The sequence below is a fragment of the Cynara cardunculus genome, assembly GCF_001531365.2.
Source record: "Cynara cardunculus var. scolymus isolate 2C chromosome LG 8, CcrdV1, whole genome shotgun sequence".
Taxonomy (NCBI): domain Eukaryota; kingdom Viridiplantae; phylum Streptophyta; class Magnoliopsida; order Asterales; family Asteraceae; genus Cynara; species Cynara cardunculus.
In genome coordinates this window covers 24,060,351-24,123,117 of record NC_037535.1, presented here as the reverse complement: position 1 = coordinate 24,123,117, position 62,767 = coordinate 24,060,351, and the positions used below count along the sequence as shown (strand labels likewise).

The window sequence follows — 62,767 nt, the reverse complement described above, 5'->3', positions numbered from 1 at the left end:
AGTGAAATTTTGACTCCTAAACCTTAAAATATTTTTTAAAATTACAAAAAGAAAAATTAAAATAACGTTATCACAACTCTATCTTAAAATAAGGATGATAATTTACTCTGACCCGATAGAGAACCTGGCTTATTCGACTTGAACGGGAACGGAAATTCCCCACTAAAACGGGTCCTGGTGCCGGGTATTTCCGATAGACTCAAACTAGGGCTGGGGCGGGGGCTATTATTCAAACCAGGATTGGGGTCGGGGCCTGGGATCCTCGGTAAACTCAAACTAATGGATATTTTTCATGAGGTTTGACCGAGGTTTGATAGGGGACGAGGTGTTAATCCCCTACCTGCTGAGGACCGGGACCGGGGGTTGTTACTAAAAACCGGGGCCGGATATAACAAAACTCGCCTCATCTCTGCCATGTTGTCATGCCTATCTTAAAACATAATATAAAACACTAAAAGATCTTTGGCCTAACGATATCGTAGTCATTTGGCCTCCTAGAAGATTAGGAAGTCAAACCTCAGTAAAAATAAAAAGAATGTGCAAGTTTTTTATTGTATTTAATATATATAAACATTATATACTTAAAAAAAAACCATAATGTAATAACTATTTTTTAAAGAGAAGCCAAACAAGTGATTCCATTTAAACATTTATTTATTCAAATAATAACGACGGCATTTATGGCTTTTTCTCCATTAAAATCACCATTTAAGATTTTTTATATATTTAATCCATAGTTAAATATTTAAATTATATTTAAAAAAAAATACAATTTTTTGCTTTTTTTATTTAATGTTATTTTTGTTTCGATAAGTTTACGAGTTTATTTTAATATTCAGATCTGGCCATTTTTAACAGATTCTGTAAAAATGGAGATTTTAGAATTTTTTTTCTTTAATTTCTTTAAAATTTTATTTAAAATAGAGAAAATAAGAGAAAAGATGAAATTCTCCGAATTATTTATAGTTAGTAATTTTAATAGTTGTTCATAAACTTTATTTTATTTTGTTTATATCAAAATGTTTTGTTACATTTTGATTAAATAATCAATAGTTTTGTTAATTTAAGTTGAAGATAAAACGTTAAACAATATCGTTTATATATAGGCCATCAAATCTAAACAGTGTAAGGGGCCGTTTATCAAACGCTTATTTGGGTAAGTGCTTACCAAGTAACATTACCTTACCGCATGAATATGGTAAAGACCAAGAATCTTACCCGATAAGAGTGAGACAATGACCAATAGTCTTACCCAGTAAGTGAGGGCGACGACTCTTACCATGGTAAGTGCTTATTGGGTAAATTGTTGCATACGTTGTCGTTTTGGTGGATTAAAATCTTACCTGGTAAGTAAATAATAATGTTAAATTTTACCGGTAAGCAATTACCGAGTAAGTGTTTGGTAAACGGCCCCTAAATGTAACATAGTGTACAAATCAATCTTAATTGTCCATGTAAATTATCAAATCAATGTCAACGATGTGGATTAAATCGGTTCTAAAATCAACCAACTGCCTAAAAGTTTCAAAATACACAAAATAAAGGGTCGGGATTGGTTTGTATAGTATGTAACATTTATACGAGTCGTATTTGATTTATGATCTCTCTCTCTCTCTCTCTCTCTATATATATATATATATATATGTGTGTGTGTGTGTGTGTGTATATATATATATATATATATATAAAGGTTGCGTTACGATAAGAGTGGAGGTTATCTAGAGAAGAGTAAGAAGAGATTTCTAAATTTGAATCAATCATAATTGAAGATCAACACTAATGAGATGCACACAGATGCATCAGATCAATTATTGTGAAAAGCACAATTCATGAGATGGGGATGAGATTAAAAGTGATCAAAGATTCAAATCTCTTCTTATGTTTCACACTTTAACTCTTATTCTTACACACGATCCTTCGTCTCTATATATATGGAGTTCAAATGAGAACAAGGCCAAAGTAAAAAAACACTAGAATACTCACATCATATGTGATTTTAGAGTAAAATCACATGTGATTAAGAAATTGATCAAACCTACCTCTATATATCTGTTGCTAAGATTTTATCCGATAAAACACAAACATCCATAAAATACTTAAAAAAAAAAGGAAATACGATATTAATAATCCAAAACCATGCATGTGCTCCCAACCACCTTCAAAACGACAGATACTTGATGCCTACCTTTTGTTCGTATTTTTATTTTAATTAATAAATAAATAAAAACAAATTAATTACAACGTATATAATCTCAAACTCATAATATACTATATTGAAAATACCTATAATCAATACAAACTTTTCATACTAAAGGCTCTTTTGTCTAGTGGTATCGTAGTCTTTAGCCTCCTAGGAGGTCAGAGGTTCAAACATCAATAAATGTGAGAAGAGTGTATGAGTTTATTTGTTGCATTTACCGTATACAAATATTATATACTTCAAAAAAAAAATACAAACTTTTCATACATAAAGAAAAATAAGCCATGATTACAATTTGTTAAATAGGTTAGAAGGCGTTTTTATATATTGGACCGTTTTTCGTCTGGGTGTAGAGCGGTCGAGGGTCATGATGATTGAATTAGTTACCATGGAGTTGGGTTAAATGAATCGGTTTGGTTTGATTTCAGAGCAAAACAGTTCTGTTCAGGTTTAAGAAAAATAGTCAAATTACGCGTTATCGACTTCCACAAGGACAAAAACTTAATGTCAAAATCAATGATGTATTATGATCATGTTTTGCATTATTAAATCCAGCTTTCTAAATACAACTGTCATTCAAAATATATGTAACTAATACATGCATTACACGTAGAACGAAATAAGCCATGAGTTAATTGCATGATCAAACTGACATTTCGTTACAATCTATTAAGAGGTTTAAAGGGAGTTCCACGATTTTCTGGTTAGGGTTTGGAGCAGTTGAGGCTCATGATGATTAAATATGATACTGCAGAGTTAATTAAGTTAAGCGAGTCGATTTAGTTTGATTTTAGAGCAAATCAGTTCTATTCAAGTTCGAAAAAAAGTCAAACTAATTTACGCATTATCCAACTCGTTATGCGAGCCGACTAATCCCAAGGCGACCACCTGCTTTACGAGTAGTTCGGAGTTGCCAGATTTAAACCTCTGTGACCATAAAAGAATTTTTATTTCTTGTTGGATTTGCACTGCACCTAAAACCTCCATGCACTTTTGACCTTTGGAGCTCAAGCTCAAGCTCAAGCTCAAACCAATCAGACACTGCCCTTTTGGTTAAGTTGCAATTTTTAGGACAAATTTAATGTCAAAATCAATGATGTATTATGATCATCTTTTGCTTTATTAAATCCAAGCTTTTTCATGAGATAATACATTTGTCGTCTTCTTTTCAATATATGAGACATCTACCTTTTTAAAACACGGTTAACGCAATAGCTGACCAATTCTTTTGATAGATTCCATTTCTTCAGAAATCATTCTGCGAATCAAACACCCCCTTAAATTTTGATATATAGTTAAAAGGAAACTCATTGAATCTAATGACTTAAAAGTTACCCAAATTATCTATATTGTATTATAAAACATTTGACAAAAACTTTTAAAAATCATTTTTTATGCATAAAATATTGTTTATAGATGCATATTAATTAAAATTCAAGATTACAAGTAAACTGTGCATAGGTACAACTTATTAAAGCTTCATGTTTGAATTCGTGTAACTAACTGCAGATAAACATAATCAAATAAAGTATAAATATCTTATTTTATATATAAAAACATTAAATTAGGATAATTATTGAGTTCTAACAAAATATTTTTATTATTATATTTATAAAAAAATATATTATTAAACCAAAGAAAAATGAACTAAAGAAATACGCAAAAAAAAAATTAATAGTTAGTTTCGTACTAATATTAATATTCTCTTTTCAATTGTTTATGATATCTTCATATTTATATTTTATTCAAAAATAAAAATATTATTGTTTTCTCAAAACCACATAAAACCGTAAGTTATATTTTGGATAAAAGCTGAGATCGCGTGAGAGTTCGATTTCCTTAAGTTATATTTTAACCCAAATCTGTCAAAGCATCACGATATTAACTAGATAATAATCTCAATTTTCTTCAAATACACAACCGTTATCCAACCCGTAAAATTTGCCACCCGTTGCAAACACAATCATTGTTATCTGGAATTACTAACGATAAGTCTAACCAATAAGCCTTTTATTTTGCTGTTATTTGAGCAAAAAGGTTGAATTCTGGCAACTCCTATCGGTTTCACATGAAACCCACATGTGAGAAGACATTTCAGAGCTGACTCAACAAATGATGCCAACAAGAGGTTCAAGCACATTACCAGTACGATTCAAACTCGAACCCGCTATGTATTTGAACAAGAGTCTCCGCCTCTTTACCAACTAAACTACACGCCCAAAACCTTTCACTAAAAAGTGTTTTACACATTTAATACATAATTAGTAAATCAGATATTTTTACCAATTAAATCATTTCATACTTTTAAACAAATAAAACATCTGTTTTCTTCTTAAAACGTTTCTTATAGGGTCCCTGTTTATACACCGAACAAACCGAGCCCTGGAATCGTGTCGTAACTAAAACCCGTTCACTAGACCCGTTGCTCTATATCGTAGCCTACTTTCTATTTATAGTTATGAATAAATACATGAAAAAGAGAAGTCGAAATCATAAAAACCTATAAATACAGGAGACAAACCCCTTGATATGAATTAATTGCATGCACGTATAAAAAACATCAAAAAAAGCCCCATTAAGAAAAGATGATGTATTGATGTCACTTTTGATATTGTAATGGTTTTGCTTCCACACTTTAAATTCAACATCCCAATTTCCTTTTTTCTTGTGGAAAAGCTTTTTGTTTTCTATCTTTTCTTTATTCGGAAAAACGTGTCGATGGGAGGAATTATGGGTGGTTGATATCTTCTTTTGTTAACTAATTTGTTAGTGTTAACTGTATTAATCTAATTAACTGATAGGATTCTTTTGACCTATACATACACAACATATATATATATATATATATATATAGACTTGGAATTATGTGAGATTAGTTTGTTTTCGTGAGACTCTTGAGACCACTTTGTTACACTTGAGACTTTATAGCAAAACGCTATGAAAATAACCTTCACAGTGTTTTTCCTGTGAAGGTTCGCCTTTTTTTTTAACATTCATGACGTTTTGCTGTGAAGTTTCAAGTGTAAAAAAATGGTCTCATGGGTCTCACGAAAACAAGGTGGTCTCACGTGAACTCAACTCTATATATACATGTTATATATGTAGATGAGCGATCAAATGTAAACCACTCATATTTGTACAAACCATGCAAACCACCGTTATCCGTCGATTTTATTGTTTAATTTAATGATTTTGTATCATGAAATTGTTTAACATTATGAAATTGTTTCATACAATACTTTGTAGATGAAGTTGTTTTATATATGATTATGAAATTGTTTCATATAATACTTATGAAATTTTAATGAAATTGTTTCATGTATTTCTTTAAAATGAATATAATGAAGATGATAATATCTATGATTAATACCCTTCACAATAAAAATGATTAATCAACCTCTCATAATAATAAAAAAATTGAAAAATTGAAAAATTGAAAAAAATTATGATTAATTGAATGAGGTTTGTACAATTTGTACAAATAATATGGTTTGTAAAGTAAACCTCCCCCCCCCCCTCTCTCTCTCTCTCTATATATATATATAAATATATATATATGTGTGTGTGTGTGTGTGTGCATGAGGAAATGTATGAACAAAAACATTTGTAGTTTACACAAATATGAGAATATTTAAGCTTGTCATTCTGTTTTAAGTCACAGTTTTATAAGGATTTAAAAGATAGTAAAATATTAAATAAATATTTACTGTTTTGGGGAATATCGAAAACATGTAGGGATAAAATGGAGAAAACAGCAAATCACATAATGAATAGACAAAGCCGATGATTGTGAAGGTGATCATCACTGGGTTTTGATTATCAATACAAAATCATATCCTAAGAAGTTTTTGATTTATCAAAACATTATCACATTATTATCACAGCAGACCAATTCCAAAACAAAATGAAAAACTTGAGCCCAAAAACCGTTTCTATTCCCGAACCACATTGAATCAGTTTCATCGAACCAAATCCATAATTTATTCTTTTAAAAAAGAATCCGTTTTTATCAAATATTACCAAAATGACATCCATAATTGCGATATGAAACTATTTTAAGGCCTCGTCTGATTTGTAGGATTGAATTGGATTTGAAGGGATTTGAAATTGAATTTCATTCCAATCCCATGTTTAAAGAATTTTGAAATCCCACAAGTAATAATATTCTAGAAAATAATAAAAACAATCAATTATGGACTGTTTGACAGTTGCTGAATTGTTTGATGCATAATGAATGGTCAGAATATTTAAGAAACGCTCATGATATAGTGAAAATTGAAATATAATTGTTTGGTAGTTGTTTATAATGAAATTAGGGTGCTAAATGATTAAGAAAGACACACGATACAAAATCATTCAGAAGGTTTTAAAACCATTAAGAGACATATTTTTTTTAACAAATAAGATTCATCTTTTAACGATACAGAACCTGCCTCTTAATGAAACTATTAAGAGGTAAACAAACAACCATTTAATAAAAATATGATTTAATGATTTTTACAATAAAATATAATTTATTTTCATAAATAAATATAAAAAAAAATAAAATAAACTACCAAATATTACAAATCCTTCCGCCAATTCAAATCCCAATTTGGGCCGGTAAAGAACCAATTCGCAATGTTCTAAAAGGACTACTCATCTTTGTATGATCCATGAACACTTCCAACAAATTTCCCTCAATTTCACCTGAAATTTTTCGCAGAAGATCGGCTCCTAGTCAATCCAGCTGGAATTCAGGTGCGTATATGAAATCCTTCGTTTCTACGCTTGTCTTCGAGTTTATACATACTTCACTTAATTGTAGCTACAGTATGCGTATGCGTTTCAGTTTCAATTACTTCTCCATTTAGGTTTTTGCTTTGTTCGATTGTTATTTATCCATGGAGTATTGTATTACATACGAACCTTCTGTTTGAAAACAGTCTGGTTTAGTATGGAACGACAACAATTGGTTATATACTCAATATTTGCAATTCTGTGAAGCGATTCTGATTGTGGAGGTGGGATTAGCAACATTAAGAAAAGGAGTAAGATAAGAAGAACACAAATACGTTCGTATATAATGTAATGCTAAATCGAACTGTTTTGAAACGGAAGAAGTACACAGATACGTTCGTATATAATGTAATACTCCACAGATAGATAACAATCTAACAAAGTAAAAACGGAAATCAACATGCCTTCCCTATAGAAAAAAGAAACAGGAAGGAGAAGGACAATTGTAACACGCCAACAGTACCAGATATTGTTTGCTTTGTCCAAACACGTGGACTTACGATTTTAAAACGCATCTGATAGAGGAGGCATCCAGTTCCTTTGTTCCCTCCCAACTGATGTGGGATCTTACAATAATATTGTGTGTAAATTTGAGAAAAATGTTGAACAAAGATGTCTTAGGGTACTTGGGATTGGGAGGTCGATGGCCGTTTTGTCTTTTTTGCCCTTACGATTGACAGCATGAGAGTAGCATTGTTACTTTATGATGTACATCCTTGCACAACTATATTCATAGGTGATATTTATCCCAAACCTTCATCCTTGGGTTCCTCATCCAAGACTTCAGGCTTGTTTGTCTGTTAGCAGCTTAACAAGCTTAATGGGACTCACAATTTATTTGGTCAGATATACAAAACTGTTTGGTAGTTGCTTAATGATATAAAAAATGACTATTTATTCAGTAAACTTTTAGGGGAAATTGCGCAACGTCTTCTAGCGGATTTGTTTGGTTGTATAAACTTAAGTAATATAAAGCAGTTTATTAAAACATTCACACATCTTTGGTGTCCTATGAAAACCATATTCTAGTTAATTACACTACAACAGCTTCTTTATCGACATTATATCCATATTCCCTACTCTACCATGTCAAGAAACGTTTCGTTCGTCTGAGGCGTATACCCAGAAACTCTCAAAACTTCCATCGTCATCTCCACCATCGAGTATATCTCCATCCATAGAAAATGTGATCTATCCTGTGCCACAAATTCATGAATAGTTCCATAAATCTCTATCGAACTACAACCTAGGGTTTTCGTTACTCCTCTATTCATCATCATCGTTCTTACTTCCCGTAAATCTTCCCATCTGTTGGAACCTGCATATATGTTGCATAATAATGCATACCCTCCACCATTTTCGGGATCTAATTCAATAAGTTTCTTGGCTGCTATTTCAGCCAAAAAAACGTCTTTATGGATTCCGCAGCCACCGAGAAGAGCACGCCAAACGACTGAATTTGGCGCCATCGGCATCGTGATTATGGTGTTATAAGCTTCGGCCAACAATCCGGCTCGACCCAGAAGATCAACCATGCACCCATAGTGTTCAACCTCTGGCTCGAGCCCATGGTCGATGGTCATGCTAGCAAAGAACTTTCGGCCTTCTTCCACCATACCGGTGTGGGTACAAGCACAGAGAACACCAAGGTAACAAATCTCATCTGGTTTTATCGATGCGTTCATCATCTTATTGAACATATCGATAGCTTCGTTTCCGAATCCATTGATAGCGTAACCGTTAATTACACAAGTCCAACTGAACTTATCTCTTACGGGCATTTTCTCGAACACATCCACTGCTTTACGTACTTCTCCACATTTGAAATACATATCTATAAGAGCATTTCTGACAAAAACATCGTTCTTGATCTTGTCTTCGTTCTTGTCGATGCTAACGTTAATCCACTCCCCTAGGTCGAGGGCGTTCGTGTTAGCACACGCGGTCAGAACGCTAACGATCGTGAACTCATCGGGTTCGACTTTCGCATCCTGCATATTCTTGAAAAGCATCAAACCTTCCTTGAACCGATTTTGCCTTACGTACCCATCAATCATCGCTGTCCACGAAACCGAATCCCTCTCCGGCATCTGGTCGAAAAACTCACGAGCTACGTCGAGTTTTCCGGCATTCAAAAATCCAGATAAAACCACAGTCCAAGAAATAACATCCCTTGTTTTCATCTTATCGAAAACCACCAATGCAGCATCCATTTCCCCACAGGCTGCATACGTATCGATTAAAGCATTATTCAACACCACATTCGTCTCGACCCTCCCGTCCTTGACGTACCTATGGACATGCTTGCAACCATCACTGTCCTTTAACTTTGAGCAAGCCGATAGCATCGAAACAAGAGTGACGGAAGTCGGTACAACTCGTCTCGCCTCCATTTCACGAAAAACCCTTCTCGATTCATCGAAGAGTTTGCTTCTATTATATCCCGCAATCATAATATTCCAAGCGATGACATCACTTTTCGAACTTGTATCGAAAACCTGTCTAGCATCATCGACATTCCCACATAACGAGTACATGTGTATCAACGACGTGTCGACAGCCGCATTAGAACCGAACCCGAACCCAGACTTACACACATGACAATGGATCCCCTTCCCGATTTCCAAACCCACCGATCGCGTAAACCCCTTTAGCAGAAACGGAAACGTGTAGTTATCAGGCTTCACATTCCTCCTCAACATTTCTATGTACAAAGCAATGGCATTTCCGGTAGAGCTCGTGCTCGAGTAGCCCTTGATCATCATATTCCAAAGGAAAACTTTTGGTTCAGGAATTTTGTCGAACACTTGGCGTGCGTAATCGACACTGCCCCGATCTCGACCACCACAAAAGGAGGCAATAATTTTGAAGCATACATAAGGATCAAGGTTTACACCTTTTACGATGGTTTGCAAGTGAATTTGCTTGAGTTGGTCCATCGATTTGCAAATCAAAGTGGTTGTTTTCAAGACTGATGCTAACATGGTGCCAAGATACCAGTTTTTTGTTTCAAGATGGGGTGGAAATGTAGAGGGTGAGTAAAGGTGGCAAGTGATGGGAATCATGCGACGGCCGGAGGAGGCTGACACCACCACCGCCACCACAATTCCGTCGTAGTTGTCTGCCTTCCGATGACTCCGCCACTTTCTTATCACTGATTTGAACACAAAACCAACCAAGGATTCGGTTGATGGCCAGGGTGTGTTCGTGTGAAACTTCTTCTTGTTTTTTCTTTTCTTTTTTGTTTTCTCATGTGCTATTAATAATCTTACCGGGTAAATGGAATGAAATGGACAAATATGTTTTTTTAATAAATATATCGAATATGTTATAAAGTTACAAACCAAATACAAGAGATACGGTGCTTATATAATATTGTTATATAAGCGAAACATTTAAGACCGTATTACATGTACAAATTACATTTCATGTATTAATTACATACATATCCATACAAATACTTGCAGGTTGGATTCACGTGAAACTAAATTGTTTTCGTGAGACAACTTTTTTACACTTCAAACTTCACAATAAAAACGCAGTGAAAGTAAAAAAAACCGAACCTTCACAGTATCACAACATTTTGCTATGAAGTTTCAAGTATAAAAAAATGGTCTCACGACATTCATAAAAATAGGCTGGTATCCCAATTCTTTATACCAATTTTATTTTAGCTTGGTTTATTATGCTTTTTTTTTGGGGGTATTTTATGCCAACCAAAAACACATCCCCCTTTACTAGATAACGAAACGAGCGGCAAAAGAAAGCAAGAGATAAACGTCTCATACGCCATGACGGTAGCGGCAGCGATCCGACCTCACCGGATACAGGCGAACGTTGTGGATAATGCAATACATATGAGAAGGAAGTCCTTCGCCTTCGAGCTTCCGGTCATGACGGCGTTGTCGCCTTCCTCCGGTGGAAGACGCTTTATCATTGCCGCTTCCAAATCCTCAAGCGAAGAAGCAAATTCAGGTCCAGATGGTCCTGATCTTCCGTTCACGTCTCAGGTTAGGGTTTAATCGAACCTTAATCGTGAAGTCTGTCTTCACTGCATCAAAACTTCTACTCACAAACAGAATCACAAACAATCGTCTCGCGATATCTCCAAAATCTGTTTTCTGTTGCTGGAATTCACGACAACTGTTTGATTTCTCGTTTTAATGTGTTATTTCATTCATACACAAAGGATAATGGAAGATGGCTCGTATCTCATAGAATCAACCAAATCCTACTGTGTTCGTTTTCGTTTCCAATTTGGAATTTGGATGATAATTTTCGTTTTTCAGTTCAAACACCGTCTCCTGATCTTAAATTTGTTGACGAACAGGTAGATCTGAAGTTCTTGTTAAAGCTCGGAGCTGGATCGTTCATGGCCGCAGCTGCAATAAAATACGGCAGCATCCTTGTACCGGAGATAACACAGCCAAACATCACACAAGCTCTGATTATGATCTCTACTCCTGTTTTAGTATCTCTTTTGATTTTGATCAAAGAAAGTCGTGTCGAGCAATAACACAGATTTGTCAATTTCAATTTCAATAACATCCAAGTTCCAAAGCAAATTCATCAAATGGCCATTCAGGTAAATCACCAGATCTCATTTGACCTGTAATCACTGGTGCAAAATTCTTACCATCTCTTTTGATTTTGATCAAAGTAAGTCGTGTTGAGCAATAACACAGATTTGTTCTTCCAAATGACAAATCGTTTCAGTTCCAATTTCAATTTCAATAACATTCAAGTTTCAAACCAAATTCATCAAATGGCCATTCAGGTAAATCACCAGATCTGTTTTTGACCAATAATCGAAGCTATCATCGATGCAAAATTCTTACATGTAATACAAGTGTTTTAAATATACGATGAATCTAAGTTTCCACCAAAACTGCTGGAGAGAGCAATTTAATCAACTTGTAAAGAATTGGAGTTGTTTCAATTTCTTGGACAGCATCTGGGGAGAACAATCTTTTCGGAGGGGCAGAAAATCTTTGCCCGCTGCTACGTTAGACGGAAAGATACGAGAGTATATATATTGTGATCTAGAAGTTGTCCTTGAACCAATTTGTTACTCCTTTTACAACGGACCTGCAAAACAATCGGAGCATATCAACCGCCGGGAAAAAAGATTTTTTATAGCATACCTACTGGAGTTTGATGTAATTTTTTTATAGAGATTTTGGTTTTTAATACTCTATTTTAGCAAAATTAGAGCATAACCGTTGGAGATGCTCTAAAGATGAAAAGAAGAATACCCGGCAAAATCTGTTAGTTTCTTCAATGGGTCATCTTGGTCGTCCGAACCTTCACTTTCCTTGGTAACAGGATCCGCTTGAGTTTCTGTGATTTTAGCTATCGAGAAATTGAAACATCGATATATTTTAGAACAGATTGATTAAAGCAACCTCTCTTTGAAATCCAAATAACAGAGAAGTTTTGGGGGAGTTTGGTGATGTTACCGGGTTGCGGAGGTTTAGGGCGAGATCGAGGGTTGCTATTGAGAGAAGCAAGTTGTTCGAGGAGCTCGCGTTCTTGGCCACTGCTACAACCAATATTTGTAGCATATAAAAAATGATTAGAAAGCAATGATTCAATATCAATGGGTTCAATCAAGTAACTCATCATGCATCACCATTCTAGATTGCACTATATCTATGTTTTACACATCAAAAAAATTCCAGAGCCTCTTCCTAAAATAGTCGGTCTTTATGCAGATGCTTTATGCATTTGCATAAAGATTGATTTTTTCTGGGAAATAATTCCTTATGCATATGCGTAGGATTTTTTTTCTTCCAGAAATCTCCTTATGCATATGTGTAAGGATTCTACGTAGAAATTTGAATCCTTATGCAAAAATCTGAATCATTACATAAAAAAAATATTTTTTCTTTTTTTTTTAATCTGAAAATCGAGTTTACGCAAATACGTAAGACTATGCTCTGGCTCTATTGAAAAACTGGCTAAAAAGTGACGTTGGTCGGGGAGATTAGCTATTTTGGTCAATTTTCCTACAAAGTACAAAAAACCCTCCTTTGAAAAAAAACCTAGGCGCTATAGCATGACGATAAATGCTACTTTTTAGAATCAAAATTCCTAATTAATAGGTGATACAAACAGACATTATGAATAGCAGAAAGAAGCATAAGCATTTACAAATCCAATTATCTATACTATATTATAAAGCATTTGACAAAAACTCTTAAAAACCATTTTTTATGCATGAAATATTGTATATTAATGCATATTACTTAAAATTCAAGACTACAAGTAAATTATGCATAAATACAACTTATTAAAGCTCCATGTTTGAATTCGTGTAACTAACTACGGATAAACATAATTAAATAGAGGATAAACATCTCGTTTTAAAATCTAAAAAATCTAAAATATAATTAGAATAATTATCGAGTTCTAACAAAATAATAATAAAAAATTACACAAAAAATAGGAATTTTAAATAGTTAATTGATACTAATACTGATATATTTTTGTCAATTTTTTATAATATCTTCAAGCTTATATTTTATTTAAAAATAAAAACATCATCGTTTTTTTCAAAATCACATAAGACCATACTATAACATCGACTGAGATAAAAAAAATTGAAATATTAAAATCAAGATGTATCTCGCTACATTGCACGAGTATCTTTCTGGTTCATACAAACTTATGAACCAGTTTTCATGTGTTGTTTCACATATGAAACTAACACGTGATGATAAAAACGAAGCGTTTGTACACTGTTTTGTGTGTGAAAAAAGAAGTCGTACATGTGAAACAAGACATGAAAACTGGGTTGCACGAATTGTAAAAAAAAAGGGGACTGTACCTGATTCGTTTCGGTATAGCAACTTTAATGGTGAATAAATGATCGCCACGGATAGAAGGTCTATTCAATTTTGGAGCACCTTTCCTTGCCAAAACAAGAGTATCACCAGGCTGAGTACCTGCAGGGATCTGAAGCTCACTCATCCCTTCTACTGTCTTCACCTGAAGTTTAATAAAACCAAATATGTAACTAAAACTATCATAAATGCATTCGCAACAATAAGCTTATTGCATTTGGATGAGCATAAACTTGTTGATAGAACCATATGGCTGGATATCCAACCCGCTATGCGAGCCGACTAATCCTAGGGCGGCCCCACCAACTTTGCGGGTAGCCCCGAGTCATTGCATTTGAACCTCCATGGCCACAAAAGGATTTTTATTCCTCCTTGGATTTGAACTGGGACCTCCAGACACTTTTGACCTTTAGAGCCCAAGCTCAAACCAATCAGGCACCACCTTTGTGGTTGAGATTCTCCTTAGAGGTCACACCAGTGGCTGTTCTCCAAGGATTAGCACAAACTAGACCATACACCAATGGTTAACAAAAACAAGAAAAAAAAAACTAGTTGATAAGCTAGCTATAGAACCGCTACTCCAATTATACCCTTAATATTTTACCTTATATTAATTAGATAATTTTTTTATTTTAGTATTAGTTTATCTTATCAATTAGTATTTAATTATTAATTTATAAATATTAGATATTAATTATAGTAAGTCATATTGTGTTTATTAATTTATATAAATATCTAATTATTAAATATTATTAGGCATATTATTTTATTAATCTTTATTATATATTTAGTCATATTAATTATTATTACTTATTTTTTATCTTGTTATTGTTAATTGGTATTTAATAGATTTAGTCCAAAAAAACCAAATAAAAATATTTATGTAAGTTAAAGATTAAAATCATATTATCTCTTTTACAAAAAAAAAAAATCCGATAAATGATTTAAACAATGCATTTAATCAACTAGTTTTTGGCAAACATTACTAGCTTATCAGCTAGTTTTTGCCAACCGTTACTAGTTTTTCAGCTGGCTTATCAACCATCCGCTGGCTTGTCTTAATAGGAAAAAGGTTTGATACATACCTTGGCAACAGTCCCCAATATAGCATCAAGATAAGAAATGGAGATGGATGAAATCAAATTGATTCCATCTCTTTGAATCTCTGGGATTTCTTCAACATCAAGATACACATACAGATCCCCAGCAGGACCTCTGCTCAAAAACCAAAAGAACCACTTAACAGAATAAATACCAACATCAAAAAGTCGAGTTAAACAAGGATTGACATATATACCCTTTTGGACCAGCATCACCTTCTCCAGCAACTCTTAGGATACTTCCTTTGCTCACTCCAGGAGGAATCTTGACTTTTATATCTTTTTTCACACGTATACGCCCTTCGCCTGAGCACTTTCGGCAATACTCGGATATCATTTCACCATTCCCGTTACAATTTGGGCATACAGAAACCTATGTGAGAAAAAAAGATAATGATAATTTCCATATGATTTTGTTTAGAAAGGGGGAAAGTTCCGTTAGGAACCCAAAACTGATTAGGAACCCGGAAATCGCCCACAGCATGCCATGTGTCCTTCTTCAGGATGAATATTCATCATGAATCACACATTCATGATGAATATGGACGTGTTATTCATGATGAATCAGAAAATCATGATTCATCATGAATCACACATTCACAATGAATATGTTACAACATTAATGATGAATAACACGCCATATTCCTAATGAATATGTCACGTGCCAAGGTGTGGGCGGTTCCCGGGTTCAATTTTAGGTTTCTAATGGAACCTGCACCTTATTAGAAAAACCCCTACACAAGGAATCGTTAATGATGAATTACCTGTGAAAACATACCGAAAGGCGTTTGCTCTGTTCTCATGACTTGACCTCTGCCACCGCAAGTGGAGCATATTCTCATCTTAGATCCTATCTTTGCCCCAGTTCCGGCGCATACATCACATGTTTCAAGATGAGATAGTTCAAATTCCTTTTCCGTTCCAAATATGGCCGCTGAAAACTCTAATCTCATGTCGTATCTGGATGGAATACATCAAATCCCTTCTTTTAGCATTTATAGAAGTTGATTTCTCAACTCGCAGATACAAGAATCCTTAAATCTAATAACCACTACTATGAACGTACAACATTTAGAGGCCACACCAAATGAATAATGATCCATACTAGGAGGTTCAAATAAGAAGGCTTAATATCGTCGGAAAGGAAGAAAGGAAGGTTCATATGTGAATCATTCAACAAAAGGGGAAAAATTATATCTAAAGATGCATATGTCAACTGACATTACAAATTATCCATATGGATTCACATATGCATCTTCAATTGGAATTTTTCAATGTTTACACATATGAACCTTCCATTAACGATTCCTTCTTACCTTCTCGCAATATTTAGTCTTATTTGAAGCAGTCCCATCCATAATTTCATCTAATCTTACACTCAATTTTCTGTGAGAACAAGTGACAGCTAATATAGAGATGATAATGTGTATATATATTTATATATATATATTTGAAACTTGTACCAATGAAACTAAAAGTACGTCACATAACTAACACTTCCAAACCCCACAACCTTACCTCTGTGGTGAATATATTGAGCTCATATGGTATTGTAAAAAGAGAGGGTGTACAATGTTTACTTTCACATGCAATTTAGAATCGAATATAAAATATAGGGAAATTAATCAAAATAGCCATTTTCACCTGTGGGTTTCATTTTTTAGCCATTTCTCTCCCATAATTACGAAAATTGCCATGGGTCTGCAATTGGCGAAGGTATCAAAGCGTAAAAAAAATGAAGTTACTGAACTAGGTCCGCATCCGCATAAATATGTCCGTAATTGCAGATGTGTTTTTCCAGATTTACATATTCGGTCCCTGTAATTGCAGACCTGGTCTAGAAACTTCATCTTTTTCTTACACTTTGACCCCTCTGCAAATTACGGACCTACCAATTGCGGACCCATGGCTATTTATGTAAATTTGGGAGACAAATGGCCAAGAGGTAAAACCATGTGGTCAAAATGGCTATTTTAATTAATTTCTCCAAAAAAATACCATTATTGAACATCACATTTTCTTTAATATTAAACACAAGTGCATACGAAAGAGGAATCATGTAACTCACCGTATATCTTCACCTTTAATAACAGTAGTGGCACGTCGTCCTCCAAATCCAGTCGTGTCACCACCAGCAAAACCACCCATACTAGTTCCAAAGAATGTCTCAAAGAGATCAAATGGATTTGTCTATTACCAAATAAATAAAAAGCATCACTAATTAAATGGTGAGATATATTTTTATACTGAATATGGATCAAATACAAGGGACCACGAATAAGTGGCTAACAACATCATGGATAGCAGTCGCAAGCATTCAGCATATGCAACTTTTCTTCCACTTGTTACATTAAGGGTGCGTTTGGTAGATAAAACAAAAACTTTTTGCCCCACGTCTTATGCGACATTAGATTGGAACAGGACGACTGATCAGGGGCTGTTTGGTTGGTTTTCCTGTATGGATAAAGCTGTTTGTGTGGATTAATCTGTCTGGATAGATTAGGAAGGTTAGGGTTTTTTCACTGATGGAGGCAGCATGTTTTTTAATTGGGAGGGGCAGCTTTGGAAAAAATTGGCTCTCTGCGTAAAGGTCCCCCTAGAAGCTTACTGAATAATCCACTTTCTATATCATTAAGTCACTACCAAACAGTCATGTATAGTTGACCAAATAAGTTGCTAGTCCCATTAAGCTCATTAAGCTGCTAACAGACAGGCGCTGAGCCGGACAAAAAATTAGGGAGATGAGACAAGATTGGTGTATTACCAAACTACCCCATGTTAAATTAAAACCCTAAAACCTTCCACATTTCTTTCACCTGCCTCCGCACTCTTGCCCGTCCAGTTACACCCGCATACCAAAACGCACCCATTAAATACATAAACACACACAGGGAAGTAAGCTAATTATCAGTAGTACCGCATAAGCACCAGCTTGTCCCCCTACTGTGCTTTTAACTCCATCTTCACCGTAACGATCATACATCGCTCGTTTCTTGTCATCTGATAGAACCTGAGAACGTCATACTTCAACATTCAAAGAGAGATTTTTAAACAACACATTTCTTATTTGAGTAAAACGTTTTCTCCCATAGTTGCAAATCATGCTCGTTTAAGCATAAGCAACTGCAACTTCCATAAAGTCATCCTATTGATAAATTACTAAACTACCCATGTTATTTATAGGTAACCAATATGCAAATCTTTGGCTCTAACATATTTATCTGTGTACCTATTAGTTATTTTTCTTACTTATGTATCTTCTGCTTCGTTCACCATATGCTAATCTTTATTCCTGCTACATGTTTGCTCACAATCTTGCACAAGCCAAGGGTCTTCACATAAACACCGTTCTACTCTTTGGGGACATAGGTCAAGTCTGTATACATCTCACCCGTGCCAAGCCCTACTCTCGAGTGAATTTATTGGGTCCGTTGGTTTATATTTATCCGACATGTTATCATTCATCAAGAAAGTGAGAACCAAACACTAGTAGTTCGAAAAGTCCGTATCATGTTTTCTACTAAGAGTCTATGAAACAAATGGCAACCACCCCACACATATACATATATTGGCGGGGGTTCGAACGAGAACATCCTTGTTTTATGAAAATGTGAGAACACTTCTGGACCTCTAAATTAATTAATCCATGATAAAAATTGGAATAAATGAAAATAAATTAGTATTTATCAACAATTTTCTGTTATCTTAAATTTGTCTTTATACCTTAAATGTTGCTAGTAACATCAAAGACTTCTTATGCCGATGCATCTGTTGTAGATAATGATGTGATTTTGCTTTGATAATAAAATGATAATGCTTTGATAAATTGAAGACTTCTTATTTATGTGATAGTGTTGTGATGATGATATGATAATTCTGTGATAAATCAAAAACTAATGATGATCACATCCACAATCATGGACTTTGTCTAATCATTATGTGATTTGCAGTTTTTCCCATTTTACCTATGCATGTCTTTGATATTCCTAAAAAATGGTAAATATTTATTTAATATTTTATTGCTACCTCAATCCTTCTAAAACTGTGACTTAAAACAGAATGATGGGCTTACAAGTGTTCTCACATTTGCGTAAATCACAGCCTATATATATAATTATATATATGGGTGAGCGAAGAAACCTATGAAGCATGATGAGATAACAAAGAATAAGTACAATCGAAATATCCAAAAGAACGATCAAGATCAAGAACATCACGACTTTATTCATTCATTGCCATACAAAAAGATACAAAATTCAACAAAATCAAGAACGTAAGGAACAGCTTCTCCCCTATACATACCTCATAGGCAGCACTGATCTCCTTAAACTTTTCGGTAGCTCCTGGTTGTTTATTGACATCTGGATGATACTAAATAGAAATGAAACATATGCATATTAGGAGTGAAGTAAAGGTAGCGGTGATGCATTCATTATTCCGTTCTTAATTACGAGTCTATTCCTAGCTACAAAAGTAGACAAACAAATACAACTATAATTGGTTAACACGTAGGCAAAATCTGTGACAATTCTTCCGCTTCGGAATGACAAGTGCACTGTAATAGAAAGGAAAATTACAAAGGAATGCAGATAATAGAAAGAAACCCGAGTTTTGTTTCAAGAGAAATCATGAGGTACTCAATAACAAATTATGGTACAAACTTACAAACCAATTTTCATGTATTGTTTCACATATGAAATAACACGTGTGAAAATGCAACATTTATACATTGTTGTTTCACATGTGAAACGTTCAGTACTCATTTGTGCGTAGAAAAAATCAGACATGAAAGTTTCACATATGAAACGAAACTGCATTTTCATTTCAAGAGCAATCTCGAGGTAATCAATAACAAATTAGCAATAGAAAATTTGACTTAAGAGGCTACTTAATCCTAAAATTCAAGTAGCTGAAACCAGATGAGGTCTATAAATGCACAAAATCTTCGAGTTACTTGTCCATTTCTTGATAATTAACATTGAATCAGATCTATAAATACACAGAATCTTCGATTTTTTGTCCATTTCTTGGTAATTAACATTGGAAAACCAACATCACAACAACAAAAACTAGAAGAAATATGTTTTCCATTGTAGTATAAATTATATAGCACCAAAAGCAAAATTGTTCCATCTTTTGGATAATCACTCCCTCCTTTCAAAATGTAATTTCATTGCCCTTGGGCGTGTAGCTTGGTTGGCAAAGGGGTGGAGCGACTTAGCTCAAATACACAACAGATTCAAATTCGAATCCTACAGAAGGGCTTGAACCCCACAGCTAGCCTCAAACGTTGAGTCAGCTCCGAAATGTCTCCCAACATGTGGTTCCTAGGGGCCGATTCCGTGTGGGGCTACCGGGAATCAATCTTTTGTCCAAAAAATGTGTTCCCATTGCCTCCAGGCGTTTGGCAGATGGGGGGAGGACTTTGCTCAAATATACAAGAGGTTCAAGCTCGAATCCTACATAAGCCAGGCTTGAACCCCTCCGCTAGCGTCGACCGTTGAGTCAGCTCTGAAATGTCTCCTCAAATGTGGTTCTTAGGGCGCGACTCCATGTGGAGCTGGTAGCGGTTGCCGGTAATCAACCATTTTGTTCAAAAATGTGTTCCCATTACCAAATTCTATATAGAATTACTTACAAATCTAACACTGATATCCATTTGAATTGCTGTATATAAAGTTCAATTTCAATGGCACTTTTAAGAACCTATAACTTGATTTCAATTTTATTCCAAATGGAAGCAATCAATATCCCTAATTATAACAAGAACCCTAACATACCTGGCGAGCAAGCTTTCGATACGCAGCTTTAATGTCTTTAACGGTGGCGGACTTTGGAACTCCGAGAGTCGAGTAATAATCCGCAGCCGCGAACACCAAAACTCCTCCGCCTCGCCGCTTACCGTACAGCTTCTTGTTGAATTGCGAAGACGACGAGAAAGAAACGCAGCTCTTATTGTTGGTACTACGGGTGAACAAAAGTGTTCCACCACCGAAGAAAGATGAAGAAGATGAAGATGGAGATGAAGGAGATGCTGAAGAGTCTCGAATGAAGTTGAGAGAGGATGAAGGGATGAGAGCGAAAGATGTCGCCATTGTTGAGGGTTTTTGGGTTGTGTGGGCAACTTAGAAGAAGCAGACCAAGTGTTCGACGATTTGCATCGTATCCCACATTCGTAGAAAAGTATGGTTCGATGATTGTATGAAGATCAGAGGGATTTTGCAGAAAATCGAAAAGGGTCGGTGGGAATTAACAGGAAGAACAAAAGATGTGGTTATGGAATCATCCAACGAGTATAAACCTCCCATGAACTTGTAATTTTCTGTAATAATCACCAATCCATATAAATTTACCAAGTGGCTGTTTGCAAGTAATTTAGGATATACTATTAGTAGCTTAATTAGTGGCTTAATTGGCTTAATAAGGTTTATAGTTTGTTTTATCAGTTATACTTGAATGTTTGATAGTGGCTTAATGATATAGTAGATAGCTTAGTCAAAAAGCTTCTACGAGGAGCTTTAAACATAAAGGATCTCTTTTACCCAACATGCTCATCCCACTCAACAGAACACGTGTTCTGTTAATTTCATCTATGAAAAAGGATGTCTCGAACAAAACATTCTCAGTTTATAAAGACATATTAATATAAAGAGACAACTTTATCCATACAAGATTTAATAGAAAATCAACAAACAATCCCTTAATGAGTTTAATTGGACTCAAAGATTATTCGGTCTGATCCATACAGATAACTTTATCCGTATAGAACTTAATGAAAAACCAATGAAACAACCCCTAAAAAGATATAATTATCCATTGTTTTGTAATAAAAACCGATCAAACAAGCTTTCTAAGAGATGAAGACTCTTTACTAGCAATGGCACAGTTGGTGAATATTAACAAGTATCAAAGTTATGTGTGATGATATTTGTGTTTATCGACCATAATTTTTTATGTTTATTATTTAGAACGATCAGATATTCTTTGATTCGAATCATTAATTGTCAAAACGATCGATTATGGTCGAATCATTACTAATCCAAGACACGAGCACACCCACGTAACATATCATTTGTTGGGATTAGTAGCTTTCGGAATTTGAAATAAGGTGATGAAAAAGGAAAAAGAAATGCCGTTACCTCTTTTACATTCCGTTCATGTTCCTTCAATCAAAATTTCACACATTATTTTCTCTCTTCTCCATTATATTGGGTTGAGTTCACGTGAGACAAGACAGTTTTCGTAAGACCCGTGAAACCATTTTTTTACACTTGAAACTTCACAGCAAAACACTGCGAAAGTAAAAAAAAAAAACCTAACCTTCACATCAAAATGCTGTGAAGATAAAAAAAAAACCGAACTTCCACAGAAAAAACACTGTAAAAGTTACATCCACAACATTTTGCTGTGAAGTGTAAAAAAGTGATCTCACGTAATCCCAAGTCTATATATATAGAGGCTTAATCAAATGAAAATTAATTAGTTTGTGGTAACCGTGAGATCCAATCTCAACCACAAATCAATAGATAAATTAGAAAATTTATAATTTTGGTAATTTTGAATTAAAATTTTAATGCAAGAACATTTTAAGTATATTTTAAAACTCTCATCTCTTTTCTTTTCTCTCTGTCCCCCGATGGTATCACAATGCATCTTATATGTGCTTGAATGTCATACTCTGTCTTTTGTTTAATAAATCAATATTTTTAGGTATCACAACGGTATCACAAAAAAAAAGGGGACAAAGAAAGAAGATAAAAGAGAGAGGAAAAAAAATACCAAAAATGTATTTCATTAAAATTTTAATTCAAAATTATAGATTTCCTGGTTGAGATTAGATCTCACGGTTACCACAAGCTAACCAGTTCTCCCTTGAATGAGCATTTTTAGCAAGCAGAACAAAAGCTCGGACAGGGCTTTTGGAGTAATAAAAAGGCCCGATCGTGTTTTTTGAGCTTAACCCGGCTTCGGGCTTTTTATTTGAGGCTATTTTTGCATCTCTTTCTCTTGTATGCTTTTGGCCTTCCATTTTGAAAAGTTGAGCCATCAAAATGATTATGAACCAAAAAGCAAGCAGAAAGAAGTATGAGTTTGCACAACTCAAAAAGTATCAAGAATTAAACTGGGGTCTTACCCTTTAAATTAATCAACCAAAAGCATCCATGTTTCGAAGAAGATATAACGAAATCTACTTGCCATTTAACTGCATGGCAAATGTAGATTTTCAAACAAACAATATTTATAACCAAAATCTATCCACAATGCTCTCAGCACCATGTCTAGCTCTCTTATCTCCACCTCTTTATTAGAAGATATCAGGATGGAATCGTCCGGGAATTGAATTGTTGTCCTGAGCTTGTCGCAGATGCATCGTCAATGCATAGTTATTCACCTGCAAAACGTCAAATAATGGTTACTTATTACGTCATTAAGGGTGTATTTGGAATGCAGACTGGACTGGACTGGACACGGGCTATGAAATAATTGTAGGAGGTTTAATTTGATATGGGTAATCTGGTAATTTACCAAATTTGCCACATGTCCCTATTTTTCTTTCCAATTGTTTTGGTGGGACAAAAATAATGCATTTTTCCTACTAAAGACATGTCTCGTCTCAATCTAATGTCGCACCAAACATGATACAAGTTTTTGTTCTGTCATGTCCCGGCCAAGGTTCCAAATAGCATGGCGGCGATCCCAAGCCTTAGGAGCCACGGCGTTTCTCAAGATGTGACTTATGGCGGCTAATTTGTGCATCATATAAAATATTATTACATATATATATATATATATATATGTGTGTGTGTGTGTGTGTGTGTGTGTGAACATATGTTTTCTACAATTACTCATGAGTCAATGATAATAAACATTTTAAATTTAGTTATATACTAAAAACTAACAAATAAGACATTAAAAAGATAAGAAAAATCAAATATAGTGTTACAAAAAACGGGCATTAGGCCATGGTGTGCCACAGGCTAACATGGCTTGAGGCACAAGCCTTGAGCCACGGCACGCCATGGCGGCTATTGCGGCGAGCCTTTAGAACAGTGGTCCCAACCCATCGTGCACCCTACAAGTTAAAACTTAAAACCTCGTTTGACTTTTTCATTAGAAGACTTGAGAAACGGCACCAAATGGGTGAAAATTTGTGATCAATGCACCCCTAGTAATTCATTACGTAATACACAAGTGCAAGACTCAAACTCGGGACCTCTAAATAATCCAAAGAAGTCTCAAACACTTGGGTATGCCCATTGTGCTTCATCTCAACCATATAAAGCCATTGCTAACCAACCAATCCCTGAAAAGGTGGAGGTCTCTTTTTTTCTAATTCTTACTATATTCACTCACACTTCTGTACTAGCCAGGGGTCTTCACAAGAGTAACTTCTCTGTCCTTTGGGATAGAGCCTAGAGGTCAAGTCTACGTACATCCCAACCTAACTTTTGAGTGGAATATATTGGGTTTTGGTTTGGTTACCTATATCAGATATCATTAGTTTGTTATATGTGGTAGAGGGAAATCAAACGGTCAAGTTTACATGAAAGAAAGCAGAAAGTGAAGTTGCAAGTTTGACCTCAAGTGTCCTCAGCTGTTCTTGATATTGGGATAACAACTGCTTTAACTGCTGCACTTCTTGAGTCCTTTCATCGTACTCTTTCTGACGTTCATGCTGAATAGCTACAGCACGTTTCAGTATTGCATTCTCCCGCAGAAGAACTTCAATTTGTTCCTTGAAGAGTAGATTCTCCTGAAATTAGCAGCCGATAATGCATAATCATGCAATTTAGAGAGAAATCAACCAGGTTTTAAAAAGTATGAACCTTTACCAAGAGTCAGAGAAAAAACATCAAGAGCATAAATGAAAAAGATAATAGCAAATAGAATGGCCCATTTTCTAGAGCTGCTTTTGAATCAAAATATGTAAAATGGATGGCCTGCAATTTGCACACAAAGAAACCCGCAGAGCAGTATTTGTCAAAGGCAACAAAAGAATATCTAGACAGACAAGTAACCAAATATTATGAGATCTTATCAAACAAAGGTTTGTGATTCATTCCCCAATCCCTACCGTAAACATGAATATTAGAGAGAGAGAGAGAGAAAGAGAGACTTGCCTTGCGAAGATTTTCTGCTGCCTCACCACCAGCATGCTCACTAATGGATCTCTCCAAACTCTCCAGTACCCTCATGGCACGAAGTCTAGCATCATCAATGCTGGTAGCACTTGTCATTTCTGTGACAAACAATTCAACCCATTCTGCACCACTTTTGGGGATGTTGTCATTAGCTGATGGGTTCTCCAAAGAAACAATATCTTCACTGGCAGTAGCCGAACCTGTTATAATCAATAAAAGAACCTTGTCTATTAGATAAACCAAAAGAAATTATATAACAAAATACCCAAAATTCAGTTTTGATACTACACCAACATATGAAATCTTGGCGAAGAAAAGAGCAGAACGGAAATTGCAGGTCTTAAGTGAGCAGAAAGTATGAATGGATACTACTATTTGACGTCAAACAGCGAGGGAGCACCTTTTCTTATAAATTATAATATTCTATAAATTATAATTATATATTATTATGTATATTGTATGATTTAGAAAAAGATCACTGTTCCAGCCATGTAGACTAGTTCAAAGTCACTTTCATGAATGGCTAGATCTCCCACATTTCATAGAAGAATTCTGTTCAAATAACAGAATTTTGTCAAAGATCAAGTGGGGGGTAACAAAACACAAAGAGGCGCAAAATCATGTATGTGTGTGTGTTCTAGAGTACTTGCAATTTCAAATGCACATGCACCACCCTTAAAACACAAGCAGCTATATAAAATAAATGAGATGGAGTTCTGAACCAAAAAAAATTAATTTGAAAGAAGGTACAGATTACAATAGAGAAGCAGCTGATAGTATGCGCTGAACAGTGCTGTTGTGGTGACAATTCCTAGATTGTAAGGGTAAGCTTTACATGGCAGCATCAGAGTACTAAGAGATCAATGAGGAGTGATTCAAAATCATGATAATTAGGGCCAGCCAGCCAAGAAACCTAAAAGAGCGCAATTGCATAAGCCATTATACTGAAATAAATGAGCTCAAGGCTCAAGCCATAACACAAAAGTAGTGATAAAAGAATCACACACACATATGTGAAAGTTCGTGCATTTGAGATCCATTGGAACTCATCAAGACAGCAAGCAGGGATACACCAGAAAAGCAACTTGAGATGTGAGGCAGACGAAATGAAAAAATATTGGAAAGCTAAATCATTCCAAAAACATGCACTTTGTAGAATACAAAGACCATACAAGAGTGAAAAGAAGACGTAGCATCTTTCATATGGTTGCTGAATCCACCAGGCTAAAAGGAGATGCCTGAGACCTTGCAATAACTTATAGTAAACACATATTTAACACCTAGTTCAGTGAATGCATAAATAAAGTTGAAGCAACCATACCATTATTTTGGTTTAAAAACTAAATGTAAAAACAAAATACCAAATCACTTGTCTTTATGCCATAGCAGTACCATGAAAACTTGACCTTCAGTCAAATCACAAGAAATAATGGATCAGTCAAGGAGCTTCACACAATCAGGTAGAAGATTCTACATTTCTAGTTTTCATAAAATGATTGTAGAATGAAAGTGTTATATATATAAAAACCACTTAGACCTTACATGGTTGAGAGCCTAGTAGCCTACTAACCATATGCAATACAAAAGGTTCCGATTTGAGGACCCATAACATAAGCTGGCTGCAAGTTTGAACCTCCAAACTCCTTTATTGACAATGGGAATCAAGCAAATTACCTTTATCAGTTATTGCATTTGACTGCACTGGTGAACCTGAGGCCCCATCCGCATATCCCAGACAGAGCTCGTTGAGACTTTTGATGGCAGAACCTAAATCGTTTCCACTCTTTTCTAGTGCTTTCTCCAGAAGCTGAAAAACATTTATATATTTAATCGGAATATATCTTATCACAGGAACAACGTACACTAGTAGACATCATAATCCGCAGACGTACATAGGCTTGACATTACCAAATGTATTTAGTAACAGAATGAGAAAGGCATTAAATTGGTATTTCCAAGTGATCTATCATCAACTTAAGCAAAATATATTTGATTCTGACCAAAGTACCGGACAACACACATATGGATGATATAAATGACTTCATGTAAGCCTTAGAAACAACACCACAAGCAAATGATACTATATCTACATTATATAAAGCATTTTGCAATTGGGGAAAGCACATGTTGTTTTCAGGATTTCCTAATGTATTTGAGCATTAACTAATCCATGTTTAAGATTGATAAACCAAACTCGAGCGATTGAATTGATTCAAGCCTCGAACAAAATAATCAGTGACCAAATGAATAAGCATAGTCCTTTACAACTTACAAAACAGTAATTGAAGCCTTGAAAGCATGTAATAGACACAATATGTGCGTGTATACATGTGTCTGAACACTTAACAAAAGAGACATGCTTCTCCATTGTAGGGAAAATAGTAAACCCTTATATACCCTTAAATTGTCGAATTAGAAGCGTAGATTATCCTTACCAGACCACATACATGCACAAAATGCATTGAACAGTGTATATATAAAGCGTAAATCTGATCAAACGACCAAACTACACGTATCCATATACAACACCATAAGATTTTACTTCCACGAACAAGTTTGCTTCAGTTGTATAGTTTAAACAGTCTAATCGATCTATGTATTCTATCTAATCAGATCATTTCAATTATATCTAACCATTCACATAAACAAAAATAAGATTCAGAAACGATTAATTCCAGACATTCAACTACGCAAATTAAACAAACCAACCTTCTTATCCATACTAGGGAAAAACGATCGGAGCTTATCAATGAGCGACGGCGACGGAGGCGAGTTAGTAAAAGGTGAAAACCTAACCGGAGAAGTCGAAGTGAAGCAACGAAGTTTCTTGGCAGCAGGAGGAGATGCAGAATTCGGCGACGTTGGAAGGTCTTCAAAGAACGATCTCTTCCCACACACAATCGCAGACATTGTTTGTTGAAAATCAATTGAATTCAAACAAACACAGTTCTGCTGGTCCTACAAACCAAGGAATCGAATCGATCCAATAACCTGCCTTTCAGAAATGTCCGTTCATACGTAATTTGAAGCGATTTGGGGTTAGGGTTTTGGGTGTTGGTGAGGGAGAAGATGAGATGATGGCAATAATTTGGGGTTTCTTTGTGGAGGAGGAAGAGGAGGTTTTGTTTATGTGAAAAGCTACGCATTAGCAGAGCGCGTGTTTCCTTCTACAGGGGAAAGCTTTTAAAATTGTACTTTTGACCAAATGACAATTTCACCCCCTTAACTTTGCAGCTTTTTTCTTTTGTAAACTAAAAGTTTAAATTAGAGTAAATTTTACGTTTTCAGTCCTTGTGGTTCGTTAAAAGTTTCGATTTTATTCTCTATTGTTTAGAAATCGCGTTTTTCATCTTTATGGTTTGTAACTCATTGTTATTTTCACATTCATGATTTACAATTTATTGTTGTTTAGGTACTTGTGGTTTACAATTCTTTACTTTTTTGGTTCCTTACACTTAAAAGTTGAAATTAGTTAAGAGACGAAAATAACAAAAAAATGCAAATTATAGGGACGAAAATCACAATTTATAAACCACGTAGATGAAAATCAAAATTATTAACAAACCACAGAGACTAAAATCGTAATTTACTCGTTAAATTATTAAAATATAAACATTCAGTTCTTTTTATTTCGTACATATTTTAACTGAATTTTCAATCTGTAACATCCACGTCATCGATAATATAAGATATCTGAGCTACCAAATAAAATTAAAAAATTAATTGTTATTATTGATTAAGAAAATTAATTGTTAATATTGATTAAGAAAATTAATTATTAATATTAATTAAGAAAATTAATTGTTATATTAAATAGGAAACAAACTTTGTATGTTAAATTTTATTCCCTTTTTTGGTGTGTGACCGAATCGATGTAGGTCGATTGTGTGTCTCATCAGAGTAGGGGCGCTCAAAAACCCGACCAATTCGATCAATTTAATCCAACTCAACTCGAAGTAACCTGATGTCTAATTGAGTTGTAAAAATTTTAAACCGTAGGTATTGTGTTGATATTAAGTTACTATTATTTAAACTCAACCCAAACCGATGAACATGATATCATTTTATTTCTCGGATCTAATATGATTGTTAATTTCTATTAATATATACATTAGACAGTTACACTACCACGTATGCTCTTCATATACACACATTTTCAATCTATTAACATCTCTATATAACTTATGTTGAGTAACTGTGAACATATATATGTAAATGAAGAAAATTAACTGAATATGATATAGGTAAGAAGTATGTATAAATTGTATCAAATGGTTGATAATAAAAAAAATTATGAGTAAAGAAATAACGTATTCAAGGTTTGAAGAATATTTTAATATACCAAAGTATCAATCCGACCAACCCGTATGGTTTGGGTTGGATTAGGTTAAGATTTTTCAACCATAAGCATTGGGTTGAATTGTTCAAATGTCTTCAACTCGATCAACCGAACTCATAGAAAACTGGAGAGCTATAAGAACACATTTAATTGAAATATAAAAGGTTGCATGTATTTACAATATAAACAACTTTTAACTAAGCACTTGGCATCCGTTTCTTGTCCATTCGATTTCCAGATAAAAAATCTGAATAATCAAAACCAAACGAATCCAGTAAATCCCATTCAGATAAAAATGAAATCATCTGGCTGTAACAGCAGGTGAAGCACCTTCTCTAGATAGCATGTTTGCAACAGGTGACGGAAGCCACTTCGACTTCCCGCCACTGTTCTGCCCATCTTGGTTGCCGCCACCGCCACCACCGCTATGTACCCGACTCGTACGACCTTTCTTGATTCTAGCGCCAACACTATGGCCCACGAAGAAACCAAACTTCATAGCCGTAAGCACACCGAACGCAATCGTCAACGGCCTCACGGCCCAGTGATAATCCTCAACATGCTGAAACTTATCGACCAAAGTTGGACATGTATCGAAAGAAACGTGTTCAACTTCAGCCGGATCGGCTAAAAACGAGCTCCGTTCACCTTTGAAAACGAACCTCCCCGGAAATCGCACAATAAGACACCCATTCGGGAGTATTTGTGAAATCTTACCGGTGTCCCATGTTCCCTCTCGTTTATGCAGCCATGGAAACCGAGGGGTAATGACGTTTCTCTTCAACCTCACGAACTGTCCAACGCAAAACGGCTTTGCCATTTGGAGCTGCGAACTTTGTCCTTCCCATAGAGTCTCGAGTCCTATGAAACCAACGCTAACACTTCCATCACGCTCGATCGAGTGTAGAATGCCTATAGACGAGTGGTTCCTTTTCTCCTCCACCAAATGCACCCAAACCCCAGCCGCTAAGCCAGAGGTGACCCTTTCGAGAGTGGTGATGTTAACCCTCAAAGGGTTGTGGATTCCTTGGACTCGAACCAGAACAAACCCATCTCGGTCGGTATCTTTTTCCAAACCAACTACGGTTCCTTCTGCCACAGCCATGTTTTGAGGTTTGCAATTGTTGTGTGTTTTTCGAGATCGAACAACATCGCCGACTTGCAGATGATCTTTTGTAAGAAACCATGTGGAGTAGCCACTTCCGAGCGTTCTATCGGGTGATATTCTGCTCCCTAGACCAATCCACTCTCCTTCGTTGAACACAGCATCAAGCGAACTGCAAGTTTAATATCGACTTCTTAGAATGGAGACTTTAACCAACAAATAGCAGCAAGTCCTTTTCTATCTTATTCACATGTGAATGGATAAAGACAAGGTATTTACCTAAAGAATATACAACAGTTAAGATGCTGGCTTATCACTTTGAAGAAAGATTACAAGAACGCAAGGTGAAATATGTTGTGTTAGAGTTCTACATCGGCTACGACTTGGAACATTTACTCCTCAAAATATGTTGAAACCTACCTTCTCCTCTCAAGGATTTTGGAGAGTAGTTCCACATATTCTCACATAGTATATTAGTCCATTAGAGTCAAGGTCATATATGTTGGAACTTACCTTCTCTCCTCAAGGGCTCTTTTGAAGAGTAATCTAGTAAGATTTCCCGTATTTTGGCATCAATATACCACTTTTGGCACTCGACACTCTTGGCAATCTGTCTCATAGCCCCCTCTCGACACTCTAGGATAATATGTGCCCATCTGGCCTCAGTTGGAGCCTTAGAGGGGGCATGTTACGGTGCGTTTGGTATCCGGACAGGACAGAAAGGAACATGACAGAACAACTGTTTCAATGTTTGGTAAGATATAACTGGACAAGACATAACAGATAAAATGACTAATTTACCCCTAATGAGTTGTTATTATATACTTTGATTAATTTATGTAATTTATTAAATTATAATGGAATAAATTTTTTTATAACAAAATATATCATTAGAAATTTCTCCCGACTAAAATGACACCAAAATAAAAGGTTTATGTAGTTTCTCAATTTTTATTTTATACTTCTTCTATATTATTTTTTATTATTAATATTACATGAATTAATCAAAATAGAAACCATATAAAATAATATTTTGGGACAATAAAGCGAAAGTTTAAAGACCATAAAATATGATAAATAAAATTTAAAGAATGAATAAAATGTAAAGAAGCAGGCGTATTTGATGTTTAAGAAGAGAAATAGGTTTTATTTTGAGGTTATATTAGTAAAATACAGGTCTATTCTGTCATGTTCCACTTGGTTCCATGGGGTGGGCTGATACACGCCTGTTCCACTTCGTTCCATTCTATTCATGTTTGTTCCACATAAAAGTTCTACCAAACATGGAAGAATGATCTCTATTTTGTCATGTCCGGTGCACTAAACGCACTCTAAGAATCCCACATCGGCTAGGGGGCTCTTTTGGAGAGTAATCTAATAGGGTTCAACATATTCTCACATTGACAATTAGTGAAAGGAAAATGATACACACACAGAGAGAGATTGAACCAACCTTTCAAAGGCACGCAGAATATCTCCAATAAGTGGTCGATTGCGAAGATCATACTCAAAACAGCCATTAAGAACATTTTCAACTGCAGGAGGCAGACCACTTGGAAGCTGCGGTTTTTCTTGCTTTAACACGACAGAGTTGTATATCTCGCCGACAGATTTACCGAACCAAGGTTGCACACCAGTCAACATCTCCAATATGCAGCATCCAAATCCCCAACTATCAGTCTCAATGCTTATTGGACCTCTGACTTCTGGCTGCCATTGTTCTGGAGCCATGTAGTTCGGGGATCCAAGCCTAAGAGACATATCCGGGTCAGGCAGTTGAAGCCCGAGAAGAAGAAATGGGATCCCAAAATCTCCGAGGACCACTTGATCATGTTCATCAAGAAGAAGATTAGTTGGCTTTATATTCAACACCAAGATGTTTAACGAGTGCACTTCATGGATTCCTTTAGCTAACCCCACACCATACCTGCAAAAGATTTAACAATTGCTTATGTTGTCTGTCACTTCCCCACTGGGGTGTTGCAAAAAACAACTTGTATGTCATTTTTAATTAAAAAAATCCGTTCTTTTAGCTATGCCAATAATTGAAAAATCACCTCAGTACATCAGGCAATGGAAGCTTTCCTCCTTTTAGCTTTGCCATTCGATCACCCACTGATCCCTCATAAAATTTCATGGCAATGCAGATATGTGGAGAGGCCTGGAAGCAAAGCAATCTAGTGAATTAGTTACATAACTATGCTAAGGGGCTGCTTGGTTGGATTTCCATTAAGTCATGTATTGATAAAGTTATCTGTGTGGATTAATATGTCTTTATAGATTGGGAAAGTTTTTGTTTGGAAGAGTTTTTTCATAGATCGAAGGAGCCTGTATTTTAAATGAAAGGAGCAGGTTTGAAACTTCTTTGGCTTTCTGCATAAAGCTCTCCCCTAGAAACTTACTGTATAAGCCATTTTATGTATCATTAAGCCACTATCAAACAGATATACATAGCTGATCGAATAAGCTATGAGTCTCATGAAGCTCATTAAGCTACTAACAAACAGGCCCTAAAAGAATGCAAATGATAAACTTTTTTTAAAGTATATAATATTTATACAAGACAAATACTCACGCACACTCCTCGCCTTTGGGGAGGTTTGAACCTTTGACCTCCACGGAGGCTAGGATTTACCAATAACCAGGTTACCACTGGGCCAATGACCCTTGGTAAGACATGATAAACTTGTTATTTAGAAATAAAACAAACCACCTTTCCAGATATGACAGAGATACCATGCAACCAACAAACACTTGGGAGTTTACGGAACCTCAGGAATAACTCCTCAAACTTAACCAAAAACTTTGGCATGTCTTCCTCCTTTACAGGATGTAACATCTTCATGGCCACTTCATGATACTCGTCATAATCATGTGCTGATTGATGATGTGTAGCCAACCAGACATCACCAAAAGGTCCATGTCCAATCCGATGCTTAAGTTTCAACAAAGAAGGATCTATCCGAGGACTGGGTTCACTTGGTGTAGCTACAACGGTTCGAAGATGTTCAGGATCCCCTTCGTAGAGCATATAATCAAACGAAGGTGGTGATGGCTCCGATCCTGCCTGTTCAGCCATTTTACTTTGAAACTGTGTACACAAAGACAGACAGCTGTCAATTGAAATAGGAGAAAAGTTGTACTCTATGAGCTAATTGCAAAAAGTTGATCGATAAGTAAGCAGAATAAACCACAAGGGGTGTGGCGTAGTGGTTGAGACCCAAGGGGTGTGGCGTAGTGGTTGAGACCCAAGGGGATGTGGTAGAATATCCCATTTGCCTTGGGTTTAATTCCAAGCGTCCACAACAATTGTGACCACAGAGTTTAGTAGGGTTGATGTCTTATAGTCGCAATTTGCCGGGATTAGTTGGGCATAGCCTGAGACACCCTTTCAAAAAAAGTAAGCGGAATATTGAACTAACAATTGTACAGATACATTGAATGTTTTTATGACATCTACAATTACAAATTCCACAAATTCCTTCTCTTGTTTCTTTATATTGTAGTTTAGAACTGAAAGCTTTGATTGCATCTTTTCATTGACAGAAAAGGGGTATAAATAGGGTACATTAGAACAAGGAAATGAATGAGAATAGGAAATGATCCTAAGCCATAGTTGTACAGTCTTCTAATTAAGGACACAATATACAGTCGTACAATGGTCTCGACACCCTGGGGCAATTTGTACTCGTCTAGCCCCCTCTCGACACTCTGTGACAATCTGTGCCCATCTAGCCTCTATTGGAGTGGGCGTAGCGAATGTGTTGGAACTTCCGTTTTCACTTAAAAAGGGCTCTTTTGGAGAGTTCATCCATCTATTCCTTCGGGGCTGTTTGATTGGTTTTCCATTAAGACTGTATGGATAAAGTTGGTCGGTATAGGTTGGGATGGTTTTTTCCATAGATGGAAGGAGTGTGTTTTTAATTGGTAGGGGCAGGTTTGGAAAAAAAAACTTGGCTTACTGCATAAAGCTCCCTTAGAAGGTCACTCAATAAGCCACTTTTTATATCATTAAGCCAATAGTATAGCTGACTGAAAAAGATGTGTCTCGTCAAGCTGCTAACAAACATGCCCTAAGAAAGTATAGCAAAACAAGAAAACCCTAACCCACCTACCAATCGACCACACTGAAAAACGGTACTACAATGAAAACCATCCAAATGAGATCACGGTGTTTAGATATACCGCAAGTTTTCATCTGATCATATAATCTTTCAATTCAACAATAATAAGAATTCTCCAAACAATCCGCTACAGAAAAACTAATTTCTAACAACGAAATGTAAAATTCCCCTACCATCTCTTACTTCAATCACTTTATTGCAATAATTCTTGACAGTAACAATAATCATTTCAACAAACACATCAAAACACCCCCAAAATCTAAACAAATTATCAAATTCAAAAAACAATCGTGTAATCAAACACAAAATTAAGGCTCAAATCAGTTCAAACTAAAGGTAAAAAGATAAATCACCCGAAAAAAAGCGACCGTAAACAAGGAAGATGATACAATCTGTAATCGATCGTCAACAAGTTGTTGAAGTAATATACAGATGAATGAAGTTACTTTACGAGTGGGAAGATCGATGAAAGAGAGGAGTATACGTTTGGGAATAGTGAAATGGACGTCGGTTTTCGCGAGCGGCAAAAAAGCAGCAGGAGATGGGAACACGTTATACTCCTTGGTGACGTACCAAAAGAGTGATTCCAGTTACGGGTCAACACAATTTATAAATTAGGAGAAATTATCCACAAATAGCTTCCCAATTTGCGAATTTTGAGCAACATGTTAGATCTACTTTTTATGAATTTGATATTTATATAGTAATGTTTTGCTAAGTTGTTAAAGTGCTACTTATGAAATGTTTTTCTTTGATCAAAATTACAATTCATTTGTTTGGTTTATTCCAATTATTGTCGCTGTTACAACTATCACTCACCCCCACCTTGCCTTACCCTATTCCGACCTACCACTAACCATCATGTCCATACTGTTACAGTTATACTCATCCACTCCTAGCCACCCGACCACCATCTCATCACTGTCGTTGTCACATTTACCACCGTGCCACCCATCCCCACCGCCCCACCCCGCCCCTAACCTAACCTAACCCTCACCCCCACACCACTATTGTCGCATTCACAATCGCCCCTCACCCGCACCCCACCTACCCAATCCACCACTAAACACCATGCCACTATTGTTGTCGTCATACCCACTCACTTCCAGACCACTATCACACCATTGTCATCGTCACAGCTACTACCCCACCACCTACTCCTACCCACCCCATCGTCCCGCCCCGCCTCCACCTTACCCTACTCTAACCTACCCCTAACCACTATCTTACCACTGCAGTCGTCACAGCTACCACTCTGCCACCACTCTAGCCCCACACCCACCACCTCGCCCCACCCTGCTTGCTCCCAAAGGATGGGCCAGGAGTGGTGGGATGGGGTTGGGGCGGTGGTCAGGGTAGTTGTGACGACGATATTAGTGAGATGGTGGTTGGCAGGGTGTGGGCGGGGCGATGAGTGCGATAGTCCAAACAAAGACGATTATTCCAATTCTTTTGAGAGATTTCATTCCAATTCCTACCAACCAAAACGAATGGTCAAATTTCATCAGATTCATTCAAAGTCAAATTTCATTTATAGATTCCAATTCTATTAAATTTCATTATCTGAACCAAACAACCCCTAAAATTCTCTATATTTTTTCTTCTATTTTTGTACACATATCACAATAAATATATGGTATTCGTTGATTACAATGATTTTGGTAAGGGAATCAAGAAAGTTTTTTTTGACAAAATTCCAAAGTAAATTATTTAATTTTTGGTATTATAATACTACAGCATTATTGGTTATAGAATTTTTGTATTTTTGGTGTTATTAAGATGCTTAATAAATACTTAAACATTGACTTTGGCAATGTTAAATCTTGTAGCTGTAACTGTTAATCGATTATCAGTTAATTTGAATATTGTTTAATCGGTTTTTGGATTATAAGAAAGTTAACGTCAATCGAAGGAACAAGAATCTTAATATGGAGTTTCAGATATTCAAATATAACGTCGATAAGCTTTTACATAAACTACGTTTACATTCTATTCACAAATTAACCAAACGTATGATTATCAGTTGTCGGGTTTTTGTTGTTTGAAGTCGACGTTTTTGCTTCGTTATCGATGTTTTGACTTTTTTAGCACTGATATTATGTATTTGAACATATCGGAATCATAATAATTAGCATTTAATACCTTTTATGAATATTAAAAACAACTTTCTACTCAATTATTGATTTAAAAAGATATAATAAAAATTAATGGTGAAAAAATAGATCCATGAAAAGCGGTTTTATAAGTTACTAATTTGAGTTGCATTTGGTACGCATACATGATTGGACTGTACATGACATAATATGACATGATTTGACTGGAAGGGCAGGATCAGACGGGAGCGGACCAAGCAAGATAAGACTGGACATCACAAATGTATGTCTGCTGTTTGGTATGACTAAGACCGATAGTTAGCAAAGATGTAGTAAAAAAAAAATACAAAAAATAAGTTCTTATAAATTACTCCATTACAGATGCTGTTACACCAAACCAAGGTTAGGACCAATAACCTAGTTGAAAAGCATATCATATCCAAAGGCCGACTCAACAGATCAAGGCTATGTTTGACATACTAGTTACTAATATTTATATACAGTAAATAGAACAAATAAATTTACACAGTCTTCACATTTTGTAAGGTTTGAACCTCTGACTTCTTAGGAGGTCAAAGACTTGCATATCGCTAGATCAAAGGCCCTTTGGTTTAATAAACTAGTTGTTGGAAAAAAAACTGAAAAACTAATGATCGACTAATAAATTAACTGTTAATTGATAAACTTATCTGTGTTTGTAAAAATTATAAGCCAAGTGATGATTTAAAATAACCCAAAAAAATTACGATGAAAATTTATATAAAACAGCCAAGAAACCACAAATCAACATCGCAAGACAGTTTTCTCGTAGGGCCACTGTGGCATATGTCTTTCCAGTGACGCAAGTTACGGTATGTCCTTACGGTGTTGCAAGCTGGGACTTTCACTTGCTTTTTGTGCACCGAGGCATGTGCTTGTGGTGCCGCAAGCTACGGTGTCTCAATTTATTTTGCCGATAGGCCCACTTTTCATCTGGACACGTCAAAAAGGTTGGCTAAAAAGTAAATATATGCTTGATTTCCCATTTTTCACAACAAATCCGTTCCAAATAACACAGTAATATCCACACACTAACTGGGAAAAATTGAAAAAGAAGAAGCAAATAACACGATAAAACTGGCATAAAAAATGAAGCTTTTTTTACAAACCAACTCAGCCATGCCCCCCGGCCCCCGCCCCCATGGACTTCATCTTCTATATCCCCACCACCTTTTCAATCTCTTCTTTTTGTGCTTTCTCCACAGAAATAGAATCACAACTATCATCAGCAACAGAAACCCCATCATTGTAATCATGTTTTCCACAAAACATGTCATCATTCTCCAAAGCATCAACCTTCTCTTTTGATTCCCCCTTCAACAATTCAACCACTTCGAGAATCGTTGGTCGTTTGTCGGGTTGATTTCGAGCACAGATCAGACCAACGAGGCTGACCCTTTTCATTTCGTCAGCCGAATAGTTCCCGTTCAGTTTTGGATCTGCGATTTCACTGAAATTTTTCTGGCATGCTAATGGTAGAGCCCATTCTGTGATTGACCTTCTCGTGGTGCCGTGTAGCTTCTCAATAGGTTTCTTGCCACTAGCGAGTTCGAGCAGAAGAATGCCGAAGCTGTAAACGTCACAACTCTCTGACGCCTTTCCTAGCATTGCGTATTCAGGGGCGAGGTACCCGAGTGTGCCTTTGACTCTGGTGGTAACGTGTGTGGCGCCATCCGGGATTAGCTTTGCGAATCCGAAATCAGCCACCTGGGCGTTGAAATCTGCGTCTAGCAAGACGTTGCTCGCTTTAATATCTCTGTGGATTATGTGTGGTGTGGCATGGTGGTGAAGATAGCTGGATGATATATAATCAAGAAACTATTATGTCAGATTCCATTTGGTGGCATATATTTGGGGAAAAACTAGATTACTGGCAACTCAAACAGACCCCCAAACAGAACCAGCCTCCAAGGACACCAATCTGATGGGGTATTTTTTGGCTCACTAGGCGTCTGAGCCTAGGTCCGGGAATGAATACAAGCTTGTCTTGTATTTGGGCAAAATCGCCCCATCCTTTTGCCAACTGAGCTACACGCTAGAGGCGGTTCCAACATATATTGAGGAGAAATAATTTAAGTCTGGCCGATGTGGACTCTAACACGCCCCTCCAATGGAGGCTAGATGGGGACGGGTTCTCCTAGAGTGTCGAGTCATAGAGTAGTAGACCTTGGTTGTAATACCATGTGAGAATATGTGGAACCCTATTAGATTACTCTCTAAAAGAGCCCTTGAAGAGAAACAGGAAGTTCCAATATATATATATATGGAAGAGACATGGTCCAAGTATAGCTGATGATGCAGCACTCTAACACGCACCCTCCAAAGGAGGCTAGAAGGACACAGACTGCCCTTGAGGGTGCGTTTGGTACATTGAACAAGACAGAGCAGGGATCACTGTTCCACGTTTGGCAAAAAATTTATGTGAAACAAAGGGGGGCTAGTTCCACTCCCACCCCATGAAACAAGGTAGAACAGACCTATATTTTACCAATATAATCTCAAAATAAAAAATAATTCTCTTAAAACATCATATACGCCTCTTTCTTTACCTTTTATTCTTTCTTTAAATTTTATTTATCGTATTTTATGTTCTTTAAACTTTCACCTAACTATCCTCAAAATATTATTTTTATATGGTTTCTATACTTTGATTAATTTATGTAATTTATTAAATATTAATAATAAAAAATGATATAAAAAAGTATAAAATAAAAATTGGAACTATCTGTACTTTTTGTTTTGGTGTTATTTAATGTCTTGAAGAAAATTTCCTAATGATATATTTTATTATTATAATTTAATAAAATATATAAATTAATCAAAATATATAAACAATTCATTAGACATAAATTGGTCATTTTATCTGTTGTGCCCTATCCAATACGTCTTCCAAACACTGAACAGATGTTCTGTCCTGTTTAGTCTAGATACTAAACGCACCCTGAGTGTTGATGTGGACTCTAACATGTATCTAAATTTGGCAGAAAAAACACAAAGTACTTATTCGGGTGTTCTTGAATACTCAACGACAAGGATTGAAGTGCTTACACAATTCCTTCTGCAGATCCGATAGCAATGGTCATTCGTCGATTCCAATCAAGAAGGCATTCAGCAGAGTGTTGGCCATGAAGATGTGAAAGTAAGCTGAGATTAGGCATGTAATCATACACGATTAATCGTTCTTGACCTTCTGCACAATATCCCCGTAAACTGAGTAGATTCTTGTGTCTAACCCGTGCAAGTATCTCAACTTCAACGGCAAATTCCATCTCCGCCTTATTGCTCCAAACCTTCAATCTCTTCACTGCAATCTGCACATATGTCCCTTGTCAGCAATGGGCAATTGTATATCAATCTTGGCAACCATAAGCTATCTTGTTTTTTGAGCTTACTGAAAAAGCCCCATTTGGTTAGCCATAAGGTAGCTTAATGAAACGCTATTTTTCAATATGCTTTAGGGGCTTTTTCCACTTATTTACAATTATACCCCTTATGTTTTTCCACTTATTTACAATTATACCCCTTATGTTTTTCCAATTAATTTCGATATAACTTTTTTGGTTATTTTACATTATCAGCTAGTTTTAACTGAACATGACTAGTTTATGAGCTAGTTTTTCAGCTAACAACCATCTTATTAAGTTAGTTTGCTAAATATAGCCTAAGGGGCCGTTTGGTTCGGACAATCCGAAGAAATTTGATGGAATTGGAATGACAAATTCCTTGATGATGTTTGGTTTGAGGATTGAATTGATTGATTCCGCCAAATTCTATGGTTGAAGGATTTGATTATTCTTTGCCATAAGTAAGAGAATTGAATTGTGTTGACCAACTTCTAATCATAAAACATATGCAGCCATTGTTCATTGTTGGAATACAATCACATAAACATAATAATAGTTGATGCAAGGAACCAAAAACTTAAAAACCCTAATCCCACAAACTTGAATCCACTTTGAACATATTTAGCGCTTGATAAAACACATATGAGATTGTTTGTCAGCAACATAATAAGCTTAATGAGACTCACAACTTATTTGGTCAACTATAAATATCTGTTGGGTAGTGACTTAATGATAAAGAAAGAAACTTAGTCCTTAAGCTTCTAGAGGGAACTTTATGCAAAAAGCCAAGTTTTTTCCAAACATGCCTCTTTCAATTAAAGAACACGTTCATTCCATCTATGAAAAACCCTGCCACACAAAAACCTTCTCGATCTATACAGACAAAGTACCCAACCAAACAACCCTTTAACCAATAAGTGATGAATTAATTGAAAAACAAAAGCTTTTTGATGATAGAGATTAGTTGATTACTTGAGATCCATCCCAAAGTTGGCCCCAATAAACACTCCCAAATCCACCTTCTCCAAGCTTATTATCATAATTAAAATTGTTTGTAGCAGAATGCAATTCCTTCAATGAGAATATCCTCCATGTTGACTGTTTCTTCTTGTTCTGTTTCCTGTAAAATTTAGGATTCCAATTCTAAACAGTCAGTCCAAAAAAACCCTAATTTCATCGTAAAAGTCAAAATCAATAGGCATCAATTCAACAACATCCATAACAATCATATCACGTAACTGCACTAAAACGTTTCAAACTCTAATCCCCCCCTTTTTTCCGCTAAATCCCCAATTTTCCATTAGCGTTAATCCAACAAATTCGACATAAGCAAACGAAAAACAACATCAAACATGGAATTCAAACAGTTTAAGAGCAGAATCAGCTCAATTAAACCTTAACAATGGACAAAGTCAATGGCATCGATAAAATTAAAATTGGTTCGAAAGTAACGAGTTAGCATTATAACTGGGGTTTTATTCGATCAATTGAACACTGATTTGAGTTAAACATACCGATCGAATCCTCTGAGGCAGCAAAAATAGGAGTGAAAATCCATAAGCCGACAAGCTTAGCGAAGCGTTTAATGGAAGTTTTTGAAGGTTGAGTGTGTAAAAGAAGCTTTGTAATCCAATAAGAATCTAAGCCACGAGGACCAAAATGGGAGGAAGCGTAAAGCTATTGGCTATGGTGGAAAGCTGACATCAAAGAGCAAAAATGGAGTTTGAGAACAGGGGTTCGCCGTTAATCTTTTTGGACTTCTGATGACCTTTTTGGGTAATAAGAAGAAAGTGGGGTCCAATGCCTTAATTTTAAATTCCTAATTTTTGTTTTTTCCATAAATAATTGTTGGGATACCTTTTTTTAATAATTCATTACTACAAAATAATTGAGATATTTGAATGGGAAATTCACTGATAATTTATCTTTCTATTTTACCTAAGGGGTTGTTTGTTTACCTCTTAATAATTTTATTAAGAGACAATCTCTGAATCGTTAAAAGGTAAATCTTGTTTGGTAAAAAAAAAATCTGCCTCTTATTGATTCTAAAATCCTCTGAATTATTTTGTATTATGGATCTCCCTTAACCATTAAGAACCTTAATTTCATTATACACAATTACCAAACAGTTATATTTCATTTTGCACTATATCATAAGAGCCTCTTAATTATTTTGACTACTTAATCATTCTGCACCAAACCATTCAGCAATTGTCAAATAACCCCTAAATGTCACTATTTTTGCAGGTTAATATACGGAGGTAGTTAAAAGACAAAAGTAATCTACAAGTGTCACCTCCGTAATTTGCGGGTTTGTGCAGAAATTACGGAGGTGCCACTTACAGACCCGGACAACAATTGTATTTTTTTTTTGTCTCTTAGCTACCTCAGCAATTGTATACTCTAACAGCTATGCTAAATTGTATGATAAAAATTTTATACTCTAACAGCTATGCTAAATTGTATGATAAAATTGAAAAAGTGAGAGAGGATATGAAAATCTCTACATCAAGATAAATTGCTATGAGCATCTCCAACGGTTATGTTATTTTAGAAATTTGGAAAAACTGTGTTTCAGCAGTTATACTAAACTCTCCTCTAAAATAGATAAAAAAAATTGAAGATAGGATGAAAAATATCTCCAAATTTAGAAGAACTGAGAAAAAATATAACATATATTTTGGAGATGCTCTGTAACTTTATATAAGAGAGAGAAATAGTATTTTAATTATTTTCCACCAATAAGAGGTATTGAAATTAATATTAAGGAGAAATACATAATATTTATTAAACGTATAAGATATTTCAAAATTATATTTAATGTTAACTGCTAAAATAGAGTAGTTATCTGAGTTGGATGCAGTTTTCTGTAAAAATTGTGACTTTTGATTCTCCATTCTAGAAAAATTATAGCATAGTTGTTGAAAAGATGTTGTAAATCAGTCATAATAATTATACGTTGTTGATTACTTGTTAATTGTTTTTTACTGTGTAAATGGTTTTTATCTGGCTAAAAGGAACGGTGCTTATCAATACATCTGACCTACAAAAATGCTGACTAATATATTGATCTGGTAAGGAAGGAGTTACTTTGGACTCGACCAACGTTTACCTAGACTCTTGGTAGACACCATTTTCAATCGATGTTTACTGAGACCAAATCTTTTAATTATATTGTATTTTTAGGGGTCGTTTACCAAATACTTATTGAGTAAGCTCTTACTAAATCACATTACCTTACTGAATGAATATGACAAAGACCAAAAATCTTACACAGTACGAGCAAAGCAAGGAGCGAGATTCTTACCCGGTAAGTGAAGACGACGACTCTTACCATGGTTAGCGCTTATCGGGTAAATTATTTCATACTATACCATTTTGGTGGATAAAAATCTTACAAAGTAAGTAACTGATAATGTTGAATTTTACCGGTGAATGATTACTCAGATAAACGTTTTGTAAACGTCCCCTTACTTGATTAACACTTATCTAATATGTGTTGCTAAATAGTCTCTTGATTTTCTATTGTTTGATTAAACATATTGTACTTGTGATTTTTTAGTTAAATAATTAGATTTTAGAAAGTATTTTAATTAAGTAGAAGGGTACTCGTACAATGCAGCGAGATACATTTCGATTTTAGTATTTCATTTTATTTTTTCAATTGATGTTATAATATGGTCTTATGTGATTTTGAAAGAGCGATAATGTTTTTATTTTTGAATAAAATATAAAATTGAAAATATCATAAAAATTTGACAAAATTATATCGATATTAGTATCAAATTAACTATTTAAAATTCATCTTTTTTGTTTTTTAATTCAAATTTTTTAATTACAATTTAATTTAAGTTCAATAACAAAGTAATTTATATTTGGTTTAGTAATATAATTTCCTTATAAAGATAATAGTTAATTATTTTGTTAAAACTCGATAATTATCCTGATTATATTTTAGATTTTTAATATTTTAAAATGAGATGTTTTATCCTTTATCTGATTATGTTTATCCGCCAATTAGTTACACGAATTCAAACGTGGAGCTTTAATAAGTTATACTTATGCATAATTTACTTGTAATCCTTGAACTTTAAGTAATATACATCAATATACAATACTTCATACATAAAAATGGTTTTTAAGAGTTTTTGTCAAATATTTTATAATATAGTATAGATATTTTAATTACCGATTTATCCTTGTCATTAATCTTTTCAGAGAGGTGACACAAAATACTCTGTTTTACGAGGACTTCAAAGCTTGACACGTGTCCACTCAAAAGTGCACTTTGTATTTTGTGAGCTACTTATATCCGTATAGTTATAGTTGAAGAATCAGGGGAACTACACCAATAAAGAGGCAAAAACGAAAAAAAGTGAGAAAGGTAGATTATAACCCTTATATTTTTTTTATTAATCTAGATATCTAACTCAATATATGAGCCGACTAATCTCAGAGCGACCACCTGCTTCGTGGGTAGTCAGAATCATCGTATTTGAATCTCCGTAGCCATAAATGGATTTTTATTTCTCTCTGAATTTTAAACCTAGGAGCTCCAGACACTTTTGACTTTTGAGTCCAAACTCAAACCAATCGGACACCACCCTTATGGTTTTATTTTTTTCTATCCAATTAATATGAAATCAAAGGTTATATTTATAGGAATTTAAATAAAAGGTTATATTTAAAAACTAATTATACTTGAAAATTAATCATATATAAAATAATTTAGCATCTCACGAGCTTTTCGAGTCGAGTATTGAGTAGCTTGACTCGACTCGTTAATACGTCGAGTCAAGCTCAAGTTCAAACCAAGCATTGACCAAATCGATCTCGAATAGCTCACTAGTTGTCTCGTATCATTTACACCCCTCGTTGAAACTATGATGACATTTAATATATTAATGAATATATGAAATGAAGTAAATGCAATTATTTATGATGATGTGAATCATAAGAAACCTTAAATAGATGTTAAAGGTTTTGTAGAAAGACAACACATGTTTGGTATTAATGAAGGGTAGGTATGCCTAACCATTCAATTCTTTATGCTTAATAATGAGGAAAAAACTAGCATTTTATTTTATTTTTGTTTTTTTTATAATAAAAAAAACACAACATTTGATTTAACATTATATGAAAAAATAATGTACTTTAATTTGATTTTTATTTTGGGTAATGTACTTTCAGAACTTCTATTTTGGTACATAAGATGTAAAGTTTTAAACAATTAAGTGTCCGGGTAACCGGTGGAAGCATTAACCAGTTACCGTGATGATGTGGTATTCATCTCAGTATTATTTGCTGATGTGGTTAGTGATATGAATTTTTTTTAATCTAAAATTAGTTTTCAACCGGTTAGTACTTAAATGATTAAAACTTTACATCTTAGGTACCAAAATAGAAGTTTTGAAAGTATGTTAACCGAAATAGGAATCAAGTTAAAGTACGTTTATTTTTCATGCAATTTGCCCTAAGATATAATATATTTCAAAAGTTTTTGACAATACTCTTAGGTGACGTTTGTTTTTTAAAAGGTGTTGAAGTCTGAAATCTTATTTTGTTTCTGATTTATAAGAGCTGGTGTTGAAGTCTGAAATCTCAATCAATAAGAACATTTGTTTTTGTAAACGTCTTAATTTGTTTAAATTGTCTATTTTTACTTATTAAAAAATTAAACTGTTGAATTTATGGATAAATTTATAAAATTTCACATATTTATTCATCATCATTACAAAATTTACTTCTAAATTATATAATTAACATTCATTTAAACGAAAATATGTCATTAACGGTATTTAACACATTTAAATCCTGTTAAAATACATTAATTGAGAGGGGTCATGATTGATTTGGTAAGGATCGATTGAGAGAAGTGATAGATCAAGGTAAATCGATTGAGAAACGCCGTTGTTTAGGGTTTGAAGAACAATAAGAGACAAATAAAAAGTTGATTTACTTCTTACCAGATAATATAAATGCTTTTGAAAAATTTGCAAAAACAAACAGTCTAAATGACCTCATCTCTTAATAAATAAGACATAAGAGACTAATAAAAGTTTTTTTTTAATAATAAATCATATTCCAAAACCATGTCCTCCGTATTAAATTTCAACAGGGGAAATTTATATCAAAATAAGATTTATTTTACTCTTAATATTTATTATTTTTATTAACTATATAATATTATATATAAGGCCAGTTTCAGAAGAAAAACCATAAAAAATAAAAGTTAAAAAACACTCTGATAACCGTTCATCTAAACAGTATGCACATATGCATACACGTAATTTTTAAGCAATCTATCTGATATGCACATGTGCTCAGATTTGTATATATTCTAACTTTCGACACTGTTTTCAAATGGATCTTACTGTATATATTCAGTTTGGTTACAATATTCCTTTTTCCTAATTACAGCCATTAGAGTCCAGACCACTATGCGTGTTGCGTGCACATCGTCTAATCATATGTTCAGTATAGACTCGAACTCGAACCGGGATCTTAGATAGAATTCCGTATACAAATAAATAAACCGTCACAATCTTATCACATCTCCGTCAAACGAGCTTCTTTCTTGTAACATGTTTATTAACCCGGGTATCATTTGCATGATTACGTTGTCGTCTTCATCTTACCCATCACATAATCATTTTCAAAACGTACATGCAAAAATACATCTTTATATACAGACATTGAACTTGATAATCGATCACAACCACCGTCACCGATGGCGTTGCTAACACCACCTCCGACCACCGCCAAATTCTTCCGGAAACTTCACTACCACCACCACCCAACATGTGCACCATCCACCATCTTCATCGATCAACATTCCATTCCACCACCAAAAACCACCATCACAACCACCAATCACCGCCGCAAAAGTCAACTATTCAGAACTCGCAGTACGACAATGGAATCACAACTGAAACCGGAATTGGAGTTGGAACCTCAATTGGAATTGGAATCGGAATCGGAATTGAAATTATCAGAAGTGAAATCATCGGAATTGAAATTAGAAAGCGGTGGAGAAGGAAGGATTCTGTCGGCAGACACCATGATTACACGATTGCGAGAAATGTATCGAGGTCGGAATGGGAATAAAGTCGACAAAGTGACGCTCGGTTTGTTGGTGACGATCCATTTGCTATCGGTTTTTGCGCCATTTACGTTTACGTGGGGAGCTTTATGGTTGACGATCGGATTGTATACCGTAACGTATCTGGGAATCACACTTTCCTACCATAGAAATCTATCACATAAAACCTTCAAGATCCCCAAATGGCTGGAATACGCATTCGCTTATTGCGGAGCTCAGGCTCTTCAGGTGAATTAAAACCTTTAAACCGCCATTTTTGTTGATTCGAGCTCCGGTGTTCGTGGTCCGGTTTGGGGGCCAAACTGTAACGGCGGTTTAGGGAATTTTCTAAACCAAGCAGTTTGGCAGCAAGTGACCAAACCGGATCATAAAATGGGGGTTTTGACCGATTTAGACGGTTTGAGTATTTTATGGGCTTTAAACTAAAAAAAAATCTATCTGTAACTAAAAAAACATTGAACAAGTTGGAAAAAAAGTTAAACAGATCTACTAACAATAGTTGGAATTTTGGACAAATATTGAGCAAGTTGAATCACGATTTGGAATTTAGATTTATTTTTGACGAAATTCGGAATTTTGCTAAATTTAGATGACGCGGTCAATTGATAAATGAAAATTAAAATCATAATTTCTTCGACGAACTTTTTTTTTTGTAATTTTGTCATAAAGTTGAGTTTATAACATTAAGACTAAATATAATTAATATATGTGTACTTTTTGGCGGTCGGCTTGGTTCAGTCCGCTAAAAAAATGTTCAAAACCGTAGACCAGACTGGACGGAGCGGTTTGAGTATTTTCCAGATCCAGATCGGATTGTCAGACCGTTCAAACCGCCAAATATGGTCCGATTTGACTTGGTTCGACCGGTTTGAGCGGTCCAACGGTTTTTTTGAACACCCTAATTCGAGCTCGATAGTCCCAAAATCGAGATTGCTGATATTTTGAATCATGAATTGTGAACCATTAAGGGATCTCCGATCGATTGGGTGAGCACACATCGGTATCATCATCAATACTGCGATTCAGAGAGAGATCCACATACTCCGATTAAAGGATTCTGGCATAGTTACATCAAATGGATGCTTGATACGGAGAACGTTGCGAAAATGGTATGGATTTCTTTGATTAATTTGTGATTTCATGATACAGTTATCTTTTATATGTTGTTGTTGCAGACTGAATTGCCGAATAATGTGAGAGATTTGGAGAAACAACCATTTTATAGGTTTCTTCGAACGACTTACTTTCTGCATCCGTTGGGGCTTGGGTTCGTTCTATATGCAATTGGAGGATTTCCGTTTGTCGTTTGGGGAATAGTACGACAATTTCTATCCTCAAACTTTAAATTCCATATGAAAATATGTTTTCTTTTATATGACAAATTGCATGAAAAGTAACACACTTTAACTTGATTCCTATTATGGTACCTACGATGTAGAATTTTAAACATTTAATTACCCGAATAACCGGTTAAAGCATTAACCGGTTACCATGCTGATGTGGTATCCAACTCAACATTATTTGCTGAAACGTTTAACCAGATACCACATCACTCGTCACATCAACATGGTAACCGGTTAATGCTTCAACCCGTTACCTGAGTACTTAAATGTTTAAAACTTTACATCTTAAGTACCAAAATGAAAGTTTTGAAAGTACGTTACCCAAAATAGGAATCAAGTTAAAGTACGTTATTTTTTCATGTAATTTACCTTTTTTATATTTAATAGAACATGGTTGGGCCAGTGAGGATAAAAGTTATGGTGAGAATAAAACTTTCATATACATTTAACGACATTTATTTATTTATTTTTATCATCATGACCGAAATTTTAACAAATTCATGCATATGTCTTTGAATAATCATATTTATATGCAAAATTACTGATAATCACATTCATATGCATATTTGTCCAAATCGTCACTCGATTTCCTCAATATTTGTCCAAAATTCCAACTATTATTAGTGGATTTGTTTAACCTTTATTCCAACTTGCTCAATTTTTCAGTTATAGTAATTATTAGTAACTCAGATAACCACATGCATATGAATGTGATTATTAGTAACTCAAAACCTCCACTCAGGGACAGACTCGAGAATTTTTGGATACAGTGACACCATATAAAACGGTTGCACCTTCTAAAACAAAACGATTGCACATTCTAAAACAAAACGATTGCACCTTTCACGAACCTAATTTTTTTCCTTACTACGAAGGAACAATACAGTGGCACGTGCCACCTAAAAGAAAACTGTCAAGATTTATGAATTTCATTAGATGATAGTATATAATTGTTGGTTGTTACGAAAGTTTAAGAAAACGAGAACATGCCAAAATCAGTGAAAGTTTTTTCTAATATGAAACTAGGGGGTGAGAACAGTGTGCTCATACCACATGACATGGCTAGTGAACTCCGTTTGTCACGGACGAGGAGTACGGGTATGGGACACAGATGATATTTCTGTTAACATTTGGTAAGTTATAATACCCGAGAAGAATTTTTGATTCGAGCTGTTTAGTTGTATATGACGACAACCATGGACGTGAAAACACAGGTGGCTGGGAATTCTAGCATTTGGAGCTGGATGGCACAACAACCATCACGCATTTGAGTACTCAGCAAGACACGGGTTAGAATGGTGGCAGATCGATTTCACATGGTATGTGATCCGTCTTCTTGAGATTACAGGGTTGGCCACCGATATTAAGCTACCGACTCCGATGGATATGCAAAGAAAGGCTTTGCCTTCCAAAATATATTAGGGTTTTTGCACTTGTACTGTTGTGTTTATAAGTTACAACACTTCATTTTAAAGTATTAATTCCAAGTTTCAATTGTTGTGATAAAATTCTTGAAAACGCTGGACATGTGTCCGATGAAAATAGTGTCAAAAACGAAGGGGTTGTTTGGTTCATGAAACCATGAGGAATCGAAAAGGCAGATTATTTTGTCTGATAGAAATTAGAGAGACACCAAGATCAGATATGGTTTGACATTCGTTTATGAAAGACCCTAAATAATGTAAAATTAGACCCAAAATTTTGGAGGCCCAGTTCAGAATCACACATTTAACATATTAAAGAACGACCTTCCTTTAAATTCGATGGCTGATGGAATTTCCTAAATGCTTGGAATTAAGTTTCTATTTTTTAAAATGACAAAATTAACCTCAATCCTACTATTCATTTTAATATTATTATACGTCCTCACCTTTTCACTACCGTCACCACCACCACGGCTGTTCTCATCAACGCCACCATCATCGTCGCCGTTGACACTACCACCTCCGTCACCACCAACGCCAATTAATAATATTATTAATCTTATCAATAATATTTATAATTTAAAAAGGTATGGATATGTTGTAAAGAGGTATTATGGGTTTTTATCACTAACATCATTACAACAATTCAAGAGTTACATTATACGACCAATAAACAAATTCTAATTTTTTGACAGATTTTATTTCTTGAAAATGTCGGACACGTGTCCCATGAAAACAGTATATGTCAAATAAACAAATTCTGATTTTTTTGGATGATTTGCTTTGAAAATTTATTGTAGAAATTTAAAAGATTAGAGATAACTGATTTTTGAAGGTGTATTATATTTTTTAAAACTGTGTTAGTTATTTTATGTGGTTTTTAGATACCTGTATGTATTAACTGTCAAAATACTTCCGCAACTAGCAAAACTGCTACTTGCTGAGCCAAACTATTTACAGATTTGGTTCATGTATTTGCAGACCATGTTCAGTTTTTTTGTACACTTTGACCCCTTCGCAAGTTGAGGAGTTGTTGCTTACGAAGGTAGGGACATTTTTGGAAATTTTCGGAGAAAAATTGCTAAGAAGTAGAATTTGACCGTAAAATTGGCTATTTTGAGCAATTTCCTGTATTTGGAATTTAAACCTCAATATCTGGATTATATCATTTTATTTTTATTTTATTTTATTTTATGGTAATTTATATAAACAAAGTATTTACCAAAATTAATTTATTTTATGCACTTGATTATTGTATATTGATTTGGTACTTATGGTTTGTCGAAAATTAACGATTTTCGTTCCTCTAGTTTTAAAATTATGAGACAGCTATTATGGTTTGTAAAAACGTTCGGATTTGATCTCTTCTTTTAAAGATCATTAAAAAGATCAGTTAAATTGGGAACGTTTTCGTCCTTTTATTGATTTTTTTTTTTGGATTTTAAACGATCAAAATCGATTTTATGATTTGGTCAATGTGGTTTTTGATTGGGTAAGTGACAAAAAATCGATATAAAGATGAACATGCTCTTCATTTAACGAAATTTTTAACAGTCGCTAGAGAGAGGGACCAAATCCGGACGTTTTTACAGACCATGATGATCATAGATGGAAGAAGCGTGTTTGAGACAGTTTTTTCATAGATGAAAGCAACATATTTTTAATTGGGAAGGAAAGATTTGAAAAAACTTGGCTTTCTGCATAAATCTCTCATCGAAGCTTACTGAATAAGCTACTTTTTATATCATTAAGCCACTACCAAACAACCATATAAATTTGACCGAATAAACTATGAGTCTCATTAAATTGTTAACAAACAGGTCAATTAACTCCAGTAATGAAAATACTTGTACAAGTATATTACTGCGGTGCTGTTTGTACGTCACAACCTGACTAACCTAATCCACATAGGTTGGGTTCGGTCCGGGATATATTATACTTTAAATGTTAACAACTTCAGATTTTTCAAACCACACTAATTGGATTTGATTGAACTGTTCAAACACCTTCAAACCAGATAACCTAACCCTAAATACAATAAGTCAAACATCTCATATTTGACCTAGAAATCATATCATCCAAAATATGAATTGGTCCAACCATTGATGCCTCAATAGTCTTCGTCGGCCCAATTAAGACCATCTTGTTGGGCCCGATTGGACTAGGCTTAATATCGGCCCAACTATAAAATTTTAAAATATTTTATTTTTTATTACATGATTTGCAAAAAAAATAATATAAAATCAAAAATTAAAAACCAATCTTTTTATTTTCTAAATAAAAAAAATGCAAAATGAGTATAAAAATTGGTTTGATATATTAATGTAAATGATATTATAATTTTATTAATTAAATAATCCAAAAGTATTGTAACAAGATTAAAAATAAATACTAAAAGGCCAGTGGTATCGTAACATTTGGCCTTTTAGAATGTCAGGGGTTCAAACCTTACCAAAGATGAGAAAAGTATGTAAGTTTATTTGTTGCATTTGTTGTATATAAATATTATATACTTCAAAAAAAATTAAAAATAAATAAATTTAGTTTATGAGTAAAATATTTTTGACATTTATTTGGACATATTAAAAAGAAATTGTATTTTCGAATGGTACCGCTTTTCAGATTGTGTGTTAGACAAGGACAAAATGGTCCATACTAGTATAAGGTTAATAGTAAACTCTAAATGAAGGTGTTTGGGATTGCTTATTTAAAACAACTTATGTTTTTTTTTATAAAAGTGCTTATTAACTTATGTGGTATCAAACTGGAGTTTTGTAAAATGTGTTTGGATTAGCTTATAGCGGTACCAAAAAGTAATAAGCTGATAAGTTGTTTTTTAGTGTTTGACAAATTTTGCTTATATATATAAAATGACCAAAAAGGATAATCTTCCATATTATTGACTTATTTGATTTTTTAACATGTAAACATTTATTTTTCATCATTTATAATAATATCTTTGACAAAAATTTATATCAATAAGATTAATAATTTATATCGTTAAGATTAATAATTTACAAACATTAATAAAATAGGGTTAAAATGATAAACTGGTAATAAGCAGTTTTTCATAAGTCAGGAAAGATTAAGTTATCAAAAACTGTTTATTACCAGTTTGGCACCGGTATAAGCAGATTTATTTTTTCTCATCCAAACACTAGCATTTAGCTTATCATCGGTGCCAGACTGAAATAAGTCAAAAAGCACCTAAAATAAGCAATCACAAACACCCCCTTATCGGGTTTGGGGACATCTTATCGGGGATGGGGCGGGGATCGGGAACATATTCGGGGATTTTAACGGGTTCACCGCCCCGATCCGATATGTGTATATATATTAATTTTAATTTATACACACACACACACACACACACACACACACATATATATATATATATATAACAAAATACTAACATTAAAATTTAAAAGACTTTTATTCATTTTAGCTCAGCACCTAAATAAGGCTCACAAAAAAATCTAGTTTTGTCTAACCGTGAAATCGTGATGTTAGTTGTTTGATGTTTGAATTTTTGTTTAATTTTATATTGTAATCAAAGATGTTGTTTGTAATTGGTTTGATTATATTTGAGACATTTAAACTTACATCTTAAAAAAAATTGTAATTTACTTTTAGTTGTGAAACTTAACATTTTGTAATTTATTTTAGATCGGTTCGGGTTTCGGGTTCGGATATAACCAACGACGAACGGGGAAACCAACAGTAAAAGAGAGATTTTTACCCTTAACTGGTTCACCCAACAGGGATCAGGATGGTTAACGGAACAGTTTTAATTATCGATTTCGGGGACGGGGATACAAATAACCAGTCCGAACCCGGCCCTGTTGCCAATCATAGACAATGACCTATTTCTAAAAAGTCTGTCAAACAACATCAATAATGACCCAAAAGTATAATTTAAAACTGATAAAAAAGAAATTTTATACCAGCCAATCAAAATAGTAACCATACTAATAAGTTTGATAAAGCTGACTGTTTGAAACAGTTTTTAATAGATTGAAGAAACATGTTTTTTTAAATTATAAGAGATGGATTTGAGAAAACTTGGCCTTTTACATAAAAATTTTCTTGGAAACTTACTTAATAAGTCATTTTCTATGTCATTAAGTTATTACCAAATAATCATATATAACTGATCGAATAATGTATTAAACTGTTAACAAACGTACATATAAATACTTTTATCCAAAATGAAACCAAAAAGTTTGATAAATTTTTAATATATAAAAATAAATAAAAAATAAAAAGAAAAACATTAAATAATAAAAATGAATATTGTCTGACAGAAAGAACGCAGGCATGTGAGAGTATGGGACGAGGATTCAACCACACAACACAGCCATAAAGGAGAAGTATTTGGTCTACAACTGTATTGTAGTTTACTCGGATAAGTGAATACCAAATTATGTTATCTTATTAGATAAATATGGTAAAAATCAAGAATTTTTCCCGATAAGAGTGACACAAAGACAAAGAGTCTTACCCGATAAGTGAGGGGCACGACCCTTACCATGGTAAGAGTTTACCGGGTAAATTGTTGCATACAATATCATTTTGGTGGACAAAAATCTTATCCGTTAAGTAAATGATAATGTTAAATTTTACCGGTAAACGCTTACTGGGTAAGTGTTTGGTAAACGACCCCTTAGTTCAGTTATGTTGCATTATTTGGTGTTCACAATGTATTCACTTGTTTGCATAAATAAACTAAAGTTTTAGTTCAATTGTTGTTTTCAATACGTTAACTAGGGATGTGTAGAAAATCAACTGATCCAATTGAAACCGACTGGTCCAATTAGAATCAACCGACCATAATTTGATCGGATCGGATTGATAAATTTCGACATCCAATTTGGATCGGTCGGTTCTTGGATGACAGTCTAGAACTGACCAAAAACGAACCGAACCGATCAACATCTAATTACCTATCCAATTAATCATCCGACCAGTTCCATTATCCAACTATCATTCAATTAATTTATTTTCAAATTGCTTAAATTGGAATTTGTTTCACGTGAGGCTTTGAATTTTTAACCTCCCTTGTGTTGGTTTTAACACATACCAAAAAGTGATTAATTAATTTGTAACATTGTTAGAGATTTGGATTGAATTAACACATTGGATGGATTCAATCCCATTGGATATCCAATAAAAGTATCCAATGGATGGAACTGAACCGATTCAATCATTCCTTGGATTGGATTGGATTGGTTATCCAATATTAATCGGATCAGATCGGTTGACAAAATCCAACATTTAATGGATGATTGGATCGGTTTGGTTCCCCTCACATCTTTCAATAGTCAAATAGTGGGGAAAGCGTCATAACTGGTTACTGCTAGTTTGACAATTTTCTGATGGATTTAAATTTTAAAGTTGCTGATTTCAAAGCAAAAACCAGTAGAAAAAAATAGCCATCTAAATTTTACTGACATAAGTTGAAAGATTTGAAATGTTAATTTCATTATGTTTTTTAAGTTGTTCAATGATTTCAATTCATAATTTAACTGATTGGAATTTATGGCTGTCCACTTATATACTGTTATTTAATAAGTGATGATTTTAGTTTATTTTATATTTTAACCAGTTTAACATTTAATATAATATCGATAGACAAACATCTAATATAAAGAAAAAGAGCAAATTGTATGAAAAAATAACGTACTTTAACTTGATTCCTATTTTGGGTAACGTGCTTTTAAAACTTTCATTTTGGTACCTAAGATGTACAATTTTAAACATTTAAGTACTCGGGTAACAGGTTGAAGCATTAACCGGTTATCATGCTGATGTAGTCCAACTCAGTATTATTTGTTGAATCATTAACTGGATATCACATCACTCGCCACATCAGCATGGTAACCGGTTAATGATTCAACAGGTTACCTGAGTACTCAAATATTTAAAACTTTACATCTTAAATATTAAAATAAAAATTTTAAAAATACGTTACCCAAAATAAGAATCAAGTTAAAGTACGCTATTTTTTTTATACAATTTGAACATAGAAAAACAACCGATAATTCATCATATAAAAGTCAATTCTAAAATTTTAGTCATGTTACCTTAAATTAAATCGTACATTTCCTACACAACTCATTAATGGTAGAATAAATTATGTTTTTTCTATGTTTAAAATTTCTATTTTAGTCCCTGTACTTTTAAAATTATGATTTTTGTCTCTATAATTTATAATCAATTACTTTTCTATCTATATAGTTTACGTTTTATTGTTTTTTCGTCATTGTAGTTACCATTTATTCCTATTTTCATTCATCATCTTAATTATAACAAACTACCTTAAAAAATAACACAGTGATGAATTAGAAATCATAAAAACGAAAATCATAATTAGGCTTAAGAATTGGTCCCGACCCGTCGAGGAACCCGGGCCACCCGCCCTGATCGGGGACGGGGATTCCCCGTTAAACTGGGTCTTGGGAACGGGGACGGGGACGGGTATCACACTCCCCGCGCCGCCCCGTACCCGTATGTATATATATATATATATAAATTATATTATTTATTATTTATTTTTATTAAGTTAATAAATGATAATTTTTATTTCAATATATTTTGGATATTACTCGATATGTTTTGGTATATGTAACGTTAATCTTTTTAGATTAAACTTTTTTTTTTTGTTTTCCATTGTTAATTATTATATAATGATGTATATTTTTTGTATTAATTTAAATTTCTTTTCATTTTAGGTTTATTAGAAAAATGTGAGATTTAAACATGTGTAACGTCTCACACATTTGATTTTAAAAAAAATTACATAAACATGAAAAAAAATTATCGTTTCCCCGTTGGAGATCCCCGTTCCCCGTTGGGGTCGAGGATGGGGATGTGATCAAATTCCCCTGTGGGGATGGGGACAGGGTCGGGGACAAAGATTGGGGATTAGGGATGGAGACGGGGATTGGGGTCCCCACCCCATTATCATCCCTAATCATAATGTATAAAGTAGAAGGATGAAAACCGAAATTCTAAAATAGTATAGGGACTAAAATCATAGTTTTCTTTTAATGGTATGTTGAAGGAATACATGGATGTAGGTGGAAATTTAATGGCTTTGTGCTTTTATTTTCACACACCCTACCTTACCTTACCCTACCCTACCCCTGCATTTCCCCTTTACCCTAGCCCCATCCTTCAATTACCCCAATTATAATACATGAAACGAACCAAACAAAGGAATTTAATATATCCTCGTTTAGAGGTAGGGTTATATGGATAAGGTACGTGTAAATCTGATATATGTTTTAAATAGCAGTGTGGTTGTTTTCATTAAAAACCAGGCTGGTGGTAAGTGTAAGAACTCTTAGGGGTTGTTTGTTTACCTTTTAATAGTTTCGTTAAGAGACAGTCTATGAATCGTTAAGAGGTGAATCTTGTTTCACAAAAAAACAGTTTGCCTCTTAATGGTTGTAAAACCTTCTGAATGATTTTGTATCATGAGTTTTCTTTAACCATTCAGCTCCATAATTTCATAATAAACAATTTCCAAAGAATTATATTTCATTTTACACCATATCATGAGAGCCTCTTAATCATATTGCACCAGACCATTCAACAACTGACAAATAGCGCCTTAGAAAAGATACACATAATAATAATGCAATATGTTTATAGATAGAGAAAGACAAATGTACTAAATTTTGAGGAATAGGAAATGAGATAGAAACAAGTATATGAAAAACATAAACGAAGTATGTAAACTTTACATCCATGGTCTAACGTAAACATCTGGTAATTTAAACCTTAATAGCTTCCTTCAGTGGCGGATCCATAAACTTTTATAATTGAAGGCACACTTAAGGGTGTAGAAAAAAAAATCAAAACCAAATAATTCATTCTGATGAAAACGGTTTTGGGTTTTCCTTTTCGGCTTAAACGGTTCAGTTAACCGAATAAAGATAACTCATTCAGTTCGTTTTCAGTTGAATCTTTACTAATTCATCGAGGTATATAATTTATATATTTTATATTTCGAACAAAAAATATTAGTTTGTGCTGCAAATGAACCAATTAGCAATCACGATATCAAGTTGGGGGCCTTTGTCTTGTTCTTGTTAGACGCACAATAGGAAAATTTACTAAACAAATTTTTTATAGCCTTTTTAAAAAAAAATTGTGGGTTTGTTTTTGGGGGGGGGGGGGGGGGGGGTAGGACCCCTACCACCATGCACTGGATCTGCCAGTGGCTTCCTTCCTCCCGTCGAGATTCTCACCCATACTTTGTTAACATAGTCTTGTGTCTCCCTTCCCTCCTGTTAGAGGTCATATCATAAAAAATCAGCTATCTGTAAAATCAGTATCTTATCCTATGTCCTGCTCGACCCACCTCTCCTTTTTGCCCATAGAACTTTACACGTTTTACCTTCGTCACTGGAGTCGTCAACTCTCTCTTATGAGCGTTGCTAAACCATGTGATTTTCTCTCCCCCAACTTGTCTGTGGTAGGTGCAACTTCCCACATTTCTCGGAAACATAGTTATACCACGAGTCCATCGAAGCATCCTCACTTCTGCAACGGAAAACTGTAAAAAACTACTGTAACAAAATGAGTTATTAAGGGATACAACTGTCTTTATAAAGTCTCATGAGAATTTGTATATCTATGTAACTAATAACCGTGCATCATATATGAAATTAGAGACCTAAAAAAAATTTCAGTATTATTAAACAAAAGCTGCAAGGAGAAAGTTGTGCAGACTTAATATAACTCAAAGAATAACCATATTGGTTATGAAACATTTCTTTAAAAAACTTTTTATCTGAGTTCATTCATTAATGAATAATATATGTTTGTAACTACGATAAGACAATACAATTGTATAAAAAGTCACAGTGCATATGTATTCACATTTTTATATAGTATCCTTTTAACTTCATGCACAGTTCCAGTCATATATTAACAACAAGACCTAAAATCAAGAGAGTAGTCTTAAATCGCGATCGTTGACTGATAATTAATTCTTAATCTGTAGATTATATTTCTTGTCTTTGAACACAATACACGTGTTTTCAAGCATTTTGTTCTATAATCTTAATCTGTAAAGTTTTCTTAAAATAAAAAAAAAACAAAATTCTAAAACTACATTACATGAATAAGGGGTTGTTTGTTTATCTCTTAATGGTTTTATTAAGAGATAATATCTGAATCGTTAAGAAATGAATTTTGTTTGACAAAAAAAAAAAGTCTGCCCCTTAATGGTTCTAAAACTCTGTGAATGATTTTGTATCATGGGTCTCCCTTAACCATTCAGCGGCATAATTTCATTGTAAATAATTACCAAACAATTATATTTCATTATGCATTATATCATGAGAGTCTTTTAATCATTTTGATCACTTAATTATTTTGCAACAAATCATTCAGCAACTGTCAGAGGTATCTCATAAAATTATTTTTTAAAAGTAAAATAAAAATAATATTACTTTACTAAGTCCCCAATCCCAATGAAGTAGTTGTTTTCAATTCAAGAGGGAAATGACTTTAATTCCCCTCTTTAACTAACCCCACCAAGACACCAACCCTATTAATTACCTTTCCATCCGTTGAAGAACTGTGTGAAAACAGAAGTTATGATTAGATGCGTAAGAAGAAATCTGAATTTTTGATCACTTTTAATTTCATGTTCACTCATAAATTACATTTTTAGAGGGAATTGATCCGATGCACATCATTAGTGTTGACATCTAAGGGTGAAGATCTCTTTTTACATTTCTCACCATAACTTCCATTCTCACCGGAATCCAACCCCTTTACATCCTCTCCCCAAAATAAAACAAACATACATATAAACATTTATGTATGCATAATCATATGTTAACCAAGTATATATTATTAGATTTACAAACTCATCTAACTTGTTCATTTTTATGATCAACAATTATGGTTAAATGAGAGGCTATAAAACAATAAAAAAGAATATATATATATATATATATATATATACTATATTATAAAATATTTGACAAAAACTCTTAAAAACCACTTTTTATTCGTAAAGTACTGTTTATTAATGCATATTACTTAAAACTCAAGATTGCAAGTAGATTGTGCATACGTATAACTTATTAAAGCTACATATCTGAATTCGTGTAACTAACTGCAGATAAACATAATCAAATACAAGATAAACATCTCATTTTAAATATAAAAAATCTAAAATATAATTAGGATAATCATTGAGTTCTAACAGAATACTTAATTATTATCTTTATNGTGATATTATTAAAACAAAAATAAATTATTTCGTTATTAAATTTAAATTAAATTATAATAAAAAAATTAAAGAAATTACATAAAAAATAAGAATTTTTAAATAGTTGATTTGATTTAACATTGATATATATTTTTTTTAAATTTTTTTATAATATCTTCAAATTTATATTTTATTCAAAAATAAAATCATTATTGGTGTCTTAAAAACACATAAAATTGTATTATAACATCGACAGAGACAAATAATAAAATAAAAAATTAAAATCGAGATGTGTCTCGCTGCATTGCACGAGTACTCTTCTAGTGTGTGTATATATATATATATATATATATATATATATAATTAAATTAAATGGAGGGCAATTTTGGAACAAATTGTTTTTATTTTTGGAAGATAATCATGTTTTATATAATATTTATTTAAAGTTCATAGTGTTGTTTCATCTATATCTATAATATATTTACGGTTTTCATTTGATCTGCGTTTAATATAAAATGCGAAAAAAGCCCAAAAAAAAATCAACTGATTTTCTCTTTTATTTTAAACGATTAAATCTTTACACAATTTTTTAACTGGTTTTTTTTTTTAAATTTTGAACGATTAAATCTTTAAATAAATTTTTTCAACAATAAAATCCATGTGATTTTAATGCTTGAACTAACAAGTGATTTTGTTTCAGATGATTTTTGTTGAACCCCTTAGGCCCTTATAGCTATTAAGCCTATTTATAAAATTCGAGGCTATAAGGAAGATTCAATAGTGCATGACCAATAACTAAATGAATATTGAAAAATACAGTGGATATTCTTTTAACAGTATTGTCAAACACAATCTTGACACGTGATCCAGTTACACTATTCTCGAAAAGACTACACTTGGAGAAAATACTGTAGAAGACTTAACACGTAGCAGAACAGACAAAAAAAAGGTTACAGTAAAAAGTAATTTGAACCGATTGATTGAGATGATCTAACAAATGTGATTAAAAAGAAGTACGTTTTTTTAAATATAAGTGTTTTTGCTTAATTTTTAAATCGAAAATCAACGGTATACAAAAAAGAAATTGGAGTAAAACAAATTATACCAAAAAATCGATTACTTTATTGTCTTTAATTTGACATTTATTTTGATATATTTTTTTTTCTTTTTTTTCRTGGTTCTCTGATTCTTCTTTTCAAAGTTCTCTCTGTATCTTTTCCATATATATAGACTTACGTGAGACCAGTTTGTTTTTGTGAGACCTATGAGACYATTTTTTTACATTTGAAACTTTACAACAAAAGACTGTGAAGGTAACATTCACAGTGTTTTTGCTATGAAGGTTCGGATTTGACCAACTTGTTTTCGTGAGACCTGTAAGACCATTTTTTTACAGTTGAAACTTCACAGCAAAAACACTGTGAAAGTTACCTTCATAGTGTTTTGCTATGAAGTTTCATGTGCAAAAATGTTGTCTCACGTGTTTCACGAAAACAACCTTGTCTCACATGATCCCAAGTCTCTCTCTCTATATACACACACACACACACACACACACACACTTGGGATCATGGGACCATATTTTTTTTTCCTGAGACCACCTTGAACCTTCACATCAAAACACTGTGAAGGTAAACCCTTTAAAGTGATTTTATTGTGAAAGTTCGAAGTATTTTTTACATTCACAATGTTTTGCTTTGAAATTTTAGTGTTATTTTGGTATCACCGATCTCATGTAAACCTAACCCCATATATATGTATGTATATATATATATATATGTATGTATATATATGCATATATATATATATATGTGTGTGTGTGTGTGTGTGTGTACATACATATATATAAAGAGAGAGGTAAGTTATTATGCAACCTTTTATATTTGTATAACGAATACAACTCAGTCTCAACCGTCCATTTAATTTGATGTATATGTGATTTTATAAAAAGTTTAAATTGTTTTCTAATATAAAGTATTGATCATAATTAATGAAACTCAGTAATCTTTCATAAATATTCAAATCATAATAAATGAAATAAATATCTCAATTGATTGGATTACATTGATTATACAAATGTGATAGATTATATATATATATATATATATATATAAAAGATGGGCATGCATTCACATACTTGGTAGCTTGACTTCGTCTATAAGTATGTGCCATATCTTATCTAGTTGCAAAAAAAGAGTTAGTACCATAAAAAAATGTGGTCAAGAGGTACAAAGGATTTTGGACAAGAGAGAATATGTTTCTCTAATGTGCTCGTCATACGAAAACGAAACCTTTTCTGGGGACGTAAATGGAGGTCTCTCGACATCAAACTCGTTTTGGGGATGTTGGGTTTCCATATTCTGACACTTTTTGCACCATTTACGTTCACATGGAATGTTTTCTGGTTAACAGTTTTGAGTTATTTTCTTACGGGGGCATTGGGTATAACCCTGGGCTATCACAGGCTTCTAGCGCACCGTAGTTTCAAACTACCCAAATGGCTCGAATACACGTGTGTTTATCTCGGGGTTCATGCCTCCCAGGTTCGGTTTTA

General features: G+C 34.1%; 8 protein-coding genes across 11 annotated transcripts in view; 3 read left to right on the top strand and 5 right to left on the bottom strand.

Moving 5' to 3' along the window:
- The first annotated feature begins 6,842 nt into the window (after positions 1-6,842).
- Positions 6,843-11,679, top strand: LOC112516413. Its single transcript, XM_025123430.1, has 3 exons — positions 6,843-6,940; positions 10,721-10,989; positions 11,310-11,679. Exons 1-3 carry the CDS (start codon positions 6,856-6,858, stop codon positions 11,493-11,495), a joined length of 540 nt encoding a protein of 179 aa, XP_024979198.1. The 5' UTR covers positions 6,843-6,855; the 3' UTR covers positions 11,496-11,679.
- LOC112516411 (putative pentatricopeptide repeat-containing protein At3g15930) lies at positions 7,952-10,175 on the bottom strand. Its single transcript, XM_025123426.1, has one exon. It carries the CDS (start codon positions 10,042-10,044, stop codon positions 8,056-8,058), a length of 1,989 nt encoding a protein of 662 aa, XP_024979194.1. The 5' UTR covers positions 10,045-10,175; the 3' UTR covers positions 7,952-8,055.
- Positions 11,680-11,694: 15 nt separating the features above from the next.
- On the bottom strand, positions 11,695-21,181 carry LOC112516412 (chaperone protein DnaJ). 2 transcript variants are annotated; one of them, XM_025123428.1, is made up of 11 exons: positions 20,705-21,181; positions 19,227-19,295; positions 17,842-17,934; positions 16,993-17,114; positions 15,689-15,884; positions 15,122-15,297; positions 14,910-15,039; positions 13,809-13,969; positions 12,439-12,521; positions 12,235-12,331; positions 11,695-12,067 (listed from the first exon to the last, which is right to left on the bottom strand). In XM_025123428.1, exons 1-11 carry the CDS (start codon positions 21,017-21,019, stop codon positions 12,022-12,024), a joined length of 1,488 nt encoding a protein of 495 aa, XP_024979196.1. In that variant the 5' UTR covers positions 21,020-21,181; the 3' UTR covers positions 11,695-12,021. The 2 variants fall into 2 exon arrangements, with proteins under 2 accessions (XP_024979196.1, XP_024979197.1); XM_025123429.1 differs by having other exon boundaries at positions 12,439-12,518.
- A 1,851-nt stretch (positions 21,182-23,032) lies between these two features.
- Positions 23,033-28,225, bottom strand: LOC112516951. The gene is made up of 5 exons (XM_025124215.1): positions 27,776-28,225; positions 26,741-26,873; positions 25,046-25,266; positions 24,505-24,678; positions 23,033-23,316 (listed from the first exon to the last, which is right to left on the bottom strand). The coding sequence occupies exons 1-5, from the start codon at positions 27,974-27,976 to the stop codon at positions 23,230-23,232; spliced, it is 816 nt and encodes a 271-aa protein (XP_024979983.1). The 5' UTR covers positions 27,977-28,225; the 3' UTR covers positions 23,033-23,229.
- A 1,309-nt stretch (positions 28,226-29,534) lies between these two features.
- Positions 29,535-35,180, bottom strand: LOC112516111 (E3 ubiquitin-protein ligase KEG-like). Of its 3 annotated transcripts, none has more exons than XM_025123113.1 (5): positions 35,086-35,180; positions 33,224-33,601; positions 32,568-32,671; positions 31,964-32,437; positions 29,535-30,682 (listed from the first exon to the last, which is right to left on the bottom strand). In XM_025123113.1, exons 2-5 carry the CDS (start codon positions 33,587-33,589, stop codon positions 29,707-29,709), a joined length of 1,920 nt encoding a protein of 639 aa, XP_024978881.1. In that variant the 5' UTR covers positions 33,590-33,601; positions 35,086-35,180; the 3' UTR covers positions 29,535-29,706. The 3 variants fall into 3 exon arrangements, with proteins under 3 accessions (XP_024978881.1, XP_024978883.1, XP_024978882.1); XM_025123115.1 differs by having other exon boundaries at positions 35,119-35,179; XM_025123114.1 differs by lacking the exon at positions 35,086-35,180 and adding an exon at positions 34,988-35,079.
- A 2,542-nt stretch (positions 35,181-37,722) lies between these two features.
- LOC112517020 (PTI1-like tyrosine-protein kinase At3g15890) lies at positions 37,723-41,793 on the bottom strand. Its single transcript, XM_025124315.1, has 4 exons — positions 41,625-41,793; positions 41,083-41,230; positions 39,815-40,077; positions 37,723-38,561 (listed from the first exon to the last, which is right to left on the bottom strand). The coding sequence occupies exons 1-4, from the start codon at positions 41,666-41,668 to the stop codon at positions 37,922-37,924; spliced, it is 1,095 nt and encodes a 364-aa protein (XP_024980083.1). The 5' UTR covers positions 41,669-41,793; the 3' UTR covers positions 37,723-37,921.
- A 5,047-nt stretch (positions 41,794-46,840) lies between these two features.
- LOC112516351 (palmitoyl-monogalactosyldiacylglycerol delta-7 desaturase, chloroplastic-like) lies at positions 46,841-49,977 on the top strand. Its single transcript, XM_025123361.1, has 5 exons — positions 46,841-47,440; positions 48,181-48,321; positions 48,388-48,528; positions 49,582-49,688; positions 49,770-49,977. The coding sequence occupies exons 1-5, from the start codon at positions 46,841-46,843 to the stop codon at positions 49,975-49,977; spliced, it is 1,197 nt and encodes a 398-aa protein (XP_024979129.1).
- A 12,449-nt stretch (positions 49,978-62,426) lies between these two features.
- LOC112516350 (palmitoyl-monogalactosyldiacylglycerol delta-7 desaturase, chloroplastic-like) overlaps positions 62,427-62,767 on the top strand; it is a 1,372-nt gene continuing 1,031 nt past the window's right edge. Inside the window, exon 1 of the mRNA XM_025123360.1 lies at positions 62,427-62,756. Coding sequence (XP_024979128.1) covers positions 62,427-62,756 — 330 coding nt within the window. The remainder of the gene's footprint in view (positions 62,757-62,767) is intronic.

Coding starts and splice junctions, on each gene's coding strand:
- LOC112516411 (XM_025123426.1), bottom strand. CDS start 10,044: ATGATTCCCATCACTTGCCACCTTTACTCACCCTCTACATTTCCACCC.
- LOC112516351 (XM_025123361.1), top strand. CDS start 46,841: ATGGCGTTGCTAACACCACCTCCGACCACCGCCAAATTCTTCCGGAAA. Junction 47,441..48,180: donor GCGGAGCTCAGGCTCTTCAG/GTGAATTAAAAC, acceptor TGAACCATTAAG/GGATCTCCGATCGATTGGGT. Junction 49,689..49,769: donor GATATTTCTGTTAACATTTG/GTAAGTTATAAT, acceptor GTGAAAACACAG/GTGGCTGGGAATTCTAGCAT.
- LOC112516951 (XM_025124215.1), bottom strand. CDS start 27,976: ATGTCTGCGATTGTGTGTGGGAAGAGATCGTTCTTTGAAGACCTTCCA. Junction 24,679..25,045: donor CAGCAGAAAATCTTCGCAAG/GCAAGTCTCTCT, acceptor TGCTAATTTCAG/GAGAATCTACTCTTCAAGGA. Junction 23,317..24,504: donor AACAGCTGAGGACACTTGAG/GTCAAACTTGCA, acceptor GACGTTTTGCAG/GTGAATAACTATGCATTGAC.
- LOC112516413 (XM_025123430.1), top strand. CDS start 6,856: ATGAACACTTCCAACAAATTTCCCTCAATTTCACCTGAAATTTTTCGC. Junction 6,941..10,720: donor TCAATCCAGCTGGAATTCAG/GTGCGTATATGA, acceptor CCCCTTTACTAG/ATAACGAAACGAGCGGCAAA. Junction 10,990..11,309: donor ATCTTCCGTTCACGTCTCAG/GTTAGGGTTTAA, acceptor GTTGACGAACAG/GTAGATCTGAAGTTCTTGTT.
- LOC112516412 (XM_025123428.1), bottom strand. CDS start 21,019: ATGGCGACATCTTTCGCTCTCATCCCTTCATCCTCTCTCAACTTCATT. Junction 12,522..13,808: donor GCTATACCGAAACGAATCAG/GTACAGTCCCCT, acceptor TATTGGTTGTAG/CAGTGGCCAAGAACGCGAGC. Junction 12,332..12,438: donor CCCTAAACCTCCGCAACCCG/GTAACATCACCA, acceptor ATTTCTCGATAG/CTAAAATCACAGAAACTCAA.
- LOC112517020 (XM_025124315.1), bottom strand. CDS start 41,668: ATGGATTTTCACTCCTATTTTTGCTGCCTCAGAGGATTCGATCG. Junction 41,231..41,624: donor TGCCTCAGAGGATTCGATCG/GTATGTTTAACT, acceptor TAAATTTTACAG/GAAACAGAACAAGAAGAAAC. Junction 40,078..41,082: donor AACTTTGGGATGGATCTCAA/GTAATCAACTAA, acceptor ACATATGTGCAG/ATTGCAGTGAAGAGATTGAA.
- LOC112516111 (XM_025123113.1), bottom strand. CDS start 33,589: ATGGCTGAACAGGCAGGATCGGAGCCATCACCACCTTCGTTTGATTAT. Junction 32,438..32,567: donor CCATTGCCTGATGTACTGAG/GTGATTTTTCAA, acceptor AATCTTTTGCAG/GTATGGTGTGGGGTTAGCTA. Junction 30,683..31,963: donor ATTCTGCGTGCCTTTGAAAG/GTTGGTTCAATC, acceptor TTAAACTTGCAG/TTCGCTTGATGCTGTGTTCA.